This window comes from Gossypium raimondii, chromosome 1 (assembly GCF_025698545.1).
Source record: "Gossypium raimondii isolate GPD5lz chromosome 1, ASM2569854v1, whole genome shotgun sequence".
Classification (NCBI taxonomy): domain Eukaryota; kingdom Viridiplantae; phylum Streptophyta; class Magnoliopsida; order Malvales; family Malvaceae; genus Gossypium; species Gossypium raimondii.
The window spans coordinates 51533431-51605331 of record NC_068565.1 but is presented as its reverse complement, the minus strand read 5'-3'; the positions used below and the strand labels follow the sequence as shown (position 1 = coordinate 51605331).

The following is a 71901-nucleotide window of genomic DNA, read 5'->3' as shown; positions in this document are numbered from 1 at the left end:
AGCTGTTGAATCTGTTCAGCACCTTTATGCTTCGAGCAAAAACCCTCGTGTTTCCATGCTGTTTCATCCCCGCAATCACAACAACCACCGCCAGTTTTAAAAATAGAAAAATCATGACCTTTATGATTCCCATTCTGAAAACAAGGGACGCAAATAGCACAAGTTGGATCAACCTCACATGTTCGGCACCTATATGCAATGTCATTTGATCCCCAAACCGCAGCACAAACACCTCGTTGATCGACACTCAATTTTGCTAGGCTTCTGAAAGCATTCACCGGCTCACCTCGAAACATCAACCACTGTAACCAAACCAAACTCTCACGAAACCAGTTTTCCACAGATACACACAGCCATTTCTTAGACTTTAGCCTAGCATCTTGTATAGACTCTACCATTTCCTCATCAGTAGGTAAGATTGCGAAAACTATCTCCAGCGACAACCCATTATCACTAACGAAATCAACTATCCCTTCGTAATGCCTATCCAAGTACTCCACTGGAATCCCTAAAGCTGCTAACCTCTGATCATAAATATAAACACAACCCTTTTTTCATCAGATACTAGTAGTTCAATATCAAGCAATACAAATACAAATGCTAATACAATATAATCATAAAGCTTCAATATTTTCACATTCAACCGAATTGAATAATCAAAAATTAAGAAACAGATTAATACAAAGAACATACCTGTATGACTCGATCGTGGGGTTCAATCGACGAAAATTTTGTCGGCGATTCCATGTTATGACAGTAAAATTTTAATCAATTTTGGAACTTTCAAAGAAAACCCGAATTACCCAAGTCCTAAATCATTCTAAATTCCTCGCCTTTTCACTGGTCGTCGACATTGCAGTGGACCAAATAGACCCTTCAGTTTTTTTTTCATCAATTTCTACCTTTTTATTATTAAAAATGGTGACTTTAATCAGAAAACTTAAGCCACGTTGCAGATTTTTATTTGTACGGAAAAAATAGTTTTGTGATAGTGATAAAAGATTTGGGTGAAAACACATCAAATATATATTTTATTAAAATGAACTAAAATGAAAAATTTAATATGTAAACGTTAAATTTTTTAAAATATTATGAGTTTTAATATTTTTAAAATTGTATAGGCTAAGTTCATAAGTTAAATAATAAAATAATATAGACTAATCGAGTTTGATTGAAACAAATAACTAGGGTTTAACTAGAAAATTATTTCTCAAATTTGACTGGAATAGAACTCATACTCAACAGGATGTTTAAAAATAACATACGATAAATAATGAAATATATGGTTTGAAACTTATTAATAATAACCATGAAATATGTATGTTATTAAAATGAAAAAATAGATTAAATTGTTTATCATTGTGTTGTCATCAATCTTGAGTCAATCTCGAGTTAACTTGTGATACCAACACAATCAAATACATTATTAATATATATAATTAACGGAGGTGATAAAATGTGCATGATAAAGTTAAAATGTATAAAAATAAAATTTTAGCTGAGTGGTAAACTAAAAGTTTTACTATTGTGAGTTAAAATCTTATCAAACGCCTTTTTTTTGGTTTTTTTAAGTGAAAATACTAAAATATATTCAAATAATATTCCTTATTTTACTTTCAAAAAGGTACTATCATAACTTTCTAACCGAGTTGGTGACCGGATTGAGGGTGACACCAACTCAATCAGGAATTTTATTAAAGTGATCATAATTTACAAAAGTTAATCCAACTGAATTAGAGCTCAAGAATTGGTGTAACTGAACCAACTTTAGATCGGTCAGTTAATTAACTTTAGTTATTGATTATTTTATATTTTTTAAATAATTGAAAATACATTAAATATAATCGAGTTTTTTTTTTGTCAAGTCGGTTTGAAATTTCAAAATTTGATAACTGACTTAAAATCAAATCCATAATCGAAAAATTGCCCAAACTGAATTCAACTAAACAGATTAAGTCAGTTTAGTCAGTTTTCTCAATCCTAATAAAAAATTTCTCTTCCGCTACCTAGTCGAGTCATCTACCCAAGCCCAATAGCCCGCCTAAAATTGGGAGGGTTGAGCAAAAAAAAGTAGACTTGAAAAGTTGTTTGAAAAAAAAATAGACCCGTTTAAAATATGGATTAGAATCAAGTTTAAACGTTTAAGGCTTGAATTAGACCCGACCTATTTTCTATGATATATTATATAATTTATAATAAACAAACATTAAATTTATATTTATAACAACTAAGCTTGGGGCAAGATGAATTATGGAATGAAAGAACTAAATTATTGAAGATGGATGAATGATGATGAACGACAAGATAGATGACCTAATGCCTTAGGATGTCTGGATTTTAACATCCATATTTAATCAACCCTCCTAATCAAGTTATTTACGAATTAGATTTGTTCACGGGTTAGATTACTCGTCTAGGTCGAAAGTTGGCTCGAAATTAGTGAAAGAGTTTGGGTAAAAAAATTAGGTTTGAAAAATGGGTTTGGGCAAAAAAATTTAGGCCCGTTTAAAATATGAGTTGAGCTCGGGCTTAAACATTTAAGGATCGAGCCCGACTTGACTCGACTCGTTTTTAAGTTTATAATACTTTATATTATGTTATTATATATATTATATAATTTAGAACACATTAAAGAAATAAATATATACTAAATATATAATACTACTCTAATGTAAATATTAAAATAATGTTAAGATAACTATATAAAAAATTTCAATAAATAAAAAATGTATAAGATTATTAAATATTAAAACAATACAATATAAATCTTTTTTAAAAAATTAAAAATAATATGGACGGACTTAAAATGGGTTTGGGTTAATTTTTTGCAAATATAGACGGATTTTGACAAAATTTTAAGCTTATATTTTGAGTCGGGCCAGACTTAAGCAAATATAATGTATGTTAATATTATATTTAGGCTTGGCCCAACCCAACCTGTGAACTAAATCATACATAATACTAAAAATACTAAGCATGATGTTATTAGTAAACCTATTTATAATAAGTATAATACATAATTTGACTCATAATATACCATAAATTCAACTTCAAAAATACCCAAAATCGATTTAAAGTTTAAAAGATTGTGTGTTTCATTTTGAGCTTTTATAGAAAATTCTGCTAGTACAGACTTCACTAAAACAATTATAACTTGAGCCCCCAAATTTGTTTTGACAGTTTTTTAAATTGATATGCACCTAGAAGACAACTATTTGATCTAAAAGAAGATAACTCAACCTAGAAATACCTAGAACCCTTCAAGAATGCTTGCAAGTTGGCAAATATTCTAGGCTTGAGAAATAATAGCTTTGGTGAATTTAATTTCATAAATGTCACTCTATCCATACATGTATCATGATTTGTTATAGACTCAAGCAAAACTAATACATTGCACAGCTCAAAATTTTTATTATTTCAAAAAGGCCTCCTAAGTTGGAAAAAAATGGGAAATTAACGAAGCTAGGAAAATAAAGCGTTGACACATGTAATACCCCAAAAATTACTACAGTAAGAAAGTAAAATAGTACCCTTGATATAGCAAAATAAGAAAACAAAGTAACAATAAGGGAAATTTTGAGTTATGTCAACATTGGGAAATATATTATGACATATTAATGCAAGAAAGGATTAAATCTCAAAAGTGAGAAAAATTTTGTTGCCCAAGAGTAAATACTCAAAATTTGAGGGGTTAAAGTGTAAATATGAAAAAGTTGAAGGACCAATAGTGCAAATATTTTAATGGTAGAATGATCTAGAAACTAAGGAAAATGGATGAATTAAGACCAAATTGAATAGGTGAAGAATTATAAGGGACTAAATCGTAATTTTACCAAATTAAGTAATGACCCAAGGATGGAATTGTAAAAGATCATGAAGGGCAAAATAGTCAATTAGAAAGAGAGAGAACTCTAGAAGGTAATGATGATGTTGGTGATATTTTTAATTAATTGATTAGATAAATGTTATTTAATTAATATTTTATTAAGATTTTTAGTATTATTTTATTATTAAATGATTAATATAAAAGGGAGGAAAGATGAGGAGAATTTTTCATCTTTTCATGCCTCCAACGTGAGAAGAAAAAGAAAGAAAGAAATTTTCTTTTCTTTACAATTTGGTCCTTTCACCAAAAATTCATCATTTTCACTTAGAAATAAAAAAATTCCATAGCCACCAAGAGAGAAAATTGATAAGGAGACTATGGGGAGCTAGAATATCAAGTTAGATTCAAGAAATAGAAGCTGGAGGAGAGAGAAAATCAAGTTAAAGATTGAAATCAATAAGACAAGGTAAGAACATCAAGATTTCAATATATTTATGAGTTTGATATTATTGAAAAAGCATGAAATTGATGTTAAAGTAGAGTTTATTTATATAAAGTTCTATGTTCTTGTTATGTTAGTGAAGGGAAATAAGAGGAAGTGATGGGAAATATTATAGAGAAAGGAAGGGAGGGTGTTACAAATTTGGTTATCAACATTTTATACTAAAACAGTTTTGGACAGCAGCAGTAGTCTGACTTTGAAAATTCACCAAAAATCATAAAAATTGAATTAGAGGTTGAATAAAATATTAAATTAAAGCTTATTGAGTCTAGTTTTACATAGAAGAAACGATGTAAGCAATAGAATTTCATATTATGAGATATTTGAATTTTTATGAGACAGAGTCAAGTGATTTCAGAATCCCTTTTCGACTTTGGAAAATTATTAAAATTGTATAAAAACAATTATGGGTTAGAATTTATATGTTTAAAATTATTAATGAGTCTATTTTCAATAGAAACAAATGATAATATCATCTGAATCCCGTACGAGGAGATAATTAATTTTTAGTGAAGAAGGGTTGAAACTATCAGACAACAGAACAGAGATGACTTTAAAGAATAAACTGTACTTATTGGCTAAACCATAAATTCTAAAAATTTTATGGTAAAAATATATGTGAGTCTAGTTTCAGAGAAATTTATTGGATATTAATTTGGAGTTCCGTAGCTCAAGATATAAATAATTTATTGACTATGACTCGCGTGGACAACTTTGATATGAACATAAGTAAATAGTAGAATTATAGATAATATTACTCATAAGCATGTTATATACATTAAGGATGTGGAATGGAGAGGAGGAGGAAAATATATTAGTATTTTTATAGTATAGGTTTGCATTAAAATGGTTAATTTGCATGACTTGGACTCGGGACTAAATTGAATAAAAGTAAAATTTTAGGGGCAATTTTGTAAAAATGTCAAAATGACCAAATTGCATGAAATGAATTGTTTTATTTTTAAATTAATAATTTGAATGAAATATTAATTTAGATTAAGATCGGGTGAAAAATTGAGGGAAATAGAAAATTACCAAAATGCCCATATATCTTGGTATTCCTGCAATTTAGCCTGGTAAGTTCGTATGAACTATATTCTGTATAATTTTGATTAAAGTGAATGTTATTTGGTGATGAATATTATATAAATATGTGTTTTATTGTTGGAATTGAATTATTATTGGAAATATATTATCGAATTTAATACTCAGTTTGGATTGAACGCGAGATTGAGTACAATCATTCTAAAGCAAAGGATGAATTGACGGTTAAGACCATAATTGGGTTATGGCACTATGAACGTAAGACCATGGTTGGACCATGGCAGTGTTTATATGTAAGGCCATAGTTGGGCTATGACATTCTGATGATAAGACCATAATTGGGTTATGACACTATGAGCGTAAGACCATGGTTGGACCATGGCAGTGTTTATATCTAAGACCATAGTTGGGTTATGGCATTCTGATGATAAGACCATAACTGTGTTATGACACTACGAATGTAAAGGACGAATTGACAACAAATTACCCGAGTAAATCGAGGTTCAACATTTGTTGCGAACTTTCGTGTTTACTATCTATTTAGCTCTCATAAGCTTCTGTTCAGCCTTTGGGCTTCTGAAAACGATGTACTCATATCCGTAAAGTCGTTCTTCGAAAGGTAAAATATCAAGAGTTGTTTTGAATGATATATATATGAATATGAAGAAATGGTATGAGAATGATATGTATTATGATATGTATTTAAATCAACATCTTGATATGTTGATATATGAAAATTATGTAAGTGGAGACAAGTAAATAACTCAAGTGTGACATGTCAAGAAAATAGGTTTATCAAAGTTGAAATTATATGTAATATGTGCAAGTATGCTAACTAGTGTTGTTGTTTGATGCTTAGGCAAGTGCCAAACTATTGGTTGAATGGTAATATGATTATTTATATAATACATTGAATTGGTAAATATTTAAGTGAAAATATGCTAGTGCTCATGAAAAAGTGGTAAGGTTTAAATTAAGCAATTTCTTATGAAATTACTTATCATGTGATCAGTTCGGGAAATGCTTTGGTTAAATGCACTAGCTTGTGACCATGGTTGAATGATATGTTTATGACTTGTGTGACATGCATATGGAATAAGCGTGGAAAGTAAAGAAATGCAAATGAAAATAAAGAAATTATGAAGAGTTAAAGTTATATAAAATCCTACTAAGCTTGGGATAATATGTTTAAGTGATTCTGTGGATTTATTCACCTTGTGAGTTGATGAATATAGCTTCATGAGTATTGTGGTATCAATATTAGGTTATCCTTGATATGTATAGATTTCATATTTTAAATGAACTAATATGATTAAAGACTACACGAGCTTACTAAGCATTCATTGCTTACATATTTGTTTTTATTTACCCTACAGATTATCAAAAGCTTGATTAGGTTGGAAGCTTGTCGGAGATATATCACACTATCCATTGGTTCTATCGGTAATTTTGGATGATTTGATTCTGGTTATAATGGAATGTATAAGTTAATTTGGCTAACATTGGCTCATTAATGTTTTTAATTTTGATTGGTTTCAAATATGAATGCTAGATGAAATGAAATGTCTGATAATTAATTTGTAAACTCCGGTAATACTCCGTAACCCTATTTCAGCGACGGATTCGGGATAAGGGTGTTACAACACAAATACCGGTGTCAATTGTCTGTCGGCCTGAGAAGGAAGAAAGAAAGAAAGGGGGAAAGGGAGGGGATCAAAAGTTTAGGTTAGTGTGGAGAACAAAAATGTATAAGAGAAAGAAAGGTTGATGGTGAGTCAATGACCAGTGGGGAAAGAGGTGATATTGTTGTCAAAAGTGTGCTAATAGTTTCACCATTTGTGGAAGAGACAACTAAAAGAAAAGCAAAAAAAAAAAAAAAGGATAAGGAAAAGGGAATGAGGAGAAGAGAAAGGGATGGAGAAGTAAGAGAGAGGGGAGGGTTGTGGTGGGTTGGTGGCCGACAGCCGACCCTAATGCCACCACTCGAATGGTAAAAAATGGTTATAAATGAGGAGAGGGTTATCCGTTTTAAAATTTAAGTCTAATTCTGTTTAGGTCCAGAGTGCTATTTAGATAAATCACTCTTAACAATAACAACTCCAGAATTTGAACTTGATCAAAATACACTCGTAAATCTACTCCTACTTTTTCCAATCATTTGTCAGTAAAATTTTTTTTAAGTTTAATACTTGAAAAAGGACAACGAGAGAAAACAAGAATATTTTAATTGATAAACACTCGTAAATCTAACATGTTGCAAATTCGAAATAAAAATAATTACATTTAACACATATTCAAAACTTACTATTAATATTTTTAATTTCAACCTTTTATCTTTTTAGTCTAAGGAAAAAGTTATCATTTTGACACCTCTCAAAAATTAACAACTTAATTTAAATCTTTTGAACCCTTTAATCAAATTAATAAAAAATTATATTTTAAACTCAAAAATTAAAAATCTAATTAAGTAAACTACCATAATAGTCACATTTGTTTGTCCCAGGTTATATTTTAGTCACTTATGTTATCATTTTGTTACAAAATGGTCACTCTGCTATTAAGATCTGTTACCTCTCAAATAACAGTTCGACGTGGTAATGAAAATGAATTTTAAATGCCAACATGGATGTTCAGTTGGATGAGAAAAGTTAAATTTTTTTATGAAAATAAAATACAAAATTTTGGGATGTCCTACGTGAATGATTTGGGTTTGAAGTCAAATTTTGTATTCTATTTTAATAAAAAAATAACTTTTCTCATCCTAATTGGACATCCATGTTGGCATTTTAAACTCATTTTAATTGCATTGTCATTTAGGAGGTAACATATCTTAACCTTACAGTGATTATTTCATAACAAAACGAACGTAAGTGATTAAAACATAACATTTCAAACATGAGTGACTAAAATGTAATATGAGGTAAATAAAAGTGATTATTTTAACAGTTTACCCAATTTAATTTTATGAAAAGAAAAAGAGAAAATTCAAAAAAGCAAAACACAACACAACGACAACAATCTCTAAAGTAAATCAAGCGGCGAAGACAAGGTTGTCTTTAAAACGAGTCATAAAATAGTGGAGTTGACTAATCATTTGAGAATAATCAAGAGGGAAAAGTCTTCTAATTTTATGGAAAAGAAGCCTTCGACCATATTCAAATTTTGGTTGGCTAAGCCATAAAAGAGCAATAGTTCATAATGGAAGAAAGAAACCATTTTTTTATTTTTCTTTTTTGGCTTTGCTGATATTTTTATTAATTCTCCTCTTATTCCTAAGCTAAATCCATCTTCCCAAAATTGAAAAAAAAACGAGTATCTTGCAACCCCAGTCACCACCAAGCTTTGATCTTTCTGAATAAGCAAGTTGAGTTTTTTTTATTGTCCCCCCCCCCTTTTTCTGGGTTGTTTTAAAACAAAGATTTGGGTTTTTTTTCTCCTTCTGTTTTAATGGGAGCTTGTTGGAGCAATCAAATAAAGTCTATCTGGTCTTCAACCACAGGTGAGCTGAATGAATGTTTGTAATTTGCTTACAGCTTTGAACTTTTTGTTTTTGTTCATTAAAGGATTGATCTTTGCATTGCATGCATGTTTCCTATGTTTGTAATGTGAAATTTACAATTGTTTGTAGTTAAATCAAGTAGTGAGGCCAGAAATGATAAAAATTGGAGTGGTTCAAGCAGTAAGGTTTCTTCAGCTTGTACAATACCACAACAACCTTCAAGGAGTGAAGGTGAAATTTTGCAATCTTCAAATTTAAAGAGTTTCACTTTCATTGAGCTTAGGGCATCTACCAGAAATTTCAGACCAGATAGTGTATTAGGACAAGGTGGATTTGGTTCTGTTTACAAAGGATGGGTTGATGAACATTCACTTACAGCTACCAAGCCTGGTTCTGGTATTCTTATTGCTGTTAAGAGGCTCAATCAAGATGGTATCCAAGGTCACAAGGAATGGCTGGTTAGTACCGTACATATATGTGTATATATGTATACTAATGTATGTATATATTAAAGCAGTCTATTTAGGTAAAAGTGCCGTGGAGGCTTTTGTGGTAGAAGTCAAATTATATTTTGTAGATCAATTAGCCCCTGAATATGAGATCAAAGAGCAAATTAGTTTTTATGGTTAAAAACTGGAATAGCTGATGGAATAATTAGAAAGTCACACGTGATATGTCTCAAGTACCTCTTGTTGACGTATAGTGATCACTTTTTAACGATGAAAATAGATGAAATTTTAATAGGACCCATTTGCCCTTTAATCTAACATATAAAAATTAATTTGCTCATTTTTTAGTAGAGAGGACAAAATGTAATCCGACTCTTACTAAAAAGATTTTCATGGTACTTTTACCTCATTTTGGGGTGAAAGTATCATAGAGTCGCTTGTATTAGAAGTCGAATTACATTGTCTCTTTCACTAAAAATGGGCAAATTAGTCATTATATGTTAGATAAAAAAGCAAATTGATCTTTTCTATTAAAATTCCATCTATTTGTATTATGAAAATTTGGCATGGTTGACAGAGTAATCAGACAGTGCCACATGTAGCTCATGCTGACGTATGGGGATCAGTTTTTAATAAAAGGATCAATTTGCTTTTTGATATAACATGCAAGGATTAATTTGTCTAGCTTTTAAGTAAAGAGGACAAATGCAATTTGACTCCTAGTAAAGGGATCTCCATGGTACTTTGGTCTATTTGGTTAAAATGTTTTAGATATGGTGAAATGATGATGGTGAGAACATCATTTGATTTTCTGGTATATTTTGGTAATACAGGCTGAAATCTACTATCTTGGACAATTAGATCACCCTAACCTTGTGAAATTGATTGGTTACTGTTTAGAAGACGAGCATCGGCTTCTCGTTTACGAGTTCATGCCACGGGGTAGCATGGAAAATCATTTATTCAGAAGTGAGTTTCATTTTGTTGATGAAAACATTCATATAAATGTCTGCAATCTAATGTTTTGCTTTTAATTTCGAAACAGGAGGATCACACATTCAGCCGCTTTCTTGGGGTGTACGGATGAAGCTCGCACTCGGTGCTGCCAAAGGATTAGCCTTTCTTCACAATGCCAAAACACAAGTCATATACCGCGATTTTAAAACGTCAAATATCTTGCTTGATTCGGTACGTAGCTTAGCATGTTGAAAATATTGGAATTTTATTCATTCTACTTATGTGCTGCTATATATATTGTTGCTATATTGGATATTCACAGGATTACAATGCAAAACTCTCGGATTTCGGGTTAGCTAGGGATGGACCAACTGGTGATAGGAGCCATGTTTCTACTAGGGTCATGGGAACCCACGGTTATGCTGCCCCAGAGTATCTAGTCACAGGTATTGCTCCCTGCTCTGTTTTCTTTTGTAAATACTTTGTACACTGTCTACCTATATTACTCAAACTCAGGTGCTAGTCGGGGGCGTAGACATGGGGGCCAGAATGGTAAAATTGCCTTGTAGCTCTTTCAAAATTAAAAAAACTACAAGATAGTTTAATGGTAAATATGCACTTTGGCTATCCAAAAATTTACGATTCATTTCTGACCCCCTGAAGCAATTTTCTAGTTTCGCCCTTAATGTGAGTGTTAGATATCAGTATATATCCGATATGGGTATTGGCAGAGTTCTCAGAGGGTCTTATCTTTCATATCCATTGTCTATGTATATGTCGGGCTATTTGGTTCTCATTGTGCTTAGCTATTTGTTAGTAAATCATATGAATTGAGATGATATATCATATACTCGAGTATCGAAATCGATATCAACATTTTTTTTTCTATTGTAAAGGTCATTTGACTGCCAAGAGCGACATATACAGCTTCGGAGTTGTTCTTCTAGAAATAATATGTGGCCGACGAGCTATTGACAAGAACAAGCCGTCTGGTGAACACAATCTAGTAGAATGGGCAAAACCTTACCTGACCAACAAACGTAGAGTATTCCGCGTACTCGATACCCGTCTCCAGGGCCAATATTCATTGAACCGAGTCCAAAAGGCGGCTCACCTTGCACTTCATTGCTTAGCCAAAGAACCCAAATCAAGGCCAAGCATGGATGAGGTCGTAAAAAGGCTCGAGCAGCTTCAGGAGCCAGGAGGTACACCAGGAAACGCCATGTAAACGCCGGTAAACCAACCACTATACCCTTTGCCTTTGCCTTTGCCGCCTCGTGTGTAAATGAAAACCTTCCGATGCAGCAGTGATATCGTTATTCGTTACTGAATTGAACATCCACGAGAACGGTTCGTCGAATTTAAGCGCGAGGATATGAGAGCATGCATGAAAATTTGCTGGTTTTTAGTATACATATCATACCATAATGATTTAAAAAGTGAAGAATATATGGTCAATTTTATCTGGAAAATGCTTTGTGTGTTAATGTAATTAAGCACATATTGGACCCTGTCTATAGATTAGTGAGCTGCATGTGTGTGTATATATATATATATATATATGTATGTATGTGTATATGTTGATTTGATATTTTAGTATATATATAGATTGAAATTATGTTCATAAATAAGTTACAAATATATTTTATAGTATTGACTTAAAAATTTTAGTAAAAACCAAGGGAAAGTCAATTTTTCTGAGTGTAAAATATAATTTCATTATCGTATTGATTTATATTTTTATCGTTTTAAAAGATTAGATTAAAATTTTACTATTTTTGAGAGACGAACTATAATTTCACCATATATTAACTTATAAATTTTAGAGGGTCTAAATAAAAAAAATTAATTTTAAGGGGTAACGGTCTTGTGCACTTGTCCTTTTATCTAGACTTGTTCATGGGTCGGGCTACCTACCCAGGTCTAAAGGTTCGTCGAAATTTGAGAGGGTTTGGGCAAAAACATTAGGCCCCAAATATGGCTTAGGCAAATTAAATTAGGCTGGTTTAAAATACGAGTCGGGCCCGAGCTTGAACATGGAAGGCCCAAGTCCAACTTGGCTCATTTTTAAGTTTATAAAATTTTATATTATGCTATTTTTATATATTATGTAATTTAGAACACATTAAAAAATAAAATTATATTAAATATATAATGTTACTCTAACGTAAACATTAAAATAATGTTAAGATTACTATATAAAAAATTTCAATAAATAAAAAATGTATAAAATTATTAAATATTAAAATAAAATAAAATAAATATTTCAAAAAAATAATATTGATAGGCCTAAAATAGGCTTGGATTAATCTTTTTACAAATATGAACATATTTGAGCAAAATTTTAAGCCCGTATTTCGAGCCGGGTTGGGTTTGAAAAACATAAAATATGTTTATATTATGTTTAAGCTCGACCCAACCCATAAACACATTTACTTTTAACCATATAAAAATTATTAAAAATCATAAAAATATTTTAAAAATAAAAAAAATCAGTTTAACTGTCGGTTTAACCGATTTAATCTTTTATTTCAAATTGATATTTTATTTAATTTTTTATCTAACTGGTCGAAATTTGAAAATAATTAACTTTGATTCATTGCTCGTACAAAAGTATATAAAATAAAAAGCGAAAACGTGTGTGAGGAAAACATCTATGTCTCTCAATCAATTCTTTGATTAGTATTTGTGTTTAGCCCATCATAAGACCTGGTCAAATAATTGTTTGATTTTTAATTTGGTTTTATTAGTCAATTGACCTTTAAATTATACCCTAATTCCAAATTAGTCTTTAAAATTTTCAACTAAAACTATCAATGCTATTTCAATTTACCCCAAAAACAATATCAATTAATAATAGCACGACATATGATACATTCATATCGGAAGTTGTACAATTTTGGGTAAAATATGACAAAATTAATAGTTTTAGGAATCATTTCTAACCAAATAAAAACATTAAGGACCAATATAGAAATTGAAGTATAGTTTAGGGTCAATTTACTAATAAAGCACATTTTCTTTGGATCAACAAGTATAGTTTAGGGTCAATTTACTAATAAAGCACATTTTCTTTGGATCAACAAGTGGATTATTTTATTTGTAAGGTGAATGTACTTGAGAGGTCCCTCTAAAATCAAATTAGTCTCTCTTCTATTAAATAAGGTCAAATTGGAATATAGTTAACATTTACGGTTTATCTGTTTCATAGAGTAAATATTTTTAAAGCTTTTATGGTACGTAAATGAATCTTTTGTTTGGAATTGAACTACAATTGAAAAATTAATTTTCAAGATATTTTCTATACCATAAATATTAACTTATTTGATTCTTTTTACTATAAGGATAAATTGATCTATTTAATAATAGATGAAGTAATTTCATTCAATCCCCATAATATAAGGACCTCCTAAGTACTTTAACCTTATCTTTTAATATTTTTTTCTGGATTTTTTTTGTCGTGATTTAAAAGGAGAGGGGAGGGGTTGCCTAAAGTTTGAATGTTGGAGCTAATAGATTTCATATAAGAATATTTGGATGTACGATATCTATTTTATATTTCACCATAATGCATTAAGATGGGTCTTCATGTAAGACGATGTTAGATATTTAAAGGATAATGTTGCAAATTTTCTCAGCTTTGAGATAATAAATTGTTGGATAAATAATTATAATTGTGTCGTCAATATTTGTGATCCTCATGAATTCCGTGTGCATAAAAAGTTTAAAGGATAAAATTATTTGCCACACATATTTGGCGACGACATTAAAGGATTACATATAATAACTAGCATATACCAACTAAAATTCTCCAAGTGACTGTATCTTACAAGGACAATGTGATAGAGAAATAAGTCTAGGGCATGTTAGAAACATGATGGACCAATTGGTTCCACAAAATGAAAATTTTCTTGAAAAAAAGTAGCAAATAACGAAGGTGGTCATGTGTTAATGGAGGCAGATATTCGTAAAGAGATCCAAGACATATCATTTGATAAAATCCCAAGAAAAGTTCAAATACTTGAAATTATGACTATAATGAGATATCTTAATCAATTATGTCACAGCCAAAAATGATATACCTGAAAAAGAAAATAATTGTTGACAACGATACTATATATACATAGAGCACTTCAATTTACGAAAAAGTAAGGATATTAAATGAAAATATACTTGAAAATATTGAGATCGAAACAGTTTGCCAAAGTAAATAGACACAAGTCCAAGCACTTGGAATGTGTAAAGCCATTGGGGTACAAGTTAATATTACGACACAAAAGAATCGAGTCATAATATATGAAATTGACTTGTAATGCAAATTTTTTTGCATTAGAACGATTATGAAAAATGATTAATTTGAAACGGATTTAATAGTCTAGCACTAAATAAAGCTATTTATTTGCATCTAGAGGATTTACTTGAGTTCCCGGTAAAATCTTTAAATGTGTATATAAGTTTATTCGTATGCATTTATAAATTAATGTATTCATGTATACAAGTTATTGTTATTATTGATGATATTAATGTATCAAATAACATTAGAGTTCTCAAGAATTTCCAAGAATAATAATTAATTGACAGAAAACTTACATAATAAAAATATTTAAAAATGGAATTTTGTCTCAATTTAAAGATTGAGTATTCAACAAAGACAAATGGTCATACAACGATGTTATTGTCATTACTTTTATTTTTAAAATTTTTGGTTTATTTGTATTTTTTCAATTGAGTTAGTATTTAATTAATTAATGACATTAACTCAGTCATAATTTTAAATGCAACATACATAAAACTCATGAACAGATCAAATTCAAGTCGATTTTACCCACACAATTTTCTATTTTCTCTCTAAAAAAAGGGTCATTTTCTCTCTTAAAGTAATTTACTTCCATTTCATCAAAATACAATCTTTTTCTTTTTGGCCAATCTTTTTTGCAAATTGGTATTCAACAAGCAAAATGTTATATTCTATTCTATGGCAATTCTCCAACGCAAATTTGTAGAACTTTGCCAAATTCTCCATTGGTTTTAACTTTGCATGCAAAGTATGATAGTGATAAAGGCTATCTTGGATTCACAAATATCAAGCAAAGGATAACGAGAACTTTTTGGTACATATTCCATTTCCATTACCACCTCTTTGTCTCTAAAATCTCCCCAATTATATATATATATGGGTTACTATTTGGTGTACTGGCAGTATATGTTTTATTCCGCAAGCAGGCTTGAAAAATTGACATGTATGTTTTTTTTTAAAAAATATTTTACTATCCCTATATGACACTTGCCAACCTCCTAACCCTACTTGTGGAGTCTAAAAACGTCACTAACAGTGTATCAAATCATTTCCATACAGGCTCGTTCTTGATATTTTTGGGTCCTAGGCAAAATAATAAATTGGGGCTCCTTTTAAAAAAATTATAAAATGTAATACAATAAAATAAATACATATACTAGTTATTTTATTAAAATAATATGTTTTATTACATTAAGTGAATAAGATACTTTTTAACGTTAAAAGCTTCACGAAAAAAATTATTTTTGAGCCTTTTCTAGCCTTGGGCACTGGGCGGCCGTACTCCCAGACTACTCCCAAGGTCATGCTTGTTTCCATATATATATTAGATGTGCGAGGCTTTAGCAGTATTGACAAAGGTTGAAGTCTTGGCTCATTGAGTATCTAAAATTGAGTTCCATCATGCCCAATAACCATGAGTGGTTTTATATTCTGGTTCTTCATTCATTTGTGCTTTGTATATGTTTGATTCTATTTTATAGTTGCTTGAATATGTACTTGTAATTGTATTATATTTGTACTCATAAATTCTCGTATATATATAAAGTTAATATTTAATACACTGTCAGTGAAAAATTTTGACTTCACGAATAAGCTTCAAATGTAGATATTTTGGCTATATGGAAAAACATATGTAAAAAAAAGATAGTATAATCTAATGGCATCGTTTAAAGAGGATTGAACCTATTAGAGATTGTAAAGGGGCAAGTATGAAGCATCCATTTGTTCCACCTAGGGAAAGGATTCTATGAAACAGGGACACCACATCATCTGTATCCCTTTTTCAATAGTTTTATGTCACATCAGCATTTTCATCCTGGAAAAAATTAAATCTAAATTAAAATCCTAAAATTCAAGATAAAATTACTGATGTGGCATAAAACTATTGGAAAGGGATAATATCCCTATTTCATACAATCCTTTCTCGTTCCACCTATTACATTTTTCACAAGATTTTTTTTTTTAGTTTTTCTTCTTACCCTCTCTTTTTGATGATATAATATATTAATTTGGTGAAATTAAGGATTTGATCCTGTTATTATACTTAAATTTAGGATTTATTTTGTAATTTAATTTGATATAATTTAATTCTTCTACTTTTATAATGTCATAAATTAGTTCAAATTGTTAACACTATTAACTATTCCACTTAAATTACCGATATGCATTTTTCTTAAAAACACCCTTTCAATTCATCATGTTGACATGGTTTTTTTATGTGTTAGAAAGGATGTTATTAAAAAAAGGCTTAATATAACATTTGGCACATCAACTTGACACTTTTTCCTAATTTGGTACCTAAACTTGATACTTTTTCTTAAGTTGGTGCTTAAACTTTTTGGGGGTCCAATTTAGTATCTAAAATTGGCTCTTTTTTCCTAATTTGGTACCTAATCCTTTTTTTGTTCGATTTGGTACTTGTCAAACGTTTTACAAATTACTCCAATATACTAATAATGTTATTTTCTTATGAAGTAACAAAAATAATCAATGTATGACCGACATGTGACAGATGATATGATATTTTTTGTATTTTATATGTTCAATTACTTTTAGTTTTAATTAATTAATTATTTAATTAATTGAAAATAATGAACTTCTTTTAATTTGGGATTTTAAAAATCTTTTTTCTTATTTAATATTAATTAGTTTAGAATAGCTCAATACCTATTTTTAACATGAATTTCCTCTAATAGTGACAATATTTTTGTAGCATAACAAAAAAAAATACCGTTAGTGTTTTGCGTATTTTGTATAACATTTAATAAATTTAGGTACCAAATTGAACCTAAAAAAAAGCTTAGATTTCAAATTAGGATAAAATGCCAAGTTCAGGTACCAAATTGGGTCCAAAAAGTTTAAGTACCAAATTAGGAAAAACTGTCAAGTTTAGATACCAAATTGGGACAAAAAAAAGTTTAGATATCAAATTGGAAAAAAGTATCAAATTGAAGTACTAAATATTATATTAAGCCAAAAAAACCTATGTCAGCATTTTAATTGGAATAGTTAACAATTTGAACTAAACAATGATATAATGAAAGCAAAAATGTCAAACTATGCCAAATTAGAGTATAATGTTAAATCCTAATTTAAATATTATAGAATGATTAAAATGATAATTTGACCCTATATTTTTATTTTTATTTTTCGTGAAAGGTATTTATCTTTAACACTACCTAATACATATTCGAACATAAATAAGAATTCATACCAAAAAATATACTCGTATTCATCACTCATGTAATAACATTAACTAGTAACTTATTGAATAAGGGTTCTACCCAGAGGCGTAGCTAGAGGGGTTGGCAGGGTCCCAGTCCCTCTAAAATGAAATTTTTTACATTTAGACTCTTTAAAATTTTAAGAATTAATTTAAATTAATAAATATAAAATTATACTCTGGCTCTCCTAAAATGATAAAAATTTGATTTAATCCCTTAAAAATTATAAAGATATAGACTATTAAAATGATAAAATTATATTTTTACCATCGTAATAATTACAATATAATTTCGACCTCTCCTAATTTTTTGTTTTTGACATCATCCTAATTATACCAATATTTTCAAAGATTGGAATCTTAACAATGGCCTATCTCCACCGCCCTATTGCTTACCTAAAAGGACATACACTACTATTCACTTTAAATAAATTGAATGTCAATTTTTACATACAAAAGTTATCTTTTATTTTTGAAAAAGTTAAAAGAGATACCCTTTTATGTGAAAATAAGATATTTCAAAAAGTTAAAAGGATTGGGATCGTTAGTACATAACTACAACTTAGTGATTTATTGGAAAAAATCACGGTCAGAGGAAAAGAAATTCACTATGTTGAAAAACACACGATACAAGAGGAGTTCAACTACATCTATTTAAGGGTTAAACAACCTTGTTATAGTTAATGTCTGATAGAAGAAGTATGGCGGATTCAACTTATGCGGCATGATCCCCTATTTTACCTCTCTATTTTATTTTTTTTAACAAGTGACGGGATTCGGGTCACCCAACTCTAGCAAATTATTTCATTGATTTTGTAACTTTTTTTTAATGGGTACTCTATTAGTACTAGTAGTAGATGTCAATTCGTAATTGGTATCAAATTATTTAAGTTCCGTTTCAATTAAATTTTATGTCGATTCAACTTATATTCATCTAAGTTCTATTTCAATTGAAATTTTGGGGTACTCATATCGATCTGTACGGCTTGATACAAAATTTCGATATTTTAAAAATAAAATATAACCATTAAATTAAGCTATTTAATCTAATTAATAATTTAAAATTTTATATTTGTGCATAAACATGTCTTTATGTATGGAATTGGTCCTTGAATTGAGATTATGTTAAGGTATGATGAAATTGCGCCATCTTATCACTCGAAGATTTTTTTAAAAAAATTACAATTTTTTTAAGTTTTAGGCAATAATGTGGCACAATATTAGATTACCATGTCATCGTACTTTAATGAAATTCAAACTCAAGGACTAAATTGAGAAGATTTTATTAAAATAAAATTAATTGTCGAGTTCAGAGACCAAAAATTAAATTTAACACAAACGATTCACGAAGATAATAGTTGAAATGGGCTTTTCTTTTCACTTTCTAGAACTGGAATTTGATGCCCCATCAGAAAAGGCCCACTTTGTGAATCACTTGCAAATTGCCATCGGACAAAACAAAACAAATGCTCTTTTATTACATCATAGAGATTTTCTTTTGGCATGATATTACATCATGGAGATTGAAAGACATCAATTCTATGAGCAAGTTGAGAACTTGAAAGAAAGTTCAAGAATTTGAACCCCCAAAAAAGAATGAATGAATGAATGTTTTAAGAGATTTTTTTTATTATTTCAAATGATAAAAGATAATATTGTCGATTAAGTCTTAGTTTGATTGGCATCAATATTGTTGTCAGTGCAGTAGATATGGGTTCGAATGCGTTGAAACGCATTATTTTCTCATTTATGGGTTGAGGAGGTGCTATGGTTTGTAAAAGCTTTACGATAATTAAACCCTAAACCCTAAAAACAAAATCCAAATGAAATTGAATCATCATAAATAGTTTGTAAAATTCAAAAAACTCAACCGAACTGAACTAAACTCACCCTTAGTGGAAGAAAAATGACGATCTCGTGCTATTGAGAATCGCTAGAGTCATTGTGTGGCCCTAACATGGTTTTTTTGCACCATTCGAAACATTAGATCTATAGATTGGATAGATTAGGCTAGTTTTGGACCAGATCAATATCGATTGAGCTGATTCGAGTTTTAACATTTTCGAATCATTTCAAATTTAAGTTAATTTCAAGTTCAAGACATACCAAGTCCAACTATTTTGTGTCTTTCTTAAATTATATTAGGTTTAGGTCATTTTGATTACCGAATTGTTTCAGGTTTTAATAATTTTTTATTAATTTATTTCGGGTCTGAATTATTTTAGATTTAATCATTCTAATTTTAAATTAGTTTTTCAAATTTATCTTGATTTTAAATTCTGATTAATCGAACCGAATTTTCGGAATCAAATCGAATTCCACAACACACATATTCAATATGAAGTATTAAAATTGGAACAAAAGTCACATTTATTATAGTATAAACTACGCAATACATTTATTTATATAGTAGAAAACTACAGTATCATAGTAACAGTAAAAATGTAAAATTACTACATGACCGAAGAGGTGCGGGCTACAGTTTAAGCCGCTTCAGCTCCCTTTTACGACTTTTTTACCACTCACTGGAGATTTTACTATTACCACCCAACTCAATGACAAAACAAAGACTAAAAAGAAACATCGCCTTACCCCCAAGGCCTAAGCTTAGGTAAAAAACAAAATTACCACACATAAATTCACTTTAATCACTTTCGTATCTATCACTGTAAAATCCTAACAAAAAGGTAAAAACCCACAATTTTTACCTCAACCTTAACTTTTACCGCCGCTTCAGATTTTCCCGGGAAAATGAAGGACAATTGAATGGCGGAAGAAAAGAATAGGGTAACTGTCTGTGACGGGTCTGTTATTTAATAACGGAAATTCTTTCCAGTGAAGGTTTGACCAAACTGCCAATTAGTTGGTGCCACGTTCCAAGAGGTGGAAGTTCGTTTGTCACTGCCTTTGACACGAAACGACAGCGCTTGGCCAACTAAAATGACGTTGGATTGCCAGTTTTGACCCCAGTTCCGGCTCATGCTGGTCCAACCGGTGTTGGTTCCTTTAATGCTCACCTTCACGATATCCCCAGCACCCGCGACGTTGGTGATTAAAACCAAGTTGAAGTAACGGAATCCGTTGATAGTGAATCGTATTCCCCCTTGCTTTCGGCACGGCACTCTGTAAAAGAAAATTAAAATAAAGGGTAATTTATGGATATTGAGAAAGTTTTTGGATTAATTTCATTAAACACCCTCAAACTATCACTCAAATTTAAAATCAATCTCTAAATTTCAATCCTTCCGTCAATCCAACTGTTTATCGTATTAAATTTAGTAGGATTTTTAAAAAATGTCAGATTTTAATATCTCAATTAAGGACGTATGATGAAATTAACCCAAAATTTTAAGACCCTTCGGCGAGTGACGGAAGCCACGGCGGGGGATGACGTAGACTTTGTCTTTTAGTTCCACGAAATTTACATTTCTGCCCTTGAGCGCTTTTCTACGGGAATCAAGGTGAGCTTTAAAGACAAGGGCGGTTTGGTCGTATTATGGATCACCGCAAAACCGTTGGTTAAAAATGGGTAAACGACATTAAATTATGGATGGATTCTTATAGTCTAATCCTACGTCGACAAAAAGGGCGATTCCTTTGAGCCCCCTATTCGCCTTCCCGAGAAAGTGACGGAAAAAAGTCATAAAAACTTGCTTTTTGACAAGCATACAAGAAAAAAAATGAGTTAATTGCACCATTTTCTTTAAATTTTAAAATGTTTCTAATTAAGTCTGTAAAGTATCATATTGTATCAACCCGATCTTTCTGTTAACATGACCATAACCCTATAAAACACATGGATCAAATAGTAAATATGTTTCTACCTATTGCACGAACTTTAGATCTGACGTGTTAAAAAAAAAACTGATAATACTATATATATTTTTATAATTTGATCCACGTGTATTAAATGTGCTTTACACCATATTTGAAATGACGGTTAGATTGATTGATAGAACATTAATTCTTTGAAAATTCAATTAGAATATTTTAAAATAAAAGGATTACTAATTAATATTTTAATAATCCGACCATTGAATTAATTAATATTATACTTCTTAGACATGTAAAATTTTGAAACGATCCGATATCGTTATCATATCAATATTAAATATTGTTTGTATATATGTTTAACGGTTATACTTTTTTATTGACATGCAAGATCTATATAAATGGAATACGATTGTTGATTTGTTAAAATATCAATGGTAAGAAAAGTTACGAAATAATGTTAGTTTAACCCCGGTGTAAGTAGATCCTATTTTAAAATATATACCAATTTGAAATTTCAAGGATAGTTTGAGTACTTCTAGTGTAATTAACCGGAAATAGAGAACCAACTTAAGAAATAGCAAGTGTTAAACGAGAGAGATTTTAGCGACTCACCGTCGGAAAGAAACGGGGACAATACCGGCACGGTACTCAGCGATCTTGAGGAACATAGGCATGGCAAGGTCAAAATGAGGCCGTGGCGGGTTACACCAACCACCATTATCGCTGGGAAGAGCGAAATTAGGAGGGCAGAAATTAGTGGCGGTGATGAAAATAGAAGGGCTACCAGGATGACACCACCTCGGGTCATTAGCACATTTGATCTCAAAACAAGCACCGCAACTAAGGCCATTGTTAAACAACGCGGTGCTTAGAGCCGCCGTGTTGACACCGTAGCCTTGGCTGTATAAATTCCCATATCCACACGCACCACCTGAATGAAAAAGAGAGTGAAATTTGAGCAGCGAATAAAAATGGGTTTTTTTTGTTTAATGAAATAAAATTACTTACCCATTGTGCCAGAAGCATCACTGCCGCCATAGAAAGTGGCATGAGCAGTTTCCCAGGATCCACCGGTGTAAACACCGGGGATTCTTGCGTTAACTAATACGAAAATGGAGAACAATGAAGCTAAATGAAGCATGGTAAAGGAAGAAGATGAAGCAGCAGTAGCCATTGTTTTTTGTTTGTATAAAAGAGGAATAGAAATGTTCTTTGGGACGAATGAAATGTAAGGAAGAAGATGAGGAGTACAGGGTACTTATTGAGAAGCTAAGGGAATCACTTCACAAGTTTTAAAATATAAAAAAAATACATTTTATTAAATTTAGATTCTACTTAAATTAATTTCAATTAAATTGGTTCCGATCACTTCGTAGGTTAATCGATTTTTTATTTCTTTAAATCAATACCTTAATTGATTCAATCCGGTTCAAAACATTAAATAAAGTTCTTTCAAACTCGACCTTAGGGTTGTTAGATAGAACTGCCCAGGGCCAAGGTTGGAAGGAACCCAAAAAATATTTTTTTAGCTTTTAACATAAGGAAAACAATTTCAGTGCATAATGCTTAAAACTACCCATACCCTCTCCATAACCCATAAATAGGAGAATAATGCATTTTAGCGCATTCAAACTCATATTTTCCTACATTAACAGCAATGCCCATGCCAATCGAATTAACTCAATCTACAATTTTAAAAATTTTAGACATGTGTTCAATGTATTAATTTTATATTTTTTTTATTTTTATTTTCGAATGTGACATAATTTAATAATGAAATGTAAATTTTTAGGGTTATAATTCTAAGTATCTTTCAACCAAGTATTGATGGTTAAGATTTTTTAGTGATATTTTTCCTTTAAAATTCACATTAAACCTTTTCTTTTGAGCATCTTTTTAATTTGGATATTTCTTCTTTTTGTTGAGGAATTTTCTTGACATAAGATTTCTTTTGATATTTTGAAGGATTTTTTTTTTGGCTATGATCTTTATTCTTCATTACTTATTTGGGACGATTTCATTGACTATATTCCACAAAGATGAAAAGTTGAATGTAGGAGAATGAAAAAATGAAAAAAAAAAGTACTCCTCGTAGATTTGATTAAAGGGTAAATCGATCTGTTTTTATTAAAAATTGGTGTAATTGATAGAATAATCATACAAGTACACATGATGTGGCATGTCACATGTACTTCATGGTGACGTATATGGACCCGTTTTCAACAGTAGAAATGGATAAAATTTTTAACAGATTTTGCTTTTTTATCTAAGGACTAATTTGCCCATCTTTTGAGTAGAGGAGGGAAAATGCAATACGACTCCTAAGAAGGATCTCCATAATACTTTTGTTATTTTTTTGTATTGCTCAGGTTTTTTTTTTTTAAACCAAAGTAGCCATTGTTGACAACAATAACTACTCTCTTTGCTACAAGAGCTTTTCAGGTAATTAGGAATTAGGACTAATGTGCCAATGTTATATATGTTAGGGTTATGGTCCCAAAATTGCACACAGTATAACTTTTCTAATATCCCATCCATAGGAAAGAGAGAGCAAATATTCTTTAAATTTCTTGTGTGCTGATTAGGAAGACCAAATCCCCAAGATCCGCAGATTTCAAGAAATCGATGAATTTAGGTACGCTTCCACATCTAGTTTTGTTCTTGATTTATTCTTGATAATTTGACATGATAGATCCTGGTTTATTAAGTTTTATTTCAGATTTATTTTACAAATCTAACATCGAAATGTGCAATGAGTTTATTAACTTTTAACTAGATAACTTTTATTGTATATAATTTTTAGTCGAATATCTTTAATAATTATTTTTCATTCACTTTATTGTTATAATTATCTTTGAATTTAACACACATCTAACCAGTAATTTTACTCTCACTGCTACAATATTCAATCTCATCGCTATAATAATTAATTTAACTTTCAACGCTATTCCTAGTTTAACCGAAACCAATTTTATCATCCATCCAAATAAACCCGAATCACTATGACCTATTCATAAATTATGACGGTTACATTTTGTGAACGAGGATTAAACTTACATAAAATAGTGATGGACAAAAATATAGTGAAGGGAATCGAATAAAAAAAACATGTCAATTTATAGTTGAGATGTAATAATTTCGTAGGGTTAATATTTTTGAGATAATTCTTTAAATTTTAAAATATTCTATTTATATTCTTAAACTATTAATGTCGTATTAATAAAGTCCTTTCGTTATTAAAATCGTTAATTTAATCATTAAATGAGACATCGAATCTTATACGACATAATTTAAAATGAAAAAATTAAAGAAAAATGAACATCGTAAGAATGAGCGTTGAATCTATTACAAAATTATTATCCACTCTCTTTTATTTTCGGTTTTAAATTACATGCATAAGATTTTATTTTAAAGTTTGTGATTATTTATTTATTTATTACAAGTTGAATAGGAGACAAGAAAATGGTGATTTTTATGTGTGAGACGAAGGATCTATATCCAACAAATTTGTGAACTATTTTGGTTTTATTAAAGTACTGTCCTTGCATTGTGTGGGGGAGTAGGGGACAATTACTAAATGATATTAATGGTTAAACACGAGTCCTGGCGTGGTGATAATTTATCTCGTTTGTTAATCATGTGGTAAGGGGTGAAGTTAGATTATTTTTTTATTAGAGTGGCGGGATTATATTATATATTTTTACGGAAGTTAAAATACAATTTTGTCATTGTATTGAATTATAATTTTACATTAGAAGGATTAAATTAAATTTTATTATATTTTTGGGGATAAATTTATAAAATTTAGGAGTCTTTTAATTCATATATTTTGTCGGAGTGGACTTCGCCAACCTTATTTCAACAATTATAGCTTCACCCATAGATAGGCACCTCGTCAACTTTGATCCTTGCAAGCACATATATGATCGATGGGTAGAGTGCCTCCAATCCATCTTGCCAAAGATGGGTGTTAAGCCTCCTTCTCGCATGAATCACACATAAAACTTCATCAAATCAACGTTAATCTAGTCAAAGCTTATGTCCCTAATGAGCCAACCTTAATAGGATTAATTTAGACACGTGTCAAGGCTTGAGTACAAAGGGGAATCAACCTTTCCCATAAATACCCTTTCTTTGGCATTAGAGGACTCTTCTCTTGCAAATTCAGATATTAAAGTTACTATTCGTTGTGGATTCAAAATGGATATGGATAGACACTCTAAAATTTCTATTATTCGAATATGTATTACTTATTCGAACAACAGATTCAAAATCTAAATCTGCATCAAGATTCCATATTCATATTTGAACATCTAACAGATTTAGAAATGATCGATTTTAATTTTTAACATATCTGGATTCAATTTTTTTCGGATTCAACTATCTAACAAATAATAATTCGAATTTGGATATCGATACTAGGATAATTTACGAATAATAAACAAATTTCATTTGAAATAGAAAAAAATTAAATTTCATAGTAATGTTAGAGATGATGTACTCCATTGTACATTAGATTATTATTCAAATTAATACACAACCAGCACACTTTTTCTTGTCGGTGACAATAAATGCTATATAAAAACATATAAAATGTTTATTTATTTTACTATATTACCTGTCAAATCATTTCCTTAAGCTGTTATTAAGGCTAAAACAAGGAATATTAATTAAAATTAAACCCAAATGTGTCTGTCAGCCATAAGTGAGGGACTAAAAAAGGAATTTTATAAAATTTTATATGATGATCTAATGGTTAAGGGTGTTTACTGTCTTAGATGTAGTTTGGATTCGAGTCACGTCATTTTAGCACATTTAAACCTATATTCTTCTATATTGGCAATAATACTGATACGAATTGAGCCAAGACTGAATTGATAATTTTAATCATTATTAAATAATAGTATTAATAGTGAAAAAAAAGAATATTTATCATGACCAAAAATATTTTCTATAAAGGAATTGGAAAAAGTTAATTTGGATAGGACTAAAAGCATTGTGTGGGTACAACCATGTGGGGTGGATCCTTATCAAGGGGACAATGCTCACTATCCCAAATACATTTAGACTTTGTTCATAAACATGTGATGTTTACATATATCTCTTGGTATAGAAATTATTGAACTTGAATGGTTAATATATTAAAAAACTAAATATTAGGATGGATTTGCATTTATTAAATTGATGTATCGTTGAAAATATATTATTGTAAAACGAATTAATCACTGTGTCGTGAAAGAATCATTGTTTTAGAAGTAAATTCATCCTGATCGGTGAAATCGTGTAATGGACGTCACCCCCAAGTTAATACAATATTTTAATATTTGTACACCCAAATAAAGAAGGTGGAACACAAATGGTATTACTCTTCTCACAAGTGTTCAGAAAAGTAGATTGGGAACTAAAGCCAAAAACTTGGTCAAAAATTTACTGGAAAAGTTTTTTGAATAGAAAACAGACGAGTTAAGAAAGGCAGAGAAGAGATTGTTGTTTGCTTGTTGTTGTGTAAAATGAGAAGAACGACTTGCTATTTATACTGTTTTCTGAAGGGGCAAAATGGTAAAATAACAGTGTCGGTTTTATTTAAAAAGAAACACACACGGTCTATGTTGTAGACACGCGTGAACACGAACACGAACACGAACAAGGCCAAGCGATGACATGTGTGCGCCTTTAGCCCTAATTGTGTGCTTGAGTTGTACTTAAAAATATCTTATGACAATGTTTTAAAGAAAAATATATAAATAAAAAAGGACTTATTTGAACAAAATGTACAATTTTTGAAGACATTTTAATATATTATCAATCTAAATTTTGCCCTACCTAAGGCCCGTGAGATTTCTTCATCCATTGAGATCTTCCTCTTTCTTTGCATCCACTTTGATTCATCAAACTTTATGGGCCATTGGCTCCACCCCAAAACCGACACTTATTTGCCTATTTGTTAAGTTTAGAGTTAGGTTTTCGTAATAGTTAAATCGGTTAGATCATTAGTTTTTTATTTGATTGACTTGATCTGTTTGTCCGGTTTAATTAAATAAATTATTAAAATATTTATAATAATTTAAAAATAAAAAATATATATATTAAAAAATAGAGAAAATATGTTCAGCTAATTTTTTTTAGTCCGATTCAACTGATTATGAGTAGTTCGAGGGTTAACCGATATAACCACTCTCTTTAAATTGATACCCTAACGATGCTTGATCCAACTGATCCAGTTTGATTTAAACAACAATGGTCTTGAGTTTGTTATAATTAGGTCCTTGCTTGGCCTAATGAATAGGGGTTTAAGACCTTTATAAGTTCTAGCATCACAGACTCCAACATATAAACGGGTTTGAATTAATCCTTTATAAATATAGATGAATTTAGACAAAATTTGAAGTTCATTTTCAAATATAATATTGATATCAGACAACCACCTAGCTTGACCTGTAAACATTTATACTCCATTTTTGTTATATGATCCATGGAGACTAATTTTTTCGGGGTTCGTGACTACCTCTCTCAATAATATTTTCTCCAAGGTATGAATACGAGTTTTTTAAATGAGAGTACAATATACTTTACCATCCACTTTTAATTGGTTAGAAAGGTGATCTTTAATCGAGTTTGAATCAAAATAATCCAAACCAAGTCAGTTAACATATCGTTTTTGTTTTGATACATGAATTTCCAATATCATTCACTTTTAATATACAATAAAAATAGTAAAAAAACCAAAGCAAGCCAATATCACCATGAAGGTCAGTTTACCTAGCAATTGTAGCATGGGACTTCGTAATATATAAACATATTAAAAAACGAATGGCTATTACACATGGTGGTACTGTTGAAATTTCGTACATGAAATTAATGCAGTGTAGAGCTAGAAAGTTCCATGTTTTTGGCATAAAAAATTAGGTGCATTGCTGAGACAACATAGGCTCTGGATCTGAGATTTGGTGGTGCCGGCAAAAAGGTATGTGGTGGTGTTTGCGGTGGTGGAGCAAAGTTACATTCACTTGGCTGCCTAGTTGGGTGGCCTGCAATTATAGCATATTTACAGATGTAGGGTATATTTTTTTTTGACCCCTTTAGTCAAAAACTTTCAAATTAGTTCATATGTGTTAGATTGAAGAGAAAACGGAGTCTCTTTGTTAAAAATTACTCCTTGTGCATTAGTATGAGGTACACGTAGCATGTCATATGTCATTCTCTGTCTATTCTGGCATATGTTCCCGTTTTTAACCGTACAAATGCATGAAAATTTTAACATAAAAGACCAATTTACTTATTGATCTAACATATAAGGACTAATTTACAAAATTTTTGAATAGAAAAGACAAATTAAAATAACTCTTCATATAAAAATTTTCATCATACTTTTACACTATGCATCATTTCACCTAAGCTATACATTTTTCATTCAAACTATTCATTACTTCATTCAAGAAATGCGTCGTTTTCAAGTATTTATTGAGTTATTATAAATATAAACTCGAAGATGAGCATTGAATACAAGCACATGTTGGTTGAAATTTTCCTAGTTGATCCATTTGGAGGATAGACAATAAGGAGCCAAAGTTTAATGTTTGTTTTTATTATTATAAACAATTGAATTTATTCATGCCGGTTGAGTCTTAGTTCGACTGGTATGGACATTATTATTAATATAGAAAAATGTAACTTTAAGTGTGCTTAAACGTATTATCCTCGTATTTATGGGTAATTCTAGACATTAATATACTATAACTAACATTCTCAACATTCACAAAGAAGTTGTTGATCTAATATTAGTCAAAGAAACATGTTAGGTGCTACAAGAATTTGAAAAACATTCAGACAACAAACACACAAAATCTGTCGTGAAAATTTATTAGTTCTAGTGTTAATTTCGGCTCACATTTTAAATTAATCCTTGAACTTTAAAATATTTTAATTGAATAGTTTAGGTATAAGTATCGTATCGATTAAATTTATTCGTCTTTTTAGTCATTAGTTTCAGTGTTAAATATCAACTCAAATATGAGACGGAATATGTAAAATTCTTGGGTCAAATTATAAATATGTGTTACATCTGGCACGTTAAGAGAAATAACTTTTCTAAATATAATTGACACGATATTTTCTTTTAACATGTCAATTTCAAGTTGTTCATGCAATAAGTACACACATGTTTATGATTTGATCAGCGTGTTTTAAATATGTTTCGTATATTGAATGCTTAAATTGATGATTAGATTAACAAAAGAACCTTACAATCGATATGGATTACCCTGATTAGTTATGTAGGACATTGTTGATATTGGTTAACCCCATGGCTTTTTAATGAACATTGGAGATAATTTCTCCTTGGCTTCATTATATTCTAATTTTATATATAATAGTACATGTAGATTATTTGAATTTTGAACAATGACAAGGAATGTAGACTACATTTTTTTCCCTCTAGACATAAACATAGGATCTAAGCTATCACCGGTGTCTCAACAGCAACTTGGCCGGCGTAACTAACATCGGATTTGACATCAGTTTCCCATAGCTCGGGTAATGCCTGCTTGATATTATGAATGCTTTCCAATGCGTAATCAGCACCTTTTGGTCTTTGGGAAGTACCAACCTGCAAACAGAACAGCTATTCATATACATTCCAAGCAAAAATGTTTACGTTAATTGAGACACCAAAACACTTTCCATGGACTTACCAACACAGTGTGTAGACCGACACGTTTTCCGGCTTGGATGTTACGGACACTATCGTCAAAGAACAACTGAAAACGGGCGGAATCCGTTAGTTGACCGTAACAACTTCGAAGAATGAAGTACACAAAAGAGTAAATTTATAACATAAATCTTACTGTTCTTTGGGGATTGATTTTGGCAATCTTGAGAGCAAGTTCAATGGCACTATCTTGTGGTTTGCAAACAATGGGTGTTTTAGGCAATGTTGCACCTGGCTTTGGGTCGGCAAAATGACCGATTATGTCGAAAATCTCGGGGTTCTTAGCAACACTGGTCGTGGTGGAAACCGATCCCAAGAACTCGACGTCGTCCTCGTCATCGGAGACCGTGTTCTTATGGGTAGGATTGAGGGTTTCAAAGCAAATAATCCCTTCAAAACAGTCTTCTAATCCAAGTTTACTAAGAGCTTTAATTGCATGGACCCTATCAGCATTTGTGAAGATCTATATTGAACAACACACGTATTAATTGGACAATACCATCAAAATAGGGTCAATATTTGCTTATATTGGGCATAGCCCATTACTTACAATTTTTCTAATAGGCAAAGTCAATAATAGGCTCCTCAATTGAGGGTCTGGTTTTAAGTTCTCATAAGGAAGCCCTCCATGGACATAGCTATGGTAATCATCATAGTCAAAGTCATAACCAACAGCCTGCAAGGAGAAATAAAAATAAGGTAACCCCCATTGAATTTATAGCTTTTACCTAATGAGAAAAAAAAAACAAGAAAAAATAAAAAGTAAATATACCCTAAGGCCAGCCATTGTTGTCCCATAATTCTTATACAAGTAGTTGGACAATTCAACAATTTTCTCCTTTCCAATCCCCAGCTTTTCAACCATGTAATCTGTAAAAAAAAATTAAAAATAAAAATTGGGTTATTTTTTTTCTTCTGGTATGGTACAATTAAAAGGTTAGTATACACGTACATATGGTAGCGACATATCCACAGGACACACACACACACACACACACGAAAGGAGGGGCAAGTAGGAGCCCTGACTCCCCTAAAATAAAAAATTGTGCTTTTAGCTCTTAAAGTTTTATAAAATTTTTAAGTAAATAAATGGTAAAATTATAATTTGACCCAAAAAATGATAGAGCCTCTGATTAGGTTCAAAAGGGAGCTGTCCAAATAAAGTTCCAACACTTGCTCTCTTGAAGACTCAAACCTGGATGGATTCTACAGATGAACAATTTTTTACTATGGGACCAATCACGAGAGTACAATTTGGGTTTAGTTAAAAACAGAAGAAAGAGTTAGATGATACAATTACAAAGATCACAATGGCAAAAAATCCTTTACCTTTAATGTTGTTTCCACATGCTTTAGCAAGACCAGAGCTCAAGGGATAAAGGGTATCATCAAGATCTGCAAATTCCAATAGAAAAAAGGGTTTCATTATATCATTTAAAGGCCTTTTAGTTCATATATTAATTAATTAACCTTTGATTTTTCTTTTTTCTCATTTAGCTTACCAAAGAGAAGGCAATCATATTTGGGCCTTGGAGATAGTCCATATATGTCCTCATATTCCATTTTTTTTTCTCTCTCTTTGATCAATACACCTTAAATCACCAATGAAATTAAGTTAACATCATAGTCCAAAAATGTTATTATAGAGTTTATATTATTAAAAAAAACAACTCAAATGGTACATTTTTAAGGAGTTGGAAAGGAAAAATGATGATAATTTTAAAAAACAAAAGCATTAAAAGATGGTGAAAAATAAACCAAAAAAAAACCCGAATTTAAATCCGTGTTTGGTGTGTTGGTATGATAATTATGATAAACATCCTAGATGTAATATGGGTTCGAGTCCTACTAAGATTTTGCCCTGAACCCAAATTTCTTTCCACCATGAAAGAAAAGATCAGAACTTTTTCGGCTTAAAAAAATGCATTATGTAAAGGTGGCACTTTTCATTTCAATATGATAGGAAAACAAACATCAAAGAAATGGTACCAAAAAGAAAAGCTTTGACAAAGAAAAGAAAAATGCAAGAAAATTTAAGGTTATAATGAGAAAATAAAAACCATACCAGTTACCAAAAAACAGGGCAAAGCTAACAGAAGGAAGTGTCTTTGAAGAACAAAAAAAAAAAAAAACAGAGGATTTTGTTGATGTTCTATAGGAAGACCAGAGGGCCAAGGAGGAGGAAGAACAGAGCTAGAATTGGGTTTTTATAGGCAAAAATGGTGGGCTCCTTTGTAATTTTAATTAAGAAAAAGACTTTTTTTTTTCTATTATGTTGTTAAAGTAATCACATTTAACTTGTGTTGAACAAAAAGAAAACAACAGAATCTTTTTCTTGTAATGTTCAAAGTGCATGAGAAAGTGAGAAAGTCACAGGAAGTAACCTAGAAAAAGAAAAACTTTCTTTAAAGGTTTAATTTTGATTTTTAGTCCCTTTATTATGTTGAAAGTTGAGAATTGATCTTTTATTTTAATTTGGTATAATATAATCCTTCAGTTTTATAATGTTATCAGGGGTAAAGCCAGAAAATTTTTAGTGGAGAAGGGTGGAATTAAATTATAAATTTTGAGAGGTTAAAGTGTAATTTTATCATGTATAAACTTATGATTTCATCATTTTCTAAGGGACTAAATAGAATTGTTTTTGTTTTGGGGGTCAAAGTATAGTTTTATTACATATTAACTTCTAATTTTAAATTTTTGAGGGGACTAAAAGGCCAGCTTTCCATTGAGGGGATAAGGCAAAGCAAATTAGTCCTTATACATTAGATCAAAAAGTAAATTGGTCTTTTTTATTGTTAAAAATTGGTCTGGCTGATAAAATAACCAGATTGTTACACATGGTGTGTCACGTGTACCTCATTCTGGCATACAATGACCAATTTTCAATAGTAAAAATAAATAGAATTTTTAACAAAACGATCAATTTACTTTTTGATCTAATGTCCAGAGACTAATTTGTCTATTTTTTGAGTAGAGGAGACAAAATGCAATCTGGCTCCTAGTATAAGGGCCTGAATTGTACTTTTACCGAAGATGACTAAATTATGTTAAATTAAAACAGGGAGATTAAATTCAAATTTCAAAATAGTAAAAGGACTAAAACCAATATTAAACCTTTCAGAGAAAATTAAGAAATAAAAAAAGGTAAAACCGAGTTAGCTGTCTGAATAAGACTCTCAATGAACTTTTACATTCCCTGTTTTGTCCCTATTTTTCCATTTGTCTAAACTTAGGCCATTTGTTTATTATTATTTTATTACAACAAAAACCTATATTTGTCTGAATATGAAGCAAAATTTAATGTCATTTGGTGAGCTGTAAACTGTTATTTGGCTTCTTGTAATCAGTTTGGCACAAAAGATTGGATGCAATGCTTAGCCTACAAAACAGGTAATTCTTTTCATTTTTTAATAAATATAAAAATTAAAGATACCATTTTTTTAATTTGTAGGCTAAATCTCAATTATCAATGTGAACAACATATAATATCTGGGTATGAGGTCGATCTTCGCTCTGAGTATGGAACAACTTTAAAACTTATGGTCAATATCTATATTTCTTAATGAATTTACAGAATACAAATAATTAGTTACTAGATTCGTTATGATACATATCAAATTAGAGTTGAAGCTAAGACAAATCTTCTTTCTTTACTTTCTTTGCGATATATTTTAGTGAGACACTCTGGTTTCGAGTAATTATATCGAGTTTTGATTAACTTTAAAATCGATTTAGGTCTTACTCTTAGATGAGATAAACTTTTTCAATATTGTCTTCATCTACAAAGTTCGTATTTAAAATCTTACTTAATAGATATCAAGTTGCTTACCGTTCAACCCAATAAATATTGGTATTCATGGGATAGGTAGGTTTGAACTATGAAGGATGTATTTTAATCATATTTGGGCTAATAATGGTTTTAGTCCTTGTATTTTGCTAGAACTTGGAATTTGTTTTCTTTTGTTTTAATTTGACACAATTTGATCCCTCAACTTTAATATCAATGTTTTCATCCTTCACAAGACTTGTACTTCTAGCATGGTCATGGTCTTACTCCTTGTATTATGCTGAAATTAGAAATTTAACCCCTTTAATTTGACATAATTTGCTCTCTCTATTTTAATAACATTTTTTTCCAACTATAAGACTCATACTTGTAGCATTACTTAAGAGGTATCAAAGCTCCTCTTCACTCAACCTAATAAATGTTGCTATCCTGGGTTTGAACAATGGAGTATGTACTTTAATCAGGTTTGGTCTAATTATGGTTTTAGTCCCTATATTTAATCATAAAATATCTTTTTTTTATTTGATCTCATTATATGTTCTTATCGTATCTGCTCTTTTCGATACAATACCCAGAACTACCCATAGCCTCTCCTCAACCCATAAATAAGAGGATAATGCGTTTCAGAATACTCAAACCTACATCCTCCTACATTAACAACAAAACCCGTATCAATCAAATTAAAACTCAATTAACTAATCATTAAATATCTAAGCATTTTATGAATAATGGAGGGAGAAGTACAGGGGGTACACTCTCATTATTATTTATCTTTTATTGAACAAGTGGTTGTATTGCTTTTCACAAATCAATACAAAAAGAATTATGTCATGTGTTTCGTTTGGGTATAAAAATAAACTACTAGGTGTGAACATAGGTAGGGTTTGTTTTTTTCTTTGTGTGTGTTTAGATAGATGGTGCAGTATGTTTAACTTACTTTTTGTCTTATGCTACAATATTGTTATAATATTTAATCTTATCGCTATCGCTGTTTTTACACTAACCACATATAAACGCACCGTCCATCCAAACCCACACTTAATGTATTTTAAAATTTATTTAATTATAATTTTAAATTTTATTAAATTTAAGAAAAATAAGTTAGAACCATATTTTTATAAAGTATTTGTTTAGGATTAAACTTTGACTATAATATCATATTATAAGAGAAAAAATATAGAAATGACAAGTGTTGATTTATAACTTGATTTTTGAGTAAAAAGTAGATTAGGAAGGAATATCTAGACATGTGATTGCAGCTGAAGTTTTACATTACTCCACAATGAATCAATCATTCAAGATTGATGTGTTAGCATCAATCCATATATATTAGCACAATATATATTATTTAAGTTACAATAATTTGAGTTATTAATAACTTTACTTCAGTTGGACTAGTCGATTGAGTTTTAATTCTAATAGTATTGGTATTGCTGTCAATGCAGGAGGGTGTCGGTTCGAATGCGCTGAACTACATTATCTTCGTATTTAAAGATTAGGAAGGAATTATGGATAGTTTTGAGCATTATATAAAAAAAAACAAATATAATAAGAACCTATAAAATTTAACTCGACTAATTATCTTACCGAGTAAAACTTGAATTTAGATAGTAAATTTGCTTTGAAACTCTTTAGAAATTTATAAAATTATGAAATATTATAATGATAAATTTACATTTTACCATGATGAGCAATTTTTGGCTTCACATTAGTTTCTGTATAGCAACCAAGACATCATTAGTAATAATATGTATATATCTGTCATTTTCTATATAATTGAAGACAAAGGACAACAAAATCATGTCTTGTAGCCTTTAATAATAATCAACATATATAGATAGGTTATTACCTTTCTTATAAAAATGAACATAATTCTCATGTTTTGTGTATATACTCTCATTAGGATAGATTTTGATGATTTGATGAAGCAATGCCTGAGGGTAAAGTTTTTACGAGGCGGATCGAGTCGAGTTTAAAAAGTAAATATATATTTACTTAGAATTTTAGTCTAGTTTGAAATCATTTTAAATCAAACTTGTTATGATATCCACTATTATTGACTCACTGACCGTTAGTCTGTCGGGTTTTGACCCACATTCTGTATAGGCGAACTCAAGATGGGGCGCGCAATATGAGTGCGTCTACACATGGTTCAAATCCTGTGTTTACGAACCCACCTCGAGTATATACGTGTTAACTTTAAGGTAGGGTACGTGTCACCATGCACGGAGACATACCTAGCATATTACATCTATGAATAGTGACCGTATCATATAAACACACAGAATTAACTCATATGAAGGAATACACAGAAAAACACTCAACATAAGTAATATTTCGAGTTACGAATTAGTTTGGCTTGAATTATCAATAAGAAATTTCTACAATTTTGGCTTTGGGAAAAGAAATAAATGATTACATACAACACTAAAAATGTTCCCTAGATGGGAATTTGTTGAAAAAAAAAGAACATAAAAGAATGGGGTTGTAACGTAGATGTGTGTGTGTGGTGCTAAATGCTTCCATTGACATAAGTGAAAAGGACAAACCCTAACTATAAAAAAGAAAAGGACTAGAAACCCTAATGAAAACCAAAGACATAAAAGTTGGCCATATTTAATTTAATAAGGATAAAATTGAGAAGATTTTTAAACAATGGGAAATGTACAAGAAAGTAGATAGAAAAAGGAGAGGCTAAAAACCAAGAAGCGTGTACACTAAAATTTATTGCAAAGGATGGTAGTGTAGCGAGAGGATTTGAAATTATTTTGTCTATTTACGTGGATGTCAGTAGATTCATTAAAGCATAAAATTGTAATTTTCTAGAATGAAAGTTAGAAAATTTACGGGAGATCAAAATGGAATTTTATCATATAGAACAAAGGAAGATCGAGGCCTTTGCCTCCCCTTGAATACACCCTTGATAAGGTTGGTTTTGGATCCACTTGTTTATAAGTTAGGCTATTCGTCTACGCCTGAAGGTTCATTTGAAATTTGGGAGGGTTAAGGTAAAAATATTAAGCCCAAAAAATAGGCTTGGGTAAAAAAATTAGGCCCATTTAAAATATGGGTCGAGCTCGGGCTTGAACATTCAAGGCCCAAGTCCAACGTATTTTTAAGTTTATAATATTTTATATTATGTTATTCTTATATATTATGTAATTTAGAAAATATTTAAAAAAAAACCTATACTAAATATATAAGACTACTCTAATGTAAGATTATATAAAAAATTTCAATAAATAAAAAATGTATAAAATTATTAAGTATTAAAATAATATAATATAAATATTTTTTTTTTTAAAATTAAAAAATAATATGGTCAAGCTTAAAATGGACTTGAATTAGTCTTTTGCAAATATGGGCGTGTTTGGACAAAATTTTAAGCCCATATTTCAAGCTGGATAGGGCTTGGACAAACATAAAATTTGTTAATATCATGCTTAGACTGGACCCGAACCTGGTCTATCCCAGCCCAGCCCATAAGCACCTCTAGATCCAATCAATCTGAATTGGGTTAATTTGTGTCTTGCAATTTTGGGTTCTGGTCATATTTTAGTTAGGATCATTTCTGGTTTGAGTCATCTCGGATTCTGAGTTTAAGTATTCAACTTTTCATTATCAAATCGAATTGATCAAATTAGGTTTTTAAACTTAAGTAAAAATTAACATGTTTAAATATCAACTTGTATTTAAAAAAAATTACTTTCACATTCAAAATATATTATTACGAAATCTGTAAGACAGATTAGATTTAACCATATGAACAAAGAAAGACCACAACCTTGGCCTCATCCTTGATCAGGTCAGTTTTGGGTCCTATCAATGTGGTTTGGATTATTTCGTGTTTTACAATTTTGGGTTATTTTAATTAAATAAATTTAGAGTAAACTCTACTTTTTGTTTAAGTTTTTTCCACGGGTTCAAATTTCATCATCCGAAACCACATCAAAATTTACCATCCTAACTTAATCTTTGGAACCTTTAGATCCATATAGAAAAAGATAGTTACGTAATTGACAAAAACACCAGCCAAATTCCAACTCTTTTCTCCCTCAATTATTTCAACAAAAATGTACAAAGGATGAGCATGAATATGACCTAATTGAAATTTTTTAAAATTTATTAGTATATTATAAACAAAAGGGTTTTTATTATTATTAAGGGCTCTTAGCTTTTTGCTCCCATTAGGTAAGGTTTGGTTTGATTGAGAAAAGTACAGCAAAGGAGAGATCATAATATATAAATATTTACTATAATTATTAATTAAAGCAAATGATGTAAACCTCTTTAGATGATTGCCATTTTCCTTTTCTCACAATATTTTATTTTCACTTTGGCTTTAAATTAGTCAACAAACAACAATTCCAATGGATCAAAAATATCTTTTCACAGCTATTCAAATAGGTTGAAACAAATATTCAAAGCAATCATATGAATTCAATATTCACTATAAATATTGTCGACTGAATCTTAATTCGATTAGCATAGATATTATTGTCAATGCAAGAGGATGTGGATTCAAGTGTGCTGATATGTATTATCCTTCTATTTATGGGTTGGGGAGAGACAATGGGTAATTGTGCCAAAAAGAATAGATATGATTAAAACTTATAATGAGATTGTTCAAAAAAAAATAGATATATTAACCGGACTTGTATCAAGATAGTTTGGGTTGAGTCAATTTGAAATCTAATCGCTTCAAATTATTTCGGGTTAGTTTATTTTTGGTTACTTATTGAAATCATTTCAAGTTCAAATTATTCTGGGTACAAGTTGATTTTAGGTATAGTTAAACAAGTTCAATATGTTGACTTTTATGATCAACTTAAGTTAAATCGAGTTTAAAATCTCTAGGTTTAAATTACAATTGATTGAATTTCTAATTGATTTCTATAATCTTTTAGTATCCGATAATCACATTAAATCTCAATTAAATTTAAAATTAAACTAGATTGAACCTTTAAATGAAATAAATCTTTTTCAATATTATTTTTTAATCCACAAAATTCAAATCCAAAACCTAAAAATTCAAACCACATAATAATAATAATAATAATAATAATAAAAGAAGAGAAGATGCTAAATCTCATGAGGGTGGGGGTTGATGTGAAATATGGGGTTATATATAATTATATGCAAAATTGGATGACAGCAAGCAAATGAGTTGAGTGGTGCATTATTTGGCTGCTTCTTTCTGAACCTTCTGACTTGATGACCCCAAACCCTTTATATTTAAAGAGAAAATATCTTCCAACCTTTGATTTTTGATGTACTTTTTTTTTGTATGATTGCCTTTTGCCACGAGGGTTAAAATGAAAATAAATAAATAAGCAAAAACCATCTAATGTTGGACGGTAGCTCAATCCACCGACCTTCATTTGTTCATACCTTAAATATAATTATTATGTATAAAAAAACAACAGTCTTGATTCAAATGGTATGAACATTATTATCAATACAGGAAAATATGAATTCGAGTGTACCAAAGTATATTATCTTTCTATTTATAAATTGTGGAAGGGTATAGCTAGCTCTAAGCATTGTGTCAAAAAAAATTAGATACTATCGGCAGCGATTGATAAACACATGAATTAAAATAGAAGAATCTAATTATGCAATTATAAATATTTCCAAAGTTCTCTTACCCCAAATGCAAAGAAACTTGAAATCTTTGTCACCCTCTTTGGGTTGAGATGAGTTGTAAAACAAATTATATTGTATGTGCACTGTATTGTACAAATCTGTGTGGAGTTTTGTCTTTTTTGTGGTGAAAACCTTTATTTTTTTTAATTTAGTACTCAACTTGTCTTTGTTAATTAAAAAGAAATGTTTAAGTCCTTAATTAAAATAAACTATTAAGAACACAACACAGTTCCAAAAAGAGACAACCTTACTAAATTTGATCACCAATTGTCATTAAGGTTAGGTTGCTTAAAGAACTAAACTAAACTAAACAACAAAATTAATTAAAAGAAAAAGACATAGTATAGTGTTTGGGGTAATTGCATGCAACTATTAAAGGTGTCCATGGTGGGCAATTACATATAAATTTGGTTTTAAAAATTCGGGAATTATGCAGTCATGAGTAGAGAGTAGATTTTGAGCAGATATCAAGGGAGACGAACTATGCCGCCCACACGATAGCTGGAATGATAAAGAATTATCCGGTTGACGCCTAGATTTTTCATACAGCTCCCTCTTTGGTCCTTCACTAGTTAAGGATTAATAACATGTTTGTGCTTTCGATTCCTGCTGCACCCAAAACGAAATCCCAATAACAATAAGTATATATATCATAATTAGTCAACACTAAATTGAATAATTAAACTCAATAATTATTTAAATTTAAACCTCAAATTCATACATTGTAGAGTTGAACTTAAAAACCTATCGTGGGTGAAAATTTTTTTGTATAGAAGTTGAATTGGTAAAGTTAAAAGTCTGAAAATCATAATGTTTTGGGTTCAGATCTCATCATTTGTAGTTTTTTTATTGATTTCGCATAAAATATAAAAAGATAAAAACACCTTCATAACAGTATAATTAATTTTGTGAAATTTTTTTCTTATGAATTATAATAACAAGATAAAACTCAAACGACAAACGCGACTCACCGGCTACAAATGATTGGAGATGGATTGAATTATTAGTCCTGCTGGAGAGCATGGTAAGATGTAGCATTTGCTTTTCCAACAAAGGAGGCAATTGAATAATGTGTTTTGATCCTTTTAAGAATTAGTTGTAAAGCTTTCTTTCTATATCAAGTCTTTTCCATGCTGTCAAGCAACATTAAAAAGAAATTTTGTCTACTTCTTCAGTTCTTGTAAGCCCACAAATGCCAGAAAACCATCCCATTATCATATACCCCTCATGAAATGTATGTGTATTATTATTTTGGGAGTTCTATCTAAAGTATAAATGTCCAAAGAAGCCAATCAAGACATATGAACACACTTTCCACCCTCTTGGTTAAAGCTTGGATTTAAAGCAATAAAGTTTTCAGCTACCTACCATAGTGTCAAATGTCAAGGCTTTAGCTATATTATTTTAGGTCTTATGCGCTAGCTGTGATATGTTATCTGTCGGTTATAAATTACTTTATAATTGAAGAGATAATCGAAATAAAAAAACAATTATAATGCACACAAAAATTTGTAATATAACTCGAAAGCCTTTTTTTACTTATACGAGAGTAATGCATTATGAACTACTGTTTAAGCTTACAATTTCACTCTTAAAAATGAGAAAACAAAAAATTGAGCTTTGAAAGGACTAATGACAAGAACACAAAGGACTAACATGATCAGATGCTCGCACAGAGCAAATAGACGAGAGAAGGAGTCGATCCCAAAGCTCAAGGCTAAGGGATTGACATGTGAAAGGTAAGAATGAGGTAAGCATAAAAGGACATGGGGTGATATCTTCCTATACATGTTCACCTTATTATCTTAACTGTTCTATTTTCTTTGAACCCAAAATTGACTTAAGCATTAGATAACAATTAGAGTATCAACTCCAACACCCTCGTAACTCAAATTCTTATTATCTTGTATTTATACTCGGAGTCAGATTACATTTCGCTTCCACTGTTTAAAAAAAAAGTAACTTAGTTCTTGTACGTTAGATCAAAGAGTGCTTTTGTTAAAAATTTCATCCATTTCTACTACTAAAATTTGTCCTTGTATGACAACATAAGGTACAAGTGACATACCACGTGCAACTATCAAGTTATCTGACGATTACTCCAATTTTTAATGATAAAAATGGATAAAATCTTTAACAAATACCACTAATTTTAACAGTAAAAAAATAAAATAAAAACGATATACAACCAAATTACTACACGTATTAGAGTTTATATCCATGTTAATTACTAATTTTAACATGTATTACACATATCAAACATGCTATGTTAATTACGTTTATATCCAAAATTGACATGTCTAAATGGTTCAATTGTCGCTTAGCTTATTTGGAGTTTTTCAGTCATTGTGCATTAATCATGTACAAATGTTAATTTGCAACTTCAAATACACATTGGCATGCTTTTCAATATCAAGATTCAATAAGTTAATTCTAAAAATGAAAACATCTCAGAAATGGTAAAAATCTTCCATTTTCAGATTAGACATTCTGTTTTTAGTTCTTTTTACAGCTTAAGAGTTCAGTTTGGATAAGTGAGGGAGGCAAAATGAGCAAATTAATGTGAAAAAACTATATGCTGGTACTACCTCAGGTTCCAAGGATGTTGAACCATTACCATCCAGTCTTGCTCTCTGTTGATGTCTCCTTGGATGCTTTCTAGTTAAACCTATCATAATTAGTGGGTTCACTCGACTTAAACGGGCGTTCACCAAGTACTCGGACCAAGTCCTCTTGGTGAAGTATGTCTTTCTCTAGAAGCAATTCTGTAATCTGAGCTACGTGTTCCTTGTGCTCCTCTATCAGCTGCACTGTTCGGTCGTATGCCTTGCCTACCCACTCTCTAACTTCGGAGTCGATGATTGCACCGGTTGTGCTGCTATAAGGCATGGTCATCTCGAATGCATAGTGAGTTCGAGGGAAAGAAAGAAGACCAGCCTTGTCACTGAAACCATAGACTGCTACTTGGGCATAAGTCATCTTGGTTACTTTCTCTAAGTCGTTCTGAGCTCCGGTTGATATCTTCCCCAATAGAACCTAGTCCCCATAAAATATGCATGACATGGTTAAAAATATATCATGCGAAACAGATAAGAATGGCATTGAAATATGTAAAATGTTGGTTTCTTCTTACCACGAAACGAGAGCACTCATCAGGCATAAATACCATCTAGGGTTTCATCTCAATTTGAGATACAAATATATCAGAGACATGCATGAGATATGTAATCCATTGCAGGATATCAAACCAAACCCAAACCCGAAAACATGTTGTACATACTTGCATGAGATACGATTTCAATTTTGATATGTTATACAAACATATCAAACCTGAGTGCCAAACCAAAATGACAACTGAAATGATCTGAACTCATGTATGCTATTAGCATGTTCCTTTCTTGCTTAAGTTCAACCCGAGCTCAAAATATAGACATCAAATTTTGCTTAAATCTGACCTACATTTTAAATGAATTTAAGTTTTTGGTTAATATAATTTATCGAACCTAATATTTTTATCTAAACTTTGGACCCAAAAGTTCAACCTATTATATTGCACTAATTTATAAATCAAGATATAAAAATAACATGAAAAGATGTTTTAAAATTTATATAATATTAAATTATGAATATATAAAAGTTTATATAAATATAATATTTTAAACATATTAATAAAACTAAAATAATATTTTAGTGTGAAGGAGAGATTAATTATTAAGATGAAAAATAGATATATAGTACAATGTACATAGATATATACTATATTGTTTATACCATATTGGGATTTCTCTAATGACTATTAATGGTAATTAAGGGTTAAATTATTTTGTAGAGTCTTATGCGCTAACAGTAATATGTTGAGTTATTTATCAATTATAAGTTAATTTATAATTAAATGGATAACAGAAAGAGAAAATTAATTCTAACGCATACAAGAACTTATTATGTAATTCGAAAGTTTTTTTTACATTTGTAGGTTCTTATACGAGAGCAATTCATTATGAATTAACTGTTTAAGTCGTTATTTAAGTTCAACTCACTTATTAAGCTACAATTTAACTCTTAAGAATGAGAAAGCAAAAAATTGAGCTATCAAAGGACTAATGGCAAGAAGACAAAAGTTTGACGTCTCAAAGGGCTAACACCAAACGAAAGACTAACATGATTAAATCCTCACACAGACCAAATAGACGAAGAGGAGCAGATCCCAAGGCTCAAAACTAAAGGATTGACATGTGAAAGGTAAGAACGAGGTAAGCATAAAAGGACAAGAGGTGATATATTCCTATTCATGTTCACCTTATTATCTTTGAACCCCAAATTGACTTAAACATTAGATGACGATAAGAATATGAACTTCAACACCCTCATAACTCATCCTTTCTACCTTTTGCAGTTGTCGCCATCTTCCAACTCTTTGATCAGCCCAAATCCACATTGATTTAAAAAATTACATTTAGGGTCTGTTTGATTGCCAGTAAAGTATTTTCCGTAAAATGATTTCAGGAAAATGTTTTACTTTTCTGTAAAATGATTTACTGGAAAATATTTTTGGTGTTTGATTGAATCTGTAAAATATTTTTAATTTGTTTGGCGATTTCACGAAATATTTTTGAAAAAATTGTTTTACATATATTGATATATATATTAATAAATTTTATATTTTAAATTATTTTTACATATATTGCAATGATTTATTTATAATAATACTCAATTATTAAGCTACAATATTAATCGTTATAAATTGAAAATTAATATCAAATAAATTATTTGTAATTGTGTTAAAAAAACAAGTATTGAATAATTAAAAAAAACAAATTACTGGAAAATCAATAAACAGAAGCAATTTTCTACCGGAAATGAAGGAAGGAATGAAGGAGGCGATAGAGAGGTGAACACGGAAAATGTCTTACGGAAATTGAAAGGGTAAGACATTTTCCCCAAAATGTAACCCATTTTCCCTTGTTTTGGAGTTCATTTTCCAAATGAAAAATGTTTTCCGCCAATCAAACGCTGAAAAAGTTGGAAATGATTTTCCGGAAAATTAATTCATTGAATCAAACAGACCGTTAATATGCATAACAAAATACGTGATAATATTTCCTTTAATCTAGTTTAATTGGTTGGTTTTCTTAATTTTAAGTTATATTTCAAATTCCTATTATCTTGTATTTATACTAGGAGTTAGATTACATTTGTAGATTAGATCAAATAGTAAACTGATACTTTTGTTAAAAATTTCATCCATTTTTACTACTAAAACTTGTCCCTGTATAACAACACGAGGTACAAGTGACAGAAAACGTGCAACTGCCAAGTTTTTAACCTAAAAATGAATAACATCTTTAACAAAAGAGATTAATTTTAACAGTAAAAAATACATAATACAATCTAATTTTTATTACAAAAACCTTCATAATACTTTTAGCTTCAATCATATGAATGTTGCTCATCTTATTTTATTTGGAGTTTTTCTATCATTGTGCATTAATCATGTACAAATGTTAATATAACAACTACAAATTCTCAAAACAATTTTGGCCTCATAGCAACTTCAAATACATATTAACATACTTTTCAATATCAAGAATCAATAAGTCAATTCTAAAAATGAAAACATCTCAGTAATGGTAAAAATCTTCCATTTTCAGATTAGGCATTCTGTTTTTAGTTCTTTTTACAGCTTAAGAGTTCAGTTTGGACAAGTGGGGGTGGCAAAATGAGCAAATTAATGTGAAAAAAAAAAACCCTTGTATTTTAGAGAATGACTAATATATGTTCAAGAACTATGCTGGTACTACCTCAGGTTCCAAGGGTGTTGAACCATTATCATCGACAGTCTTGCTCTCTGTTGATGTGTCCTTGGATGATTTATCTTCTTCTTGGAACCCTTTCTTAAACCTGTCATAATTAGTGGGTTCACTCGACTTAAATGGGCGTTCACCAAGTACTCGGACCAAGTCCTCTTGGTGAAGGACCTCTTTCTCTAGAAGCAATTCTGCAATCTGAGCTACGTGTTCCTTGTGCTCCTCTATCAGCTGCACTGTTCGGTTGTATGCCTTGCCTACCCACTCTCTAACTTCGGAATCGATGATTGCACCAGTCTTGCTGCTATAAGGCTTGGTCATCTCGAATGCATCGTCCCTTTGAGGGAAAGAAAGAAGACCAACCTTGTCACTGAAACCATAGACTGCTACTTGGGCATAGGTCATCTTGGTTACTTTCTCTAAGTCATTCTGAGCTCCGGTTGATATCTTCCCCAATAGAACCTAGTCTCCATAAAACATGCATGACATGGTTAAAAATATATCATGCGAAACAGATAACGAATGGCACTGAAACATGCAAAATGTTGGTTTCTTCTTACAATGAAACGAGAGCAGTCATCAGGCATAAATACCATCTAAGATTTCATCTCAATTTGAGATACAAACATATCAGAGACATACATGAGATATGTAATCCATTGCAGGATATCAAACCCAAACCCGAAAACATGTTGTACATACTTGCATGAGATACATTGTCAATTTTGATATGTTATACAAACATATCAAACCCGAGTGCCAAACCAAAATGACAACCTGAAATGATCTGAACTCAAAATTATCCAAATAAAAAATGACCAGAGCATGAGACACCCAAACCTCAAATCGCCAGAAGATTTTAAAACCTGTAATGATCTAGACCAGATTGATCAGGTCGAAAACCGACTTGACCCGCCCAATTAACAGGTCTACCTGATACTAAAGGCTTCTGTTTCAACCTAGGAACTATATGTTCAAGCACCAAGGAGGCCTTCGTAATTCAAGTTAGATACAACAAGCGTCTGATATTGCTGAAAGTCAGATTTCTAAGTTCTAAAGTAGTCTTTGTTCACCAGTTCAGGAAGACATTATTGAGATAGCAAAAGATGAGCATTGAGAAAGTGTTCTGAAATCTCACCTGCTCAGCAGCTCGACCACCTAGTGTCATACAAGTCACATCAAAGAGCTGCTCTTTGGTCATCAGAAGATTTTCATTGGGAACATACTGAGCAAATCCCAGTGCTGCAGTACCACGAGGAACAATTGTTACTTTAAGCAATGGTTCTGCATGTTCCAAGAACCAACCAGCAACAGCATGGCCTGATTCATGGTAAGCAACAGTTCGCCTCTCCAACTTGCTTATAACCTGCAAGCCAGAACAAAAATTTTAAATGAGACAAACCTTCATTGCACACTGGAAGCTGGAACTAGTCGGGACAAAAAAAATATATAGATCATAGATCTTTGAGACGCTAAAACTGGAGATAAAACAGAGAACAAAAAGACATTTTATAGCAGAAACCGGATTTTGAAATTTGGAAATTCAAATCACTCATCTACATACATCTCCATACATCTCCAGTACCATAACCAGCCACAGATGATTGAATAGAAATCCCAATAATATAATGCAGTGCCTAAGTAAACAAAACAGGCAGATGATGAGGAACAACATACCTTGTTTTTCTTCTCTAAACCACCTATTACTCTGTCTATAGCTCCCTCAAAATGTTCCATGGTTATCACTGCACTTTCATTCCTTGCAGCAATCAAGGCTGCTTCATTGCAAACATTCGCAATGTCAGCTCCAGCAAAACCTGGGGTTAGAGCAGCAAGCCGCTGAGAGTAATACGATGGCTCATTATCAAGTTTTAGTTTCTTCAAGTATATTTGGAAGATCTGGTCACGACCCTTAATGTCAGGTTTGTCTATTGTAATTTGACGATCAAACCGACCAGGTCTTAGCAGAGCTCTATCTAAAATGTCAGGCCTATTTGTACCAGCAAGCACAACAACTCCAGAAGTTGTTCCAAATCCATCCATTTCTACTAGCAACTGATTAAGTGTACTTTCCCGCTCATCATTGCCACCAGAAAAGCCTCCACGACCCCTTGCTCTACCTATTGCATCAATTTCATCAATGAATACAATACTAGGAGCACACTGCCTAGCCTCTTGAAATAAGCTTCTCACTCTTGACGGCCCAACTCCAACAAACATTTCCATAAAATCGGATCCAGACATAGAGAGGAAAGGCACACCAGATTCACCAGCAGTTGCCTTCGCAAGAAGTGTCTTCCCTGTGCCAGGAGGACCAACAAGAAGTGCACCTCTGGGAATCTTAGCTCCTAATTCTTCATATTTCTTTGGGTTCTTTAAGAAGTGCACAAACTCCATAATTTCTTGCTTTGCCTCATCACATCCAGCAACATCTTTGAAGAAGACCTGAGATAGCAAGAAAACCATTGCAGTAATTATTATGATGGTGACCTTTAAATCTCACTTCATGTATATATGTATGATAACAGCATTGAAAAGTTCAAAAGAAAACACCTAATGATGGTTTACCTTGTCCTTTGCATTCTTGTCCATTTTGGTTATTTGAGCCTTTCCCATATTGAATAGTCCACGACCACCTCGTCCCCCAGGACCACCAACTCCAAAACCACTTTGCATTTTTCTCCCCATAAACCATAAGGACCCTAAGATCAAGAGTGTGGGTCCAAAGCGCATCAACTCTTGGAACCAGTTTACCTCACTTACATAGGTTACAGGAACATGATTATGAGGATCTATCCCCAACGCTTCTTGGGCTTCCTCTAACTTCTCCTCAAAAGATTCAACACTCCCTATGTTAAAGTAGTACTTATATTGACTTGTTTTTGTTCTGGCAGGGGCTCCATTCATTGGAGCTTCTACAGGATCATCAGTGGTCTGACTTGCGTTGCGTGGTGAACTCCTCACATACACTTTTGCAACCGATTTATTTGAAACAACAATTTTGTCCACCATGCCAGGTTCCAGGAGTTTGTTTTTGAACTCTTGGAAACTAATCTGAAGAAAACACCAAACAGCTTAGAGGAAAACTGAAAAGAAAGAACTGGAAATTACAACAGTTACAAGGTAAAAAATGATTAGGATTTGCTTTTCGAATCGGAAAGAAGCTTAAAAATAGCCTGAAGGCATTAAATTTCTTTTTCCCCTGATAGAGGTTCCATGTTTTGCCCAATATATCCCATAAAACACACAAAAGGCAATCGACTTCAACATACAGTTTCTAGTTCTGGTTTCATCCACTTTGTCTACTTGAACTTTAGTTTCTTACATGGGTATGAATAACATTCTTGAACAAGATAAGGGATATGCATAAAGCGATCAGCCTAAGTCCAAAAAATTGCACTAAGACCAACCATGAAGATTATCAGTATATTATATCCTTCAATATAATAACTCATCTAAATTCATGTTTAGTAACTTCATAACAAGAACAATGAAATGATAGCTCAAGTTTAAGCATGCTATAAAAAAAGTTATCATCAAGGTGGCCCCTTGTAACATGCAATAGATCATTTTAAAACCAGTCTATGAAATTTCTAAAGTCATGGGATAATAGCTGCTAACCTCCTGCTGTTCATGAGGACCCGATAACGAAGAATACGTAATACCAACCAACAATAAAGTGGTAACAATATTCTGCACCAACCTTTGAATGTTCTGGGAATTCCCAGGCTCACCAGCACCTGAATCCTCTGGAGAAGAATCACACACATATATAAATATATATTATATAAATACGAAAAGAGCTCGAATTAGTTAACAGCATTTACCAATAAACCTTTTACTGGTCTCAATATTTCAACTAAATCAGACAAAAATACTTCCCCTACTATCAAAGTTCTAATTAACCCCTAATCAGAACTTTAAAAACGTACCTTTGGATCCAGATTTCTGTTCATTAGCCTTAGGAATATCTTTCTTGTTCTTGGGAAAGTAATTTTCATAATCTACAACAATGCAATTAAAAAAATCAATAAAAATGTCAAATATTTATACAAAAAGCATAAAACAGTAACAATTATAAATTAACTCACTTCTTTTCTTAGGCCCTTCACTGCAAAAAAACCGCCTGATCCTAGGGTTTGCAAGAATGGAATCCAAATTCGACAACCGTGTATTGGTACTAAGCTGCTTCCCAACTCCAGCCGGTGCGAAATAACCCCTTACAAGCCCTAACCCTTTATTAACGCGTGAAATGCACGTATTTGTTACAGGACTTGGCACATTCGATTCATATCTTAACAGTTTCCTCGATATAACATTCTACAAAACGAGCATTCATTTCATTATAAAACAATAAAAAATAAAGCATTAGAAAAAACAGGATACAGAGAAGGAGAAGAATATTACTATTCGGAAATTAGAGCGAGAAGAGCGGGAGAGAGAGCGGCCGATTCTGGAGAAAATCATTGTGAAAGTACCAACGATGTTCACATAAACCGATTCAAAAACAAAAAAAGTTAATTAACACTCAAAGGTTGAGTTTTTTTGTTTTGTTTTTATTTTTTATACTTTCTGGGCTCTGTTTGGCTGATGAGAAAATTTCTTTTTTTTTTTCCCCTTTCTTGTAATCTGATTTTGATTTTTTATTGTTGAGGTTGAAGAAGGGAAGAAAATGGGAAAAGTGTGGGATTTTTAACGGAGTCCGGTTATTGAGCTGCTTACTTTTTATGATGAATTTACCTTTTTAGCCTTATTGATTGAAGTGTTAGCTTGGGTGATATCGATTCGGATCGATTTTGAATAAATTGCACTTTCGATTTTACTATTTTAACTAAAATCGAAAAGAATATCGACGATAACTTAATTGAATTTCATTAGTTTTTTTTAAGTTTCACTAATACAAAGATAATACAAATATATTTAAATAACTATAATTAAGGGTGAAGTTGATTTTTTTGAAGGGTTGAATTTGAATTATAAATTTGTTAGAGTTAAAATTTTAATTTCATCATTAATTAATGTAAAATTTTACAATTTTTAATGGATTAAACTATAAACTTTTTTTTTTTTGTTTTTGGAAAGAGCAAAATTTTCCAAAATTTAAGAGGGACTAAAATACAATATAATCATTAAATTAATTTAAAATTTTGCAAGTACTCAAAGGATTAAAGGGACAAATTTTTTTTCTTTGATACAATACTTATAATTATAGCCTCTCGCAAACCCTTAAATAGGAGAATACTGTGCTTTAGAGCACTCGAACCCATGTTCTCCTGGATTGGCAACAATGTCGATGCCAATTGAGCTAGGACTCAACCCAACGAAATTTTAAAATGTTTTGAAAATATAAAAATAAATATTAATCTTGTTTTGAATAATTGTAATTTAACAAGGTTGATTTTGTCATTTTAAGTGAGTTTGAGGGTTTTTTATTTGTGGTAAGAGGCTAATACACAACTCCTTCTTGGGATCCACTAAAAATATAAACCAAATGGGTTTATGGATTTAAAAAAAAAAACACTTTTTTGCCCCATTTCCCTTTTAAACCCATCATTATTTGGGCCATTTTCATGTGCCCATTTATTGGATTATTATTATTAAAAAAAGGTACCAATGAGAAATAATCCTAAAATGTTGGTATCTTTTGTTGTCATTGCATTTAAGGCCATAATTTATTTTTGGGTCAAAATAAAAATTTTGAAGTTTAAGGAAAATAAAAAGAAATTAAGTTAAATATCTCATAATTAAAAGGACTGAAATTGTTATTATACCCTTTAACTAAGGGGCTAAGGACACTGTCTACCCATCTAGCTATGTACTTTATATGATCTATTAACAATAGATATATTAAAATCTAATTGAGTTTGAATTAACCATTTACAAATAACGATTCGTTTAGACAAAATTTAAAACCTATATTTCGAGTTGAGTCTAACTTAAGCAAATACATATAGTACTAATACCATACATAAACTTTACCCAAACCCGACCCGAGTAACCTCTACCTAAAGGTTAATTTAGTTATTTGAAGTGTGGGTTTCAGATTATATTTTTATATTTGTGATTAGACCCACAACTCTTTATTGGGACAAAAAATTGTAAACTACAAACTATTGTTACTTTTAGGTACAATATTCAAGGACTTCGATGAATAGATATCAAAGAATAAAGGCTTATTTGGTTAAAAAAAAACACAAGAGCTTACGTAAATTAGAAATGTTCAAGGGTTGGGCTGAGATAGATTCATATTGCGCTTATGTATGCCATTAGCATGTTCCATTCTTGCCTAAGTTCAACCCGACTTAAAATATAGATATCAAATTTTGCTCGGACCAATATTTTAAGTGAGTTTAATTTTTTGGTTAATACCATTTATCTAACCTAATACTTTTGTTTAAACTTTGGGACCCAAAAGTTCAGCATATTTAATTGCACTCATTTATAAATGAAGATATAAAAATAACAGAAAAATATTTTTAAAATTATATAATATTAAATTACGAATATATTGAAATTTATATAAATATATAATATTTTAAATATATTAATAAATTATAATAATATTTGAGTGTGGAAGAGAGATTAATTATTAAGATAAAAAATAGATATATAGTACAATATACATAGATATATACTATATTGCTTATACCATATTGGGATTTCTCTAATGTCTATTAATGTTAAGGTTTAAATCACTTTTTGGGTTTTGAACTTGGCAATTATTTATATATTAGGGTTTGAAATTTTTTGTCCAAGTTAGTTCTTGAACGTTTCCATATCAGGGCCTAAACTTTTTTTTATTCAAGTTAGTCCCTGGTATTTTCTTAAAAAACCTAAAGTTCAAGCCCCAATGTGGGAACAATTGTCAAGTTTATGGGTTAACTTGGACAAAAAAAAGTTGAAGCCTCAATGTGGGAACAATTATCTAGTTTAGGCCCGAACATGGTAACAATTACCAAGTTCAAAGACTAACTTGAACAAAAAAATGAAGTCTCAATGTGAAAATTGCTGCAAAATTTAGGTCCTTAATTTAACCCTAATGTTAATAACAAGTGAATTAAAAGTTTTTTAGGTTGCAGGCAATTGAACTTCTTCGATCACGACCCTTAATTTCACCTCACTATTAGTCTACCATTACAATCTAAGTTATCTGAAATCGAGTATTGTTGGTTCGGATATGTGTTGATACGAATATATTCAATTCTTTTAAAAATTATATATATATTTAAAAGATTATGTTGTAATTCTTGAATTCAAATATTCAATACAAATACTTCCAAATTTTATGCGTTTTTAAAGAGTAAACTACACCTAAGATAACTAAACTATTAGTAAGTTTACGTGTTGGTCACTCAACATAAAAAAAGTTACAAAATAATCACTGAACTATTCAAAAGTTTTCATTCAAGCCACTAAACTATTCAAGAGTTTTTATTTAAGTCATAAAGTTGTTAAGTTTTTTTTTTTAAAAGAAGTTTAGCTAGCTAACTCCATGCGACAATTCGATGATCAATACGATGGATCAGTACCTATCAACAAGTAGAAGATGTTGCACAAGCGTTAGTAAAATAACAGTAATATAAAATTTCTATATTAATCAGAAGATCGAACAAGAACAGTATTAATACATATAATTTGGAAAACAGAAAAAAAAATTAAATAGAAATATTATACTGGTAGTTGAGGCCTGATTAGACAGTCTCCTTAAGTTAGATTTGGCCGCTCCTTTGGTGTTGGAGAAATGTCGGTCGACGAACAGTGGCCTTACCTTCGTTTATCACTGGAAAACAGATTGGAAAATATGCAGGGAAAATATATCTCTAAAACTTTGAATGTTTTAGTGCGTATCTTCCCTGCCAGATTATTTGGTTTATAAAATAAATTTAAGGGAAGAATTTTTGGAAATCTTTGACTAAAGGAGCCAAAACGTGTCCGTGAATCAGTGAGACATTTAAACCTAAATTAATGTTTTAATTAAAGGCATTAACTCCTTTTTTATTCCAAAAAGATAAGCTCTGTTGAGGAAAATTAAGGATACATATTGGGCTAAAATATTTACAGGCCTAGAAAGCCCAATCGGTTCGAACATTTCATGTCACCCACATCGTGCAAGTGTACCACAACCCCGATGGGTTTGGATTTGCACCCCTCTTGCATATGAGGAAAAATATTAATTTAGTCATTCAATAATTACCTGTTGGTTCACATATATAAACATATTCCACTCTTGATATCTAACCAATATGAAACTAATCAAGCTTTCTATTTTCCTCAACATATTTCACAAGTGGCTTACTTTGAGCATCAATTTCTCATTCATCACTCAACTATTTTGAGCATATGATATACCGTTATAAAGATCTCATGGAGTAGAATATAATATAAAACCATAGCTTTATGATTCAAATCTTCACATTTACTAATTGAGAATATGACTCAAAGCATCCAAAATATTCATTTTTTCCAACAGAAGAACATACCTTAGGTCCAAATCAATCTGACAATCAATGTCGGAGATCGAATAAGAAAATTGTTTGGAATTCGATTTGTAGATTCATGATGTTAAAAGCTATTTCATGAAAAAAATTTGAACTCTAAAAGAGAAGGGGAATGAGTACTTTTGATTGGTGCAAATGATGCAAACAGAGAAGGTCATACAACAACGATTTTAACAATCTAGTAATTTAAATGAAAACTTTCGAATAGCTTTGTAACCATTTTATAACCTTTTGAAGTAGAATGACTAAACTAATAGTTTAGTGACCTTAGGTGTAATTTACCCTTTTTAAAAAAAATATCATGTGGCATGGATGATGGAACATCGTAGTCTCCAAACAAGTTGATCGAAAGGAACATTTACCAATTAAACTGACACATCGAACTGATATGTCTTATGGTCTGTTTTGTTTCAAATTTTTAGGGCTTGATTTTCTTTTTTTGAAAGTATTTTTAGGGCATGGTTTTCAACATACCTTTTTTTGTTTCTATAATTTGATTCTTTTTGGATTATTCGACTGTTGGAACTTCAATTTCTTTATTGGAACTTTAAAACTAGTTATTTGCATAATCCAACTCTTACTTTTCTAAGTTATTGTATTACTAGATTTATGAATTGGACGGACTGGGTTGATTTTGGATTGAGTTAATTTAGGTCGAGTCATTTCATGTTTGGATTGTTTTGGGTTTAGGTCATTTAGGACCCGTATCATTCAAGTATGCCAATATGGTTTTTCATTTCGGGTCATTTTGAGTTTAAATCTTTTCAGATTACTTCTTTGGGTCACTTTAAGTTCAAGTCATTTGGTGTTCATGTTATTTCTAGTAAAGTTATTTTTGGATTTGGATTGGATGGATTCGGGTTAATAACTTTTTATTGTCAAATTGGATTGTGTTTGTTTGGATTCAAGTTAATCGGGTTATGTTTTTGTATTACTAGATATATCAATATTAGGTGGATTGGGTTGGATAAATTTGGGTTGACTTAATTCGAGTTTTAAAATTTTTGAGTCATTTTGAGTTTGAGTTGCTTTGGGTTTTTATCATTCAAGTTTGTCAATATGATCCTTCAGATCAGATCATCTTGAGTTCAAGTCATCTAGGATTACTTCTTTATGTCATTTTCAGATTTGATTTGGATGGATTTGATCTGGAATTTGATGCAATTAACCGGGTTAAGTTTTCAAGATCATATAAAAATTGATAAGTCTATATCCAAGGGTGGACCGTAATGGAGGCGCCTAAATTTTTGGAAATTCTTATTATATACCTTTTAATTTTTTAAAAATTTTAATTAAGCTCTCACAAATCTTACAATATTTTTAAAAATTCTAAATAGACCCCAATTTTATTAAAGAATTCTCATTACACTCCTAAATTTTTTGAAAATTTTAAGTAGGTCCTCCAAACATAATCCCAAGATCTGCCACCGGCTATACCTAACACATTTCGGATCATGTTACCCTTCTAACTACATTAAAAAGATTAGAATTTATATCTAACATTCACACTCGAATTGAAATATCGTATTTTTTAGCCTAATCTAATTTATTCTAATAAAACCCTAGTTGTGTAAAACTAATGAAGTTGATGTTTAGCAATATAATTAAACAAAAGCTTGCTTTACATGGAAATCATTTAATAATAAGGTGAGGACATAATTTTGCCTTAGTGTGGAAGCCAAAATAGTTGAGGTCGGCCCAATTTGAGGGTCTAAAAGAGAAATTTAGAAACAAAGGGAAGTAGTAGGAAATACCTTCAAAATACGGTAACAAAGGGCACCCATACCTACAACTAATTGAGCTTCTCCAATACATACCATTGCTTGTTAATGCCATGGTTGAATTTTCATTAATCTCTAGAACTTACTTTGGTTATTATTTACGTTATTAAAAAAAATACATAATCAAGTTGCAAAAGTCATAGATATTGAATTCATTAAGGAAATTGGTAGCTTTCAAGTTTCATTTATGCATTAAAAGCTTTGAAAAAAAAAAAGCAAAAATCTTGTCCGGATTGGTTGGTTGGACTAGCTGGATCGGGAATCGATTAGGGTATTGGTTCGGAGAAAGATATTAGACTGATTGACTCAAGAATAGGTAAGGATTGGTTAAAGCAGACAAAAAAACCTTTTTTTAAAAAATATTATTTATGAATTTTTAATGATTTATTTAGTTGAATAGGACAGATCGATTGAATTAATTGGATTAGTGGCCTAACTAGTTTGCCCACCAGTCCGGTTTTGAAAATCTTGAGAAAAAAAATTACATGTTTAACTATACCCATATATCTTTATTACTAAAGTGAAGAACTAGGGACAAAACCACGAACTTATTTTAGGGGCTAAAATTGAATTTTAATTTTTTAAGGGGGTCAAATATAATTTTTATCATTATCTTAATTTATTATTTCAAATTTTAGAAAGAAATTAAATTGAAATTTTATCGGGATTAAAATGTAATCTTATAGTATAAATTTTTTTTAAAGGAACTAAAATGAAAATTTTCCAAAAATGATCAAGTATATCTTTTTTCTTTTTTTTTTTTTACACGATGTCTAGAATTATTCATAACCCTTTCCCAACCCATAAATAGGAAGATAATGCGCTTTAGTGCACTTGAACTCACGTCCTATTATATTGGCAACAATTCCCATACCAATCGAGCTAAGACTCAATAAGCAAAATGATCAATTTTTTGAATCATCTCACACGTTTTATACAAGACCAAAAGTAATACTCAAATGAAATTGCCGGTGAAACTTAAACCTAGTGGCGACAACTCTCTAAGATGGTAGTGGTATATGTTAATATATAGTAAAATTGTATTTTAGTCTTTCAAAAATAATGCAATTTTGATTTAATCTTTCTAAAAACTGACAGTGGTATAAAATTTTATTTTGTCTCCCGTAAAAATTTATAACTCAATTTCGACCCCTCAAAAAGAATTTTTTTTTTTTAACTTCACCTTTATCAAAATAATTAGTATTCAACCAGCTGAACCAATCCACGTTATCAGTTACCACCTTAATTCATGTGTTAAGTAAAACAGTCGCTATAAGAAAAGGTTCAAGAGAAAATTCTTACTTCATCAACACTCTAAAATTCAGCTCGACCAACACCAAAGCTGACCAATTTTTGATTTGCTTGTGGTCAATCTTGAACTCATCAATCATGAAAATATATCAAAGTCTTAATTTACTACCTAATATAAATAATCAATAATCATAACCCTATATATACACACATATATTTGGCCCTTTTTGTTACACATTTGCAGCTGTTCCGTCACCAAATCATCTGCTGAACCAAAAATGGCAGAAACTTCACATCTTTCTTCAATGGCGATGCTTTTTATTTCATTCTTTGTTGTATTGATGGGAAATGCAGAAGGGGAAACTAGGCACTATACATTCAATGTATGTATGTATATATGTATGTATGTATAATTATTTTTGAATTTGAAGCTGATGGTTTTTTTTTTTTTGCATGGTTAAGATTCGATATCATAATGTTACGAGACTGTGTCATACGAGGACCATTCTGAGTGTGAACCGACGATACCCAGGGCCACCATTAGTGGCTCGAGAAGGTGATCGAGTCATTGTTAAAGTGGTTAACCATGTTGCAAACAATGTTAGCATTCATTGGTACGTAACCTTTCATATTATCATATATATATATATAGTGGTCTTCATAGCTAGACTAGGTCAATTCCATGTATGGTTATAAATATATTCCTTTTATAAAATTTCTACACAAACAATTTAGCATACCTTTTAATATGTATATTATTATAGTATAATGTACTGAAATTTCATATTATATGTATTGCCTTATATAAAAAAACATGTCAGCTAAGCTCGAACTTTGAACATTAGGGATTAATAGATTAAGTCTTTTTTTTTCAAGCTCATTATTTGTATAAAATATTTTTATCTAAGTTTATTTAAATATGAAATCGATTTTTAAGTTTAGGCGAATAAATCAGCGGATTTAAAATATTGATCTGTATTGTTTTATTATATGGGAACAGGCATGGAATTCGACAACTTACGACAGGATGGTCAGATGGACCTTCATACGTAACACAATGTCCAATTCAAACAAATCAATCATACATATACAATTTCACAATCACAGGACAAAGAGGAACCCTCTTATGGCATGCTCACATTTCATGGTTAAGAGCAACAATCCATGGACCTATTATCATCCTCCCAAAGCTTAATCAATCTTACCCATTTCAAAAGCCCCACAAAGAAGTCACCATCATACTAGGTAGGCCGACAAGAAAATAAATTTGCATATTAAGTTAAAAAGTATTCATGTTTTCTAAAACTAATATATATATATATATATATATGTATATATATGTATGAATTTGGGGTTTCAGGAGAGTGGTTCAATGAAGACCCGGAAGCCATAATTAGCCAAGCACTCAGAACAGGAGGTGGACCCAATGTTTCAGATGCTTATACTATCAATGGCCTTCCTGGGCTACTCTACAATTGTTCTTCTAAAGGTATAAGTTTAATGCATTATAAATTTTGATGATACATCTAGTGGTGGCAGAGATGGTCGGTTCACCTTGTTTAGGATAGGGTGGAGAGTCGTTGATATAGACAGTTAAAGTAATGGTTGAGGAGAAAAAAAAGAGATTTAGGTTTGGCAAGAAAGATTAAGATAGCGAGTAACCTAGTGCTCTCCTTCGGCTCTTGGCCTTATATAAGTTGATTGTTATTATCTCGAGGTGTTACGTGTCGAGTTAGCATTGGCGGATTAGAAGTATGTGGCATGACATAATAGGTTTAGGTAGGGGAGAAGTTAGAAAAATTTTCTAGAGTAGAATTAAATTATGTATTTTTATGAGAGTTAAAATATAAATTTATCATTTTAATAACTTATATCTTTTTAATTTTTAAAGGACTAACTTAAAATTTTATTATTTTAAGGAGGGGTAAAAGTATAAATTTTATCATATAGTAACTTAAAATATGACAAACTTTAAAGGGTCAAAAACGAATTTTCCCATTTTAACCCCTCTAGCACTATCCTCAAGTCTAGGTTGAGTGGCGCTAAGATGTGTTCAGGATAAGACGATTAATAAATGAGTCTGCCGGTCAAGACAGCCCCAAAAATGGTAAATTAGCTTTATAATCCCTTTAGTTTTTATAAAATCATAAGTTAATATAATGGGAAATTTTCACTTTGACTCCCCAAAATTTGTTATTCATTTTTGGCTCCAAAGCAATATCCGAACTTCGCCCCTGTCAAACAAGTTGCTAGCCGAGGGATCTCCCTGAGAGGCCTTAGATGAGAGTGACAGCTCGAAACGGCTTGGAGTCCTAGCTAGGTTTAGCAAGTTTATAACAACATTTAAGGTAAATTTGTAACAGGTTTAACATGATTGTGTCTACATAATCATTTGCAGATACATACAAGCTAAAAGTGAAGCCAGGGAAAACATATCTCTTACGACTAATCAACGCTGCACTCAACGACGAGCTCTTCTTCACCATAGCCAACCACACATTAACGGTAGTCGAAGGCGACGCGATATACACAAAACCGTTCGACACCGATAAACTCCTAATCACCCCGGGCCAAACCACAAACGTTCTATTAAAAACCAAACCTGAATACCCCAATGCCACATTCCTCATAGCCGCTAGACCATACTCCACCGGTCAAGGCACATTTGATAACTCCACCACTATGGGCGTCCTTGAATATGAACACCCATTTAAAAAACCATCCAAAAACCCCACTTTAATTCAACCAAATCTCCCACAAATTAACGACACACAATTTGTTTCAAATTTCACAATGAAATTTCGTAGCTTAGCCAATGACGAATTCCCTGCAAACGTACCTAAAACAGTGGACAAGAGGTTTTTTTTCACTGTTGGACTTGGGACAAGTCCTTGTCCTAAGAACACAACTTGTCAAGGTCCTACCAATTCAACTAAGTTTGCAGCTTCGGTTAACAACGTGTCGTTTACGTTACCATCGGTGGCAATTCTTCAAGCTTATTATTTTGGACAATCGAATGGTGTTTACACGACGGATTTTCCAGTGGAACCGATGGTTCGGTTTAATTATACAGGGATTGCACCGAATAATACGAATGTGATGAATGGGACTCGTACGGTGGTGTTGCCATTTAATACGAGTGTAGAGCTAGTGATGCAGGATACAAGCATTCTTGGTGCTGAGAGTCATCCATTGCATCTTCATGGTTTCAATTTCTTTGTTGTTGGACAAGGGTTTGGGAACTTTGATCCGGTTAAGGATCCGGCCAAGTTCAATCTTGTCGACCCGATGGAACGGAATACGGCCGGTGTGCCTGCCGGTGGTTGGATAGCCATTCGGTTCTTAGCAGACAACCCAGGTAAATAACTTGTTTTCGAATCAATTCGGGTTATAAAATTTTCATGTTATTTGTTTAGGGGCAGTTGTTTAGATTATTTCGAGATTGTAGATTTAGATAATTTTAAATTTGGTCATTCAAGCTTTTTCAAGCCTGATCATTTTATGGCTCGATCATTTTACGTTATTTGTTTGATCATTTTATGGCTCGATCAAAATTTTTATGACCAAATCAAGTCATTTCAGGTTTTAGGTTTGAATTGATTAGTTTAAATTTGAGTTTGGGTTGTTTCATATCCGAACATTTTAAGTTCAATCATTTGGGTTTAAAGCTTGAATTTTTGAGTTGGGCTATTACGGGTTCAAATATTGCAAGTTCTAATAATTTTGAGTTCTAATTATTTTAGGTTTAAATTATTTCGAATTTGAGTTAATTTGAGTTCCAGATGAATTGATTTGGGTTATTAACCTTTTATAATTAAATCGATTTGGGTTGAATTTGAGTTTAGACAGGAGAAGGGCATGCAATTGCCTTGCCCCCTCAATAGAAATGGTAAATTAGCTATATAGTCCCTTCAAATGTAATGAAATTATAAGTTAATATAATAATAAAATTACACTTTTAACTCTCTAAAAATTTTATTACTCATTCCTAGTCCCTTAAAATAATTTGTAGCTTTTACCTCTAAGTTCAAATCAAAATTGAAAATTCTATTTATGTACATAATTTCATGAACATGCAAAAATTTGTTGCTTCTTTTCTTCTGATTTGTGGAATCATGTTAAAAACTATAAACAGGGGTGTGGTTCATGCACTGTCACTTAGATGTTCATACAAGCTGGGGACTGAAAATGGCATGGCTAGTCTTGGACGGTCCGGAACCGAATCAGAAGCTGCAACCACCACCGTCCGATCTTCCACAGTGTTGATATCGGGTAACCGTTGCTGATCTTCCGCAACATTGATTCCGCGCTACCATTACCGTTCCGAATCGCTCTATAGCTATACAAAGTAACCATGTCATTCCCTTTTTGGTCATCGTTTTTGAGTCTTATCAATTATGAGTCGCCTACATTTCTTCATTGTAACTTTAATTTCATGCCATTGTAGCATTAAGTCTATCGATTAGGTTGTTTTGTTATGTTTTGAGGGCATAAAACAGTGGTTGAGGTGTAAACACCTGATGGATTTATCTTTGGTTTAATTTTAATAATGTTTTGTTTGTAATAATCAAGTTTAAGCTGTTATCATTAGTTGTTTGCTGCAAATAAAAGTTACGTAATTTCTTGCTCCTAAACGAGACGCCGCAAGTTCAAAGCATCATTGCAACTATAATCCATCAAATCGTGTTGAATTTAATATATATTCTTCTATTCATCGATGAGTATTAAATCATTGTATTGATCATCAAATCATCACTTGAAATTACTAACCAGACCTTGAATAACCCGACTCAAAAAACCAGGGTGAATGATAAAAAAAACCCAACTGGAAAACTAGAATAGCCCGAACCCGAAATGACCCGAGAATTGAATAGATAAGAAGAGGAGAAATTCTATTGAGAAAAAAAAAAAAAACACCTTGAGAAACTTTTATTAGTGTTAAAAAAGGATTTTACAGTTCTTTTACATGATTGATACACTTTGTTGCCTATTGATTTGCATATGATCACATCTACAATGATGCCTTCTTTATGAACAAGGTGTCAAATTACAAAACCTACCATTAAACCACCTACACAAACCATAAGCTCCAAAAAGGGTAAAGGGTAAGAGAAGGGAAAAACCAAAACAAAAAGAAGAGTAAAACCCCACCAAATCCTATTTCTAAATTTAGTACCGCTTTGCCTGGTTTAACTGTCAACTTACAGGACCCTTTTTTTGCATCCTCGACGATTATCGGTTGTTGTAACGATGGTAATGGTCTTTTTTGCAAGGTGACAGCATCTGTGTGGTAGGATAACTTAAAAAGGGTATCATATGGTAAGCATTTATCGATCCCTCAAGCATCGAAAGATTCGTTATTGCCAAGGCAATGTAAAGGAAAAAAAAGAAGAAGTGATATGTCATTTTGATGTTGATGAAGTAGATACTCTATCGTAAGCAGTTCGAAAACGAAGACCGTTACCTATGTGTCTTGAAAATGGGCATATCCAGCAGAAGATACTTGGACCCAATACCTTAAATAATTCAGATGGCAACAGATGAAAATATGAGCTATAACAATAAAAATTAATGAGAACAGAATAAGGCAACGAATGAACCAAGATGATGGATATTACCGTTGTTAGATTTTCGTAGGCACCAATATCATACGGATGCTTATAGACAGTCCCTCCTTTCTCCGCGAGCCACATAGCTCTCACCCCTTCGTGATACTGCCGATTTAATTTTAAAAAAATCAAGGAAAACTAAAAAAAATGGTAAAAGTACCACGGAGGCCCCTATACTAAGAGTCAGATTGCATTTTACTTCCTCTACTCAAAAAATGAGCAAATTAGCCGTCATTAAATTAAAGAGCAAACTAGTCCTTCTATTAAAAATTTCATCCATTTCTACGGTTAAAAATTGATCCATGTACGTCAGTGTGAGGTATACATAGCACATTACATGTCTCTATTTGGTTATTCTGTCAGCCAGACCAGTTTTTAACAATACAAATGGATGAAATTTTTAATAGAAATGACCAATTTGCTCTAATGTACAAGGACTAATTTGCCCATTTTTTGAGTAGAGGGGGCAAAATACAATCTGACTCCTAGTACAAGGGCTTCCATGATACTTTTACTGTAAACAATTCGTTCTAAATGCGAAAGGCAAGTAGCAATGAGCAAAATACAGAATAAATGTTTTTAATTACCTCAATTGTGGTCTTATTTTGCAAAATAAGGTAGATATGCCAACCCAAGAGAACACTTAAAGCTACACTTAAGGGGACTAGCAACAGTCCGGAAATAACCTGAAAATGATAAGCGATAAGCATTACACTAATACGGTAAATTCTAGCTCTAAAAGGTCGGTAACCAATGACATTACATATGCGATTCTGAAAGTATCTGCACTGTGCTGCTTATCATTCTGGGAATCGTTCGTTAGGCTCCCCACTAGTAAAATCTGAAATTTAAGAGAACCAAAATGAGAAAAGGACCAAACAGTTTCGATCAAAGGGGAAATAAATATGTTTATTTCGATATGGCATACCAGGGAATAGATGCAAGCAATCACGGCATATACAACGAAGACAAAGAAAACCTTGTAGTTGGCATGGCCGACACAATTATTTATCCAATTGCAATGGTGATCCTTGTAAATCAAGAAGAGTGGTTTTAGCACGTTATTATTGAGGGCATTCGAGACATGAAAGAACGACAGAATAGATTTGCACGTACCATTCTCAGAATGCATCTTTTGCAAACACGACAGTGATGTGCACGAGGAGGCTTAAAACAAGAACACTTTTGGCAAAATCTCAAGTCCCCTCCCTAGAAAAACATCCTGAACAAAGGTCATAACCTAGAAATAGATGGAACAAGATAAAAGCTATGCAATAAAAACATAAGTCTATTGACCTCCCAAACACGACAAAATCAATTGTTTTGGTTCCAAGTTATTGTTAAAATGTGAGATCAAATGTGATGCACAATTACGTCACCGTATGCTTTCAAGTTATCCATTTCAACAAATTAGGAATTACAACATGACAGAAGATGACAATTGTTCCCCGGATTATGACAATAAAAGTACCGTAGTTAAGGAAGAATCAATGATAGCCAGAGCGTCAACATTACACAAATGACGCAGTGCCAGAATAACACTCTCAGTTATGATTAACTATGAAATAACACATAACAGAATTCATTACGACAATAGATCAAATGTACAATAACGCGACAATGAAATTCGCTTAACTATGAATACAGTGCAGCTAAAGGGCATTAATTTTACAATGCTTTTTTTAAACACACTAATGAACAGATTATTTTTACTTGATTTTCCGAATAGATCATCAATTCATCATAGATTAGAACTTGACAATGCATTTTGTTCATCTATTTTTTGTTGGCATCTTTGACACAGTATGAAGAATTGATTAATTATACAGATCTCAATTATCCAATATTTCAAAACTTTCACCAAATCTAGGCATAATTCAACCCCTAAAGATCCCTTTTTTTTTTTTCTCTCCATATGCAAAAAAAATTGCTAATTTGCATGCAATAATCGAGAAAAATGCAAGAACCCCAACATTAATCCCTTCATTTCTAACAAACCCAAATTGGAGAAATTAATATTTTCATTAAAAAATTCAAAATTCATCCAAATTATTACCCAAAAAAAAAAAACCAAAAATCAAACCTTAGCAGACATAGCAAAGAATAGAAATCTGCAATCTTTCTTTCCTTTCTTTTTTTTAAGCGTACCTTGCGTTTGATCTCATGGATAGGAACTTCAGGATCTTCAATGTCGGGCATGAAAGAAGATGGGACCCGACCCGGATCCGCCAAGATGGCATAGGCGTAATTTAAGACACACATGAAGGCAACACCGGTAAAAGCGACGGCGTTCATGATACCAGGTGAGGTCATTAGACCAAACCAACGATCAATGAAAACGAAGACCGTACAAAAGTAAATGAAAACGATGGCCGATACGACAACGGTTACAGAAAAGCTGAAGCCTCGCTTCATGGCTTTTCGTTGTAAATTTTTTTATATAAGTAATGTTCGGACAGATTGGCGGAAACGCCGGCGTGACAAACGACGGCGTCTCCGGTGGTGGTGGTGAAATTCGAGGTGGATCTTTTTCCCTTTTTAAAAAAAAATGGATTTTTTTGGTTTGCGGGGAAATTTTGGAGCTTTAATTTGGAGCGGTCTCTAGATGGTGCGAAATGCTGTGCCATTGAAGTGTTCTTTCTTCTTTTTTTCCACGAATAGCCCTTTCATTTCTTTTGAATTTCAAATTGGCCCCTGTTAGAATTTTGTTTTATATTTTGGTACGTTTGAATTTGGTAATTTAAAATGTATAAAATTTAAAAATAAGAATTAGAAAGTTAAGAAATTTTATCTACAAAATTCATAACATAATGAAAAAATTCCAAACTTTTGTTAAAATAATAAAAATCTATTTTTTTCAATTTTAATTTTTTATCAGTTCAAAGTTACCGATGCTTAAATTAAACTTAAATTTGAAGATACATACATGAAAGTGGATAGCAGTACATCGAAACTAGTTCGATGGATAAATGAAACTAAGAATATTTTTAGCATTTAAAATTATTAATAATAATAAAATTTATTATTAAGTAATTTTATTAAAATAATAAAAATACTAATTATTTTATGTTATTAAATATAAATGTCTATTTAATAATATTAAAATTTATAATATTCAATATCAATATTTTAATATTTTCAAAAATAAAAATTTATTTATTTTGATAGATTACATTCTTAGAAAAAAAGGAGAGCTCTTTCTATAAATTGTCTTATGCTTTTCAAAAGGAAATGTACATTGATTGATAAATCATTTTCCGTTAGATAAACTTTTTTTCGAGAAAATATAAGAAAATATTATAAAAAACATATTCTCTAAAGCCATTTTTCGGATTATAGTTTGATAGATAGGATATTAATAAATTTACTAATTGTTAAAGACTTAAATTATAATATTATAAAATTTGGGACCAATTTGAAACTGAGATTATAGTTTGATGACATCAAAACGCAATTAACCCTTAGTTACACATTATCATGTCATTAGTGGAAACTATAATTCAAGGGAAGTTTAGTCCCATGCATATAATCACAAATTAAACCCTATAGTTTTTAGTAGAAAATAAATGAAGATAATTACAATTTAGTACATGAAATTAATCATGGTCGCTTTGATATGAATTGGGATTTGCAATTTTTATTCTAGATTTTTCGATATTCGGTAATTACATTAGATTTTAATAAAATCTTAAATCAAATTGGGTTAGATTTTTAAACGGAGATTAAACTCTTTCAATGATATATTCTTCATTCATGGAATTTGAACTTGAAACTTTTCGTAACTTAACTCGACAGGCATCGATAAAAACCTTTATTTGAATTGGGTATATATATTTAGGTCCATCTTTACTTTGGGCTTTCCTTTTACATCTTAGAAAACTAAAGCAGTGTTATTGAATCAACACCCGAAAGCAAAAAAAATATTATGAGTTATCGAACGTGTTTAAAACGTTAAGTTACTAAAATATTAATTTTTTGATTGGATTTTTTCAACACTTTATCAAACAAGGCCCTCGTTTCTCTACTTTTTCAGATTTCAAAATTTAAGTCCAACTGTTAATACTATTAAAATTATTCTGTTAAGTTCAGGTTCATAACATCATTTTTCTGTTACATTACTACCAAGCGAGTATTTTTTATTTTAAAATGTCGCACCAACAGATTCAGCAAACAGAATTTAACCGTGCTAATAATTGAGATTGGATTTGAAATCTAAAAACTATAAGGAATTAAATTATTAAAAAATAAAAGTACAGGGACTAAATTTTAAATTTGTGTAGGGTGGAAAGCATATTTTTGAACTTTGAAAAAGCAGTTTAAATCAATTACTTTAATATTGTCTCTTTCTTTTGATTTACTATGCTTTTTGGTACAAAAGAAATATATATGGTCCCTCCAAAGCATAACATTGTCAACTTTCTCATTAATTTTAGCCAAATACAACCAAAACTCTGCTACCATTTCAGTTTGAATTCAATTTCATCCCTCATTAATGCCTTCCTATGTGAGAACTGAAAATTTTGTCGTTGAAAAATGATGCTATAACATGTGAAATATCTGCCATTTTTGTTATATATGTATATATATATATATATATAAAAGTAGTCTACTTTCTCAAAGAGAAACAATACTAGTACCACCATTGTCATGTTGATCCGTGAATGAATACGAACTCGTATTATCAAATGTTGAGGACATGAACGAATGCAGAAAAGTGTCAAACCCTTCGCCAACTCCCTCATATATCCTCGATGGTTTCAAAACTTCTGGTAATTCAGCCTCTCCGTCGAGATATCTCACAGCTTGCCTCATGTTAGGTCGCGCCATAGGCGCATCATTTGAGCAAATTAGGCCTAATTTAAGCACCACCAACATTTCATCTTCTTTATACTTGTCATTAAGCCTAATGTCTACCACATCGAAGAGCCTCCCTTGTGTAAACTTCTCCCAAACCCAATCAATCAACACTAGTTCCTCTTGTGATACATTGGACTCGATGGGTCTCCGCCCGCATGCGACCTCGAGCAAAAAAGCACCGAAAGCATAAACATCGGAGCTCGTTGTGGCCTTTCCTGTCTTAGGTAACTCCGGTGCTAGATACCCTAATGTACCAACAACCCTAGTTGTCCCTGGATTCGAACCGTGTTCATACAGTTTCGCCAACCCGAAATCTCCTAACTTTCCATTCAATTCATCATCTAACAACACATTACTAGCTTTAACATCTCTATGAATCACAATTTGTTCATACCCTTCATGTAAATAAAGAAGCCCTGAAGCAACACCCTTTATAATATTCAATCTTTGTTCCCAATTAAGTACTATTTTAGGGCCATCAAACAAGAACTTATCTAAGCTACCATTAGCCATGTAATCATAAACAAGAAGAAGGTCACCTCTTCTCCTACACCATCCCAATAATTGAACCAGGTTCCGATGTCGAAGTCTCCCAATACTCGCGATCTCCGACACGAACTCCCGTAACCCTTGTTTCGATTCGTGAGAGACTCTCTTGACAGCAACTTGGGTTTTAGAATCCTTAAGCTTTCCTTTATAAACTTTGCCAAAACCACCATGACCAAGTAAAGCTTTGTCACTAAAACCATTGGTTGCTCTTTTGAGTTCATGGTAATCATATCTTTGTGGCCCAATTTCCAATTCCCAATCTTCAATCACATCAGCATTCTTCATCTTCATAAAGATATAAACAGCAACGGATAAAGCTGCTATTACAAGAACAACAGATGAAACCGAGACACCAACTGTTAAAGCTGTATGTTTTGCCGGTGGTCGGGGAAGTGAAGGTAATGAAGATAGATCAAGAGCTTGAGCTTCTCCATTCATTTTAAAGCTCCAACCTAGAATATAATGGGAACTAGCAAGTAAACCAGTTGAAGCTGAGAACCCAACATACATAAACTCTTGGAGAAAAGGTGAAAGATCTACCTTAAGCTGCAAGATCGGCAAACTCGGTTTTTTAGAACTCAATGAAATCGTTACATTAACAAGTTTTTCAACTGAGTCATACTCGATCCAAACTAGAATCGTTTCCCCACTCTTGAGACTAACATTTTGCTTCACCAAACCAACCCCATCGATGTAATAACCAGCAGGAACCGAAGCAGTTGAGTTCAAGCTGTTTATGTCGATTCCAACATGGTTGTCGTTGATGTCTTGGAACTCCAAATTTTGAACCGTATCGAACTCAACCGCAACGAGATTATCCGACGAGTTTCCCATATTGGTAGCATTGAGGATCCCTAAGTACTGACGAGGCAGTGCTTTGAGGTCTTTAGAAGCGGCGATTGTGAAAGCCAAACCATGGCCACCGAGCTTTGTGTACTCAGGGACTATGGCCATAGCAAAGGTGGTTGAAAAGGAGAAAGCTTGGCCATTGCTGGAGTTTTTGAATCTAAATGGTGAGCTATAAAAGGCATGACCCTGTAAACCATCGGTGTCTTTTGTTAATTTTAGAATGCCATTGGCTTGAATCTCTGCACTTCCCGTTAGTGTTAAGTTGGTGCTGAGATTTGGGGATTTGAAACCTGGGAAGAAGAGAGTAGCAGTGGGTTGGGAAGAAGAAGAGATTAAAAGGGGGATAAGAGTAAGCAAAACCGGGAGGAAATAAGGCATTTTCTAAAGATAAATGGAGAGTGAAATCTAAAGGATTGTTGTGTGAGGTTTGAAGGAAGTTGGAGCATTCTTCTTTGGCGGTCTCAGTATCTAGACAGAAAAGGGTGGGTGGAATACTAGGAGGGAGTATCTTAGATATTTTTATTTTCTATTGGTATCAAAAATAAGTCTAAAATATTATTTAAGTTTAATTCAGATAAAATGTTACAAATCTAGTTTGATTCAGTCTGTTTGTATTAATTTTTTAAAATTATAATACATAAAAATTATTAAAATATTAATAAATTAAAAATAATAAATATACTTAAATAATATTAAGATAAATGTAACTTAACAAGAAAATCCCTTTAAAAATAGTAACAAAATTAACAATAAAAAATTATACAATATTCAAACAAAACAGTCAAATAGTAGTAACATAATATTAAAATGGTAATAAAATAGTGAAAAAATAAAATAATAACAAAACAGTAAAAATAAATTTTTTGTTGCATATTTTTCTAAATAGGCCTTATTTTTTTGTCTAAGCTATTTTTCGGGCCAATATTTTACCTAAACTTTTCCATTTTTCGAGCAACCCTTCAAGCCAAGCTGAGTGATACAACTCATAGACATGTCTACTCCCCAACCCATAAATAGGAGAATAATGTATTTCAGTACATTTGAACTCAAGTTCTCTTACATTGATAACAATGTCCATACCAATCAAATTAAGACTCAATCAACGTTAAAGTTTATTTATTTATTTTTAAGATTATTAGTGTTGGGTTCACATAAGTAAATAATTTTAAAATTATAATCAAAGTACCACATTAAAAGAGTGTTTAACATGAATACCAAATGATAACGTCAAAACTTTTAAATAAAAATAAACCAATTTTTAATGGCTATAAGTATTTTTATAAAATTAAATATTAAATAATTTAACATATTCTACTACGAATCTCAAAATATTATTATTATCACTTAATTTAATAAACAAATATAAATAAAATTATTCATCCTACATTAGTGGAGTGCAGTGATAAAACTAGGGGTCGTAAGTTCCGACCTCTCTAAAATGAAAATTTTTTTATATGATCCCTTTAAAATTTTTAAAATTTTAAATTAATAAATGTAATATTGCACTTCAACCTCCCTAAAAATATAGAAATTTGATTTAATCTTTTAAAAATTATAAAGATACAATTTATTAAAATAATAAAATTATATTTTTTATTATAAAAATTATAATTTAATTTCTATTCCTAAAATTCTTTTATGATTTCGCACCGCATGGAGTGGACTTGACCATGCCATGCCATCCCAAACCAGACTCGAAAAGTCTAAACTGTTGACGAGAAAAGTAAAGGTTTCATTTATGGGGCATAGCTCGAAGAATAAGACACATTTATGGAGTGGACTTGGTCATCTAATACAATTGATGACTATTTTACTACGATATAAAAATCGTGTTTTGAATATCTAAATTTGAGATTCATCGTATGTGATTATATTTATAAGTTTTCGAGTTTTATTATGTGTTTTTGTGATATTATATAATATCGATACTATTTTTAATTGTTTATAAAACTTTAAATTAAATAGAAATTTGAGTAAATTACATTTGTAGCCACTCAATTATTAGTAAATTTTTTTATTATTCAATTATGAAAAGTTACAAAATATTCACTCAATTATTTAATTTTGTCTTTTTTGATCATCCAACTATATTAGATTTTTTGGTGTTTTTACTTTTATGTTAGTTTGTTGGTGATAAAAAAGACAAAATTGAACAGTTCAATCATAATTTTTTGATAAAAAAATACTAATAACGGTAACTAGTGTAATTTACCCAAAGAGTTTGCTTATGTGCCTAGATCCGCAAACATTTTCGCTCATAACCTTTCAATAGAATGTCTAAGAATAGAGAAAGAAAGTTACTTGGACTTAGGAACGATGAACGACACTGGAGCGGGATCTTTGCTCCTCAGACCAAGAGAACCAGATTGATAGCAGAAAGGGGAACGTTTTGGTAGAAGTAAAGGCAAAGAAATGCAAAAGATCAGTTTCTTGGAAGCATTTACCTTTTAGGAATCTGGCACCGACACAAGCTTCTAGGGTTTACTTTTGGAGAGTGGGTGCCAGCTAAATCTAGGCTGGCTTTTAATTTGTTTTCTTTTTCAACTTCGTTTTGTTTATTATTTTGATTCTTGTTTTTAATTATGTTTGTTGCTTCACTCTCGTAAGCCATCTTTAATGGGTTAGCTTGTACTTTGAATTATTTTATCATAAATTTCAACCCGGTTCATTTCAAAATAAAATAAAATTAATGTATATAAAAAAATTGAATGAGGTTAGAGCCTTTGCTCCCTTTCTAAATGGAATAATAACAATTTCAGTCCCTTCTAGTTACAAAATTTTCATTTTAAACCTTGTTTAAGCAAAATATTTACTTTTAACTCTTCAAATTTTAAAATTTTATTTCCACTCAATATTGAATTTTTTGATTCTTGAAATAAAACATTAATGTTGATGTTGTCTTTCAACAGTTAACGTAATGTCATTTGAAACGACAACATGTGATCAAGGTTATTTAGACAGATTTCTTTATTCAAAATTGAAGGCTTAA

The 71901-nt window shown here is 31.3% G+C and overlaps 8 protein-coding genes across 27 annotated transcripts in view; 2 read left to right on the top strand and 6 right to left on the bottom strand.

Annotated features, from left to right (window-relative positions):
* LOC105786499 (E3 ubiquitin-protein ligase PRT6) overlaps positions 1-899 on the bottom strand; it is a 10804-nt gene extending 9905 nt beyond the window's left edge. For all 19 annotated transcript variants that reach the window (XR_008188727.1, XR_008188730.1, XR_008188726.1 and 16 more), the window contains exons 1-2: positions 694-899; positions 1-524 (exon numbers count right to left, since the gene is read on the bottom strand). The exon at positions 1-524 is cut by the window's left edge and continues 586 nt beyond it. Coding sequence is in view for 10 of the 19 variants with exons in the window: in XM_012612966.2 (XP_012468420.1) it covers positions 1-524; positions 694-747 (578 nt within the window). In the remaining 9 variants the exon portion in view is untranslated. The remainder of the gene's footprint in view (positions 525-693) is intronic.
* A 7571-nt stretch (positions 900-8470) lies between these two features.
* On the top strand, positions 8471-11794 carry LOC105786501 (probable serine/threonine-protein kinase PBL10). Its single transcript, XM_012612974.2, has 6 exons — positions 8471-8871; positions 9001-9329; positions 10154-10289; positions 10366-10508; positions 10600-10723; positions 11174-11794. Exons 1-6 carry the CDS (start codon positions 8820-8822, stop codon positions 11503-11505), a joined length of 1116 nt encoding a protein of 371 aa, XP_012468428.1. The 5' UTR covers positions 8471-8819; the 3' UTR covers positions 11506-11794.
* Positions 11795-20143: 8349 nt separating this feature from the next.
* On the bottom strand, positions 20144-22812 carry LOC105786498 (expansin-A6). The gene is made up of 3 exons (XM_012612961.2): positions 22580-22812; positions 22184-22502; positions 20144-20920 (listed from the first exon to the last, which is right to left on the bottom strand). Exons 1-3 carry the CDS (start codon positions 22743-22745, stop codon positions 20611-20613), a joined length of 795 nt encoding a protein of 264 aa, XP_012468415.1. The 5' UTR covers positions 22746-22812; the 3' UTR covers positions 20144-20610.
* A 7066-nt stretch (positions 22813-29878) lies between these two features.
* LOC105786497 (suppressor of disruption of TFIIS) lies at positions 29879-32503 on the bottom strand. Its single transcript, XM_012612960.2, has 8 exons — positions 32344-32503; positions 31781-31870; positions 31608-31673; positions 31051-31148; positions 30829-30954; positions 30415-30741; positions 30262-30327; positions 29879-30176 (listed from the first exon to the last, which is right to left on the bottom strand). Exons 2-8 carry the CDS (start codon positions 31839-31841, stop codon positions 30024-30026), a joined length of 897 nt encoding a protein of 298 aa, XP_012468414.1. The 5' UTR covers positions 31842-31870; positions 32344-32503; the 3' UTR covers positions 29879-30023.
* Positions 32504-42370: 9867 nt separating this feature from the next.
* Positions 42371-50192, bottom strand: LOC105786495 (ATP-dependent zinc metalloprotease FTSH 10, mitochondrial). Of its 2 annotated transcripts, none has more exons than XM_052620766.1 (8): positions 49926-50192; positions 49610-49838; positions 49451-49522; positions 49140-49267; positions 48087-48572; positions 47196-47963; positions 46657-46884; positions 42371-42750 (listed from the first exon to the last, which is right to left on the bottom strand). In XM_052620766.1, the coding sequence occupies exons 1-8, from the start codon at positions 49983-49985 to the stop codon at positions 42373-42375; spliced, it is 2349 nt and encodes a 782-aa protein (XP_052476726.1). In that variant the 5' UTR covers positions 49986-50192; the 3' UTR covers positions 42371-42372. The 2 variants fall into 2 exon arrangements, with proteins under 2 accessions (XP_052476726.1, XP_012468411.1); XM_012612957.2 differs by lacking the exon at positions 42371-42750 and adding an exon at positions 45337-45980 and having other exon boundaries at positions 49926-50189.
* A 7070-nt stretch (positions 50193-57262) lies between these two features.
* Positions 57263-61682, top strand: LOC105786494 (laccase-17). Its single transcript, XM_012612956.2, has 6 exons — positions 57263-57431; positions 57511-57662; positions 58049-58293; positions 58409-58537; positions 59447-60406; positions 61184-61682. The coding sequence occupies exons 1-6, from the start codon at positions 57327-57329 to the stop codon at positions 61312-61314; spliced, it is 1722 nt and encodes a 573-aa protein (XP_012468410.1). The 5' UTR covers positions 57263-57326; the 3' UTR covers positions 61315-61682.
* Positions 61683-61955: 273 nt separating this feature from the next.
* On the bottom strand, positions 61956-65257 carry LOC105786492 (probable protein S-acyltransferase 16). The gene is made up of 7 exons (XM_012612955.2): positions 64806-65257; positions 63774-63866; positions 63586-63687; positions 63421-63498; positions 63245-63343; positions 62667-62762; positions 61956-62564 (listed from the first exon to the last, which is right to left on the bottom strand). Exons 1-7 carry the CDS (start codon positions 65070-65072, stop codon positions 62451-62453), a joined length of 849 nt encoding a protein of 282 aa, XP_012468409.1. The 5' UTR covers positions 65073-65257; the 3' UTR covers positions 61956-62450.
* Positions 65258-67044: 1787 nt separating this feature from the next.
* On the bottom strand, positions 67045-69399 carry LOC105786491 (L-type lectin-domain containing receptor kinase S.4-like). The gene has a single exon (XM_012612954.2). The coding sequence runs from the start codon at positions 69288-69290 to the stop codon at positions 67272-67274; it is 2019 nt and encodes a 672-aa protein (XP_012468408.2). The 5' UTR covers positions 69291-69399; the 3' UTR covers positions 67045-67271.
* Positions 69400-71901: the final 2502 nt, after the last annotated feature.

Coding starts and splice junctions, on each gene's coding strand:
- LOC105786501 (XM_012612974.2), top strand. CDS start 8,820: ATGGGAGCTTGTTGGAGCAATCAAATAAAGTCTATCTGGTCTTCAACC. Junction 9,330..10,153: donor AAGGTCACAAGGAATGGCTG/GTTAGTACCGTA, acceptor TTGGTAATACAG/GCTGAAATCTACTATCTTGG. Junction 10,509..10,599: donor CAAATATCTTGCTTGATTCG/GTACGTAGCTTA, acceptor GGATATTCACAG/GATTACAATGCAAAACTCTC.
- LOC105786498 (XM_012612961.2), bottom strand. CDS start 22,745: ATGGCTACTGCTGCTTCATCTTCTTCCTTTACCATGCTTCATTTAGCT. Junction 22,503..22,579: donor TGATGCTTCTGGCACAATGG/GTAAGTAATTTT, acceptor TTTTTCATTCAG/GTGGTGCGTGTGGATATGGG. Junction 20,921..22,183: donor GTCCCCGTTTCTTTCCGACG/GTGAGTCGCTAA, acceptor TTTCTTTTACAG/AGTGCCGTGCCGAAAGCAAG.
- LOC105786497 (XM_012612960.2), bottom strand. CDS start 31,841: ATGGAATATGAGGACATATATGGACTATCTCCAAGGCCCAAATATGAT. Junction 31,674..31,780: donor ATATGATTGCCTTCTCTTTG/GTAAGCTAAATG, acceptor TGGAATTTGCAG/ATCTTGATGATACCCTTTAT. Junction 31,149..31,607: donor ATGTGGAAACAACATTAAAG/GTAAAGGATTTT, acceptor TTTTTTTTACAG/ATTACATGGTTGAAAAGCTG.
- LOC105786495 (XM_012612957.2), bottom strand. CDS start 49,985: ATGATTTTCTCCAGAATCGGCCGCTCTCTCTCCCGCTCTTCTCGCTCT. Junction 49,268..49,450: donor ACAGAAATCTGGATCCAAAG/GTACGTTTTTAA, acceptor ATTCTTCTCCAG/AGGATTCAGGTGCTGGTGAG. Junction 46,885..47,195: donor GTTTAGAGAAGAAAAACAAG/GTATGTTGTTCC, acceptor TCTGGCTTGCAG/GTTATAAGCAAGTTGGAGAG.
- LOC105786494 (XM_012612956.2), top strand. CDS start 57,327: ATGGCAGAAACTTCACATCTTTCTTCAATGGCGATGCTTTTTATTTCA. Junction 57,432..57,510: donor CTAGGCACTATACATTCAAT/GTATGTATGTAT, acceptor TGCATGGTTAAG/ATTCGATATCATAATGTTAC. Junction 60,407..61,183: donor GTTCTTAGCAGACAACCCAG/GTAAATAACTTG, acceptor AACTATAAACAG/GGGTGTGGTTCATGCACTGT.
- LOC105786492 (XM_012612955.2), bottom strand. CDS start 65,072: ATGAAGCGAGGCTTCAGCTTTTCTGTAACCGTTGTCGTATCGGCCATC. Junction 63,688..63,773: donor AAAGATGCATTCTGAGAATG/GTACGTGCAAAT, acceptor TTGATTTACAAG/GATCACCATTGCAATTGGAT. Junction 62,565..62,666: donor CCTACGAAAATCTAACAACG/GTAATATCCATC, acceptor GAATTATTTAAG/GTATTGGGTCCAAGTATCTT.
- LOC105786491 (XM_012612954.2), bottom strand. CDS start 69,290: ATGCCTTATTTCCTCCCGGTTTTGCTTACTCTTATCCCCCTTTTAATC.